This window comes from Pangasianodon hypophthalmus, chromosome 19 (genome assembly GCF_027358585.1).
Source record: "Pangasianodon hypophthalmus isolate fPanHyp1 chromosome 19, fPanHyp1.pri, whole genome shotgun sequence".
Lineage (NCBI taxonomy): Eukaryota > Metazoa > Chordata > Actinopteri > Siluriformes > Pangasiidae > Pangasianodon > Pangasianodon hypophthalmus.
Window position 1 is genome coordinate 3,721,079 of NC_069728.1, and position 72,089 is coordinate 3,793,167.

At 38.4% G+C, this 72,089-nt stretch overlaps 2 protein-coding genes, 1 long non-coding RNA gene and 2 other non-coding genes across 7 annotated transcripts in view; 4 read left to right on the forward strand and 1 right to left on the reverse strand.

Annotated features, from left to right (window-relative positions):
* Positions 1 to 8,177: 8,177 nt before the first annotated feature.
* usp46 (ubiquitin specific peptidase 46) lies at positions 8,178 to 34,886 on the reverse strand. Of its 2 annotated transcripts, XM_026947004.3 has the most exons (9): positions 34,527 to 34,886; positions 25,862 to 25,942; positions 21,544 to 21,757; positions 17,619 to 17,857; positions 15,786 to 15,862; positions 15,585 to 15,668; positions 15,082 to 15,279; positions 14,289 to 14,367; positions 8,178 to 14,198 (listed from the first exon to the last, which is right to left on the reverse strand). In XM_026947004.3, the coding sequence occupies exons 1-9, from the start codon at positions 34,560 to 34,562 to the stop codon at positions 14,097 to 14,099; spliced, it is 1,110 nt and encodes a 369-aa protein (XP_026802805.1). In that variant the 5' UTR covers positions 34,563 to 34,886; the 3' UTR covers positions 8,178 to 14,096. The 2 variants fall into 2 exon arrangements, with proteins under 2 accessions (XP_026802805.1, XP_026802806.1); XM_026947005.3 differs by lacking the exon at positions 25,862 to 25,942.
* A 136-nt stretch (positions 34,887 to 35,022) lies between these two features.
* On the forward strand, positions 35,023 to 40,842 carry LOC113546783 (uncharacterized). 2 transcript variants are annotated; one of them, XR_003404745.3, is made up of 8 exons: positions 35,023 to 35,132; positions 35,320 to 35,365; positions 35,938 to 35,994; positions 36,271 to 36,331; positions 38,051 to 38,103; positions 38,294 to 38,350; positions 38,627 to 38,686; positions 39,269 to 40,842. It is a non-coding gene; the product is annotated as an uncharacterized LOC113546783 (long non-coding RNA). The 2 variants fall into 2 exon arrangements; XR_003404747.3 differs by lacking the exon at positions 35,938 to 35,994 and having other exon boundaries at positions 35,025 to 35,132.
* Positions 36,072 to 36,196, forward strand: LOC113546887 (small nucleolar RNA SNORA26). The gene has a single exon (XR_003404755.1). It is a non-coding gene; the product is annotated as a small nucleolar RNA SNORA26 (small nucleolar RNA).
* LOC113546886 (small nucleolar RNA SNORA26) lies at positions 38,428 to 38,552 on the forward strand. The gene has a single exon (XR_003404754.1). It is a non-coding gene; the product is annotated as a small nucleolar RNA SNORA26 (small nucleolar RNA).
* Positions 40,843 to 69,777: 28,935 nt separating the features above from the next.
* The window catches only part of rasl11b (RAS-like, family 11, member B), a 3,673-nt gene continuing 1,361 nt past the window's right edge, over positions 69,778 to 72,089 (forward strand). Inside the window, exons 1-3 of the mRNA XM_026946820.3 lie at positions 69,778 to 70,300; positions 70,390 to 70,446; positions 70,557 to 70,633. Coding sequence (XP_026802621.1) covers positions 70,189 to 70,300; positions 70,390 to 70,446; positions 70,557 to 70,633 — 246 coding nt within the window. The 5' untranslated portion in view covers positions 69,778 to 70,188. The remainder of the gene's footprint in view (positions 70,301 to 70,389; positions 70,447 to 70,556; positions 70,634 to 72,089) is intronic.

Consider the following 72,089-nt stretch of genomic DNA (forward strand, 5'->3'; position numbering starts at 1 on the left):
ATGAACATGAACACGAACTTATGGCACTTATACTTTAAATTAGTGCAACAACTTCTCAATCTTTTGGGAGACAGAACCAACTAAATTTGTTAGAATCATATTGCAGGCAGGTGCAAAAAAAAAAAAAAAACTGTGCAAATAGGATTTTAAAAAATAGACCCACACACGTCTATAGCTGTGACCATGAATAAACAAGCAAACACACAAACAAAAAAAAACTTTCTGGTTTAGGCCACACACACTTCAGGTTGAAATCCAAATACAGATACACAAATATTTGGAACAATAAACATATACAGATACAGATACAGATACAGATACGGCTACACATAGTGGCATTGTGTTATACTTCTAGTCTGCAGATAACAAAACATACACCAACATAGACATATGGAGCTTTTTGTACTTGTTTTGTGAAATAGCACTTTCCAGTATAACACAGATCAAGATTTAAACTCAATACAGACCACACCATTTTGATTTAAATGGGAGAGTTTATATTAAAAGCTAACTGAATAATGTTAAATACCTTAAAACACTGCTAGCAAGTTATATAATGTTATACTAGCCTTCATATTGTTATTTACATTATTTTATTTCAGTGGTATGTGGCACAAATTATACAGTCAGGTCTGGAAGTATTTGGACAATGACAGAGTTTTTGTGATTTTGCCTTTATACACCACCACAGTGGATTTGACATAAAACAATCAAGATGTGATCAAAGTGTAAACTTTCAGCTTTATTTTAAGAGGCATTTGTCATGGCATTTACCATGGCATTTAAATGAAGCAGATAAAAGGTCTGGAGTTGGTATCAGGTATTGAGTTGGCATTTGGCAGCTGTTCGACTGGAGTTACCAATATGAAGACCAAGGAGATCTCAATGCAAGTGAAGGAGGCCATCATTAGGCTGAAAAAAACAACATAAATCTATAAGAGAGATAGCAAAAACTTTAGGTGTGGCCAAATCAACAGTTGGGTTCATTCTTAAAAAGAAAGAAAGCACTGATGAGCTCAACAGCATCGAAAGGCCTGGAAGATCACGGAAGACAAATAAAGTGGATGATTGCAGAATCCTTTCCTTGATGAAGAAAAACCCCTTCACAACATCAACAGAAGTCAAGAATACTCTGGAGAAGGTAGGCGTATCATTGTCAAAATCTACAATCAAGAGACGCCTTCGTGAATGTAAATACAGAGGGTTTACAACAAGGTGCAAACCACTGGTAACATTCAGGAACAGGAAAGCCAGATTAGACTTTGCCAGAAAACATCTAAAAAAGCCTAACATGTTCTGGAATAAGATTCTTTGGACTGATGAAACCAAGATTAACTTCTACCAGAATGATGGGAAGAGAAAAGTATGGGGAAAGAAAGGAACAGCTCATGATCCAAAGTATACCACATCATGTGTCAAACATGGTGGAGGCAGTGTTATGGCATGGGCATGTATGGCTGCCAATGGAACGGGCTCACTGGTGTTTATTGATGATGTGACTGCTGAGAGAAATAGACAAGATGAATTCTGAGGTGTAAAGGGCTATACTCATTGCTCACATTCAGCCAAATGCTACAAAACTGATAGGACGCCGCTTCACAGTGCAGGTGGATAATGACCCTAAACATACTGCGAAAGCATCTCAAGACTTCTTGAAGGCAAAGAAATGGAATATTCTTCAATGGCCAAGTCAGTCGCCTGATCTCAACCCAATAGTGCGTGCTTTTAACTTACTGAAGACAAAACTGAAGGCAGAAAGACCCATAAACAAGCAGCAACTGAAGGTGGCTGCAGTGAAGGCCTGGCAAAGCATCTCCAGGGAGGAAACTCAGAATTTGAGTTTTGAGAACATGGGCTCCAGACTTCAGGCAGTCATTGACTGCAAAGGATTTTCATCCAAGTATTAAAATTATGGTTATATTTACAATTATGTCACTTTGTCCAAATACCTTTGAGCCCCTGAAAATGTTTGTACTTTGCTGAAAATGGCTGTAATTCCTAAATGGTCATATTTTTGTGGAACCTCTTAAAATAAAGCTGAAAGTCTACACTTCCATCACATCTTGATTGTTTTATTTCAAATCCATTGTGGTGGTGTATAAAGGCAAAATCATAAAAACTCTGTCATTGTCCAAATACTTCCAGACCTGAATGTACATGTGAAGGAGTTATCAATATTGATTTTTCAAATAATTTAAGTTCAACTCATGTCTGTTTTACAAGGTGAAAAACAGAAGGGATCTGAGAAGCATTTAAGGGAAGCATTTCTTTTTGCTCAAGGATGTTTCCAATACTAAGGCTGAATAAATCCACCAATAAATGGAGCACAAATGAACATTTGTGCAATTGCAGAATCCATCTTTCCTATAAAAAAAACTGATTATAGAACTAAAATATGCATGTGCAGTAAGTTAATAACATTTATATTTAACATAATATTTAATAACAGTAGCTGATAATAGTCTGTTTTTTCTTTTACCCATAGATAATCAGTCTTCTCTGTATTCAATATTCAGTTTTCTCCTCATATCTTTTGCTATGACATTTATATATGATGGCATTCATAAGAGTCGAATTCTCTTCTTTGTTTCTTTCATTGCTCCCTATGTATTTGTCAGGCGTGCTCTGAGACCTCATCTGTTTCCTGTTGCTGGGGGATGGTGAGGATCTTGCCAAGAAGCATCTCTGCTTAAGTGCCTCCAAGAAATTTTAAAGCCACAAAGCCACATTTTTACCATGAACTATGAATATAGAGAATAAAATTTACTGATAATCAACAGAGTGCAATGATTGATGATGTTTTGAACTTGTAATCTGCCTGTTGTATGAAGTTACTATCAAACTAGCAAAGATCCATCATTATACTACAACTAGAAAATTCCTAAATTAATATAGATTCCAAAGATCAATAGTACAAGAACTCAGTTTTAACCAGGTAATAATGTTGTTTTGTACCTGAAATAAACTAGAAAGTCCCTAAACAAAAATGACTCAGTTCTGTGGAACCCATACAGGACAATGTGATAGGGAGGTAACCAAATATGAATACATTATTTGGACCCGACAGATAATGCAACCTAAACAAATACAAATACAGATACAACTTGCAAGAAAGGGTATCTGTTTGAGTCTAGATCCAGTGGGAAGCAACAAAAAAGTCATGGGAGTGAAGTGAGAAGTTTTTACTTTCCTGTGATGCGTGCTCAAGCATGCTCGAGCATGAAGCTGTGGGACAAACAAAGAGCCACTGCATGCTCCGTATAGCCCATGCAGATAAGGCACTGTTCACAGGGCTACATGTCTCTGCTGGGGGTCTCCATAAATAACCATTTAATCCATTATAAAAAAGATTCACTTGTACATTCATTGTAAATGCTTTTCATCATTCTTACATGATGAAAACAAAACTCAAGAAACATAAGAAACTCAAAAATTAAAGTAGATCTGATAAAATATTATTAGGTGCTTTTTGTTGTCTTATAAACAACAGTTCTCTGATTTGGGAAAGACGTTGTTGTTATGAAAGATAGCTCCATATAAGAGCCATTATTATATTAACTAGCGTGAAGTAGTAGAGGAACTTTACAAGTTCAGTAGCTGAATAAAATTATGCTCTGCAAATTGGTATTTGTTGTTATATATAAATGTAATAATAGTAAATAATCTGATCTACACCATGCCCACTTCAGGCTTAAACCCAACATATAAATATCTGGAGCACTGAACAGATCTAGAGATAACGGCATTGCATTACTCCCATATAATGTGACCAGACAACAGTAAGCGAACAGCAGATGCTGTAATGACAATCTGGACACAATAGAGGGCAGTAGAAGTATATAATGAAACCAGGACCTATGCTCCCGAGTTGGGATGAACAGTTTATTTAATTCCAACATACTCATGTGATGTAAAAGTTGTTCATATGGGACAGAAAGTAAAAAAAAGCTTGTTGAAAAGGTTTCATAATCTTGACAAAATGTTCAAAATGATTTTTACTTGACTGACTTACACCGATCTTAATGCAACACCACAGAAAAGCTGTGATTAAACAGTAATTCAGGAAACTTGAATCATCTTTGAATTATAAGGAAACACAGGCAGAGTCCCTAGACCTAGTGTATGATTTGAAGTCACATTTATATATTTCCAAGTGTGATCTGGTTTATGAATTCTGACTAATCAGCTTGACCCAAATAGACTACCTCAGGTACCTCAGCCTGTGTTTTGGCAGCTGATCAGACGGAGCTGGAATTTTCAGCAGAGAAAAATCTTACCAAGTATTAAACACAATGGCAACAAGATAGAGGGACTAGAGAGTTGAGTGAATAGTCTGTCGAGATGCAGGGAAATGCTGAATTATGAGTAATGCTGAACGCTGAAATGCTGAAGAGCGAGAGAGACAGAGAGAAAGAGAGACAGATAGATAGATTGATAGAGAGAGAGAGAGAGAGAGAGAGAGAAGCAGATGAATGTACATGTTCCATGTCTCATATGATCCCATAGGAATTTTTTTTAATCATGGTAGTGAAACCAATGATATCTTTTTTGGTAGTGTGAAAAACATGTTTTTCAAACCATGATTTTACCATGGCTACTATGGTTTAACTAGCGTTTTACCACATTCACATGTACAGTGGGTTCCAAAGGTATTCAGACCTTTTCAGTATTTTTCCACAATTAATTCAGTAGTTTTTCACATTTAATATACTTAATTTTAAATGGACCAAATGCATTTTTGGTAAACCACAAAGCAAAACCTTTTTTTTTTTTTTTTTTTTAGAATTTTTTGCAAATGTGTTAATCAAAAACTCAAATCTCTCATTTAGATAATTACTCAGACACTTGGCTAAAGGCACTCCAATCTGAGCTTAGGTGCACCCTTTTTGCTTTGATTATCTTGAGATGTCTCTAGAATGTGAGTGGAGTTCATCTGTGGCACATTCATCTGATTGGACATGATTTAGAAAGGCACACGTCTGTGTGTATGAGGTCCCAAAATTCACTTGTTCATGTCAGACCGAAAACCACGCCATGATGTCCAAGGATCAAATTGTGTCGAGACATAGATCTGGGCAAGAGTATAAAATTTCTAAAGTTTTTGAATGTTCCCAGGATCATTCCAGGCTAGAAGAGCCTTGAGGAGGTGATCGAGAACCCAGCTATGGCTGTCTTCCACAGAGACGAGAGAACCTGCCAGAAGCACAACCATCTCAAAAATACTAAACCAATCAGGCCTTTATGGCACAGTGGAAGGATCAAATCCACTTCCGAGTAAAAGGCATGTAGCAGGCACTTAATGGAGTCTGAGAGCATGAGGAAAAAGATTCTCAGGTCTGATGAGACAAAAATGAAAATTTTTGGGCTGAACTCCAAGCATTATAACTGGCAAAAGCCAGGTACTGCTCATTAACTGGTAATATACTGGTAATATTCTTACAGTGAAGCATGGTGGTGGTAGCTGTGGGGGTAAATCTCAGCAGCAGGGCCACTGGTGTCACAAGCAATGGTCTGATTGCAGGATTTTGTGCAACTTCACATGGGTTTCAATTTTTTTTTAATTGAGTGGATATCTTCAAATTATACTTATTCAATAAAGAAACACACCGAAAGGATGAGGCTATTGTATAAATGATTTTCAGCAGATTTTTAACCACCATGGAGGAAAAATTTAAGACCTGTGACTGAGCATATTGTTCAAAATCTACAATTATTTTAATGGATATAAGGATAATTTACTGACATACAGCACTGAGGGAGTGTAGTGGTCAACTACAATGTGTAAAGTCCTCAGTAAAATCTTTTTTTAATGTTTAGAGGTTTCCAGCCTGATTATTTTATTGCCCTTCTACAAGTGGAGCCTGAAAGTAGAAGTTGGAGTGTGAATGTTATGTTTCAGTTAGCAAGGACAGGTGCTTACACAACACGCCCTACATTCCCACACTTAGAGACAGTACACAATGACATTCACTCAGCCTTGGAGGTGTAGGGCCACAGAATAAAAAACACTGAGTGTGAGGGAAGGAATGAATGAAGAACAATAGGGAGAATGAATAGGAGAGAAACAACAAAAACAACAATGCAAAATTGCTGCTGAGAAGATATAGACTAAAGGAATGATGATGCACACAAGAACATCAGCATGAACATGCCTTTCTGTTCATAAACACCCAGGTTCTGTGGAAACTAATGGAGAGCTTCTACTATAGAATCTACATTAAATTTTGTAGATTTTGTTTTACCTTTCTGCTTTTGTTGGCTTTCATGCTATTATTCAGATGGTCGTATTATTCCTCCTAAGGATTTAAAACCTGAATTTTCGTATGGCTTTGTAACAATGTCTGGAAAAAGTCATGTACAAATAAACTTATATTTGGATGGCATTCTTTCTTTCAGTGATCATCTGATTATCTTACCTAATAGAACTTTGATCATATTTGTAGTCTTAAGAACCTGTACAACATATATGTAAGAAAACAGCAAAGCAACAACAGAAGAATTATCAGATTTCTCGAGAAGCAGATTACTAGGAATCTAACGGGGTATCCTTGACAACGGCATTGAGTCACTCATCTTTTTACCTCACGAGTGATGCAATCTGAGTGTCTCTCTCTCTCTCTCTCTCTCTCTCACACACACACACACACACACACTCACTCATCTGTGTGTCTTATGTACATCTGTACGATTAAAAACAACAACCACTATAGTTGGCATGTCTGTGTCAAAATATCCCTGTCTGTCAGGTTTCCAAGACAAACTGTAAAATGTTTAGAGAATTCATACACAGCAGACAACTCTTCAAACAACTTTCTGCTGTCGTTGTGATTGTTGTCATGAGCTGCATCTCGAATCTAAAACTCTGACCTTACATTCAAAAGTATTAACTAATCCAGAACATCCAGAAGACTGTTACAGAAAACAGAACTGAATATATTCTAACTTCTGCTCACAACAAAATGTTCTAACACAAAATCCCTCTCTATAATTAGAGCAATATATAATTTGTGCATAGTGTGTTGTAGTGAACTGGGATGTTTGGATGCTGTCGCCCCCCCACTCTCACACATCCACTCAGGTTTGTTGACGGTGGAGTGGCTGGCCGCTAATGTCCCAGGGTGCCCTCATGTCTGTGTTAGCTTCTGGCTTTCCCTTTTAGTTATGCTGTCAGAGCTAGTCTTGCTGGAGTCTCTGCTTGCTCTCTGCATGCAAAGTACATTGTCCTTAACCACTACGGGACAAAAAGCTCACTTAATAATCTCTCCCTCTCTCTCTGTCGAGCTACACATGCTACTCCTGAGATGCCAGTGATCCTGACCCCTTCTGCTCTCTGGACCTGCCTGAACCATCCTGATGCTCTACTTCTGGTTGGAGCTCTCATTGATTGAGATTGCTCGCTGCTGCTGGGGATGGCCCCAAGATCAGTGGGATTGCTGAGGATGGTGCCTCTTGGGGGCCGTGGAGATGGCCTGGGAATCTCATGTGGGGAGTTTTACTGTGATGGTTTGGGACTGTGGTTGCCAAGAGCAGTTTTGCACTCAGGTCTCCATCAGTGGACAGTGGATAGGTTCAACAAACCAGACTTCATGTGAAAACTGTAATGAATTTACTGGTTACACAATTGCACTATTTGTCCAAGTAGTACACAGTTATAGAAGGGATTTATTTATAATTGCTATAATTTATCATCACCCAGATGAAGATGGGTTCCCTTTTGAGTCTGGTTCCTCTCAAGGTTTCTTCCTCATATCGCCTCAGGGAGTTTCTCCTCACCACCATTACCTCTGGCTTGCTCATTAGGGATAAATTCATACACTTACAGTTTATATCCTGAATGTATTTATTTCTGTAAAGCTGCTTTGTGACAATGTCCATTGTTAAAAGCGCTATACAAATAAAATTGAATTGAATTGAATTTCTTTTGAAAATTTTGTAAATCAAGCGACTCCATGTGAGGTAGCGACCCTCACATTGATTGTATACACACATGACTGTGACAAGATATGTGTGTGTGTGTGTGTGTGTGTGTGTGTTGGGGCATAGCTCATAGTTTAAGCATTTGTTTTGCCTTTGTTATCAAGTCTCAATGATACAGCTATGCCCAATTAAAGAGATCCAACAATACAGACAGTAATTGATGAGAAACAGACAAATTTTTTTTAACCAACTTCCTTTAATTAATCATTTATATTTCTTTTAAGACATGTCTTCTCTTCAGTACTCCTTTTAAATTCCTCCTTGGAATTACAGCCCCACTTAAAATTAAAAATATATATTTTGTCCTGTCTGATATTCTGCATATCTTTTTTGTGCATGAATAAAACAGTATTTTTTTCTATGTTCCAGTTTAAAAGGTGTGTGTGTGTGTGTGTGTCCTGGGATTCGGCACACATCAGAGTTATCTTTGATCAGTATCTGAGAAAATGGCACATATTCACATGTACGATAAATGAGGCTTCATTATTTCACATTACACGAACGTGTCAGGCAGAACTGTATATATATTACACAGTCTCTTTCTTATACACTTATGAGAATTTTCTCTTTTGGTTAGATTTGTTGAAGCAGAGGATTGATTCGTGATTTGTTTCTCTGAGAGTGTCAATAGCAGACTGACGCAGTCTGGTCACGAATTTCAAGGATATTTTCATCTGGCAAACAATTTCTACATAGTCCATCTAAACTTCTGTGATCACATCTGTAGTGCTTTTAATTACAAGTTATTCATTCAAAAATAATTTAGAGTACACAGTAGTTAAGGAGTAAAACAACCTCTCATATCTCTTTCTCAAATCTGACTGGTGAGAAAGGGGTAACAAAATATTACAGGGACATACAGTACATATCTTATGCATAATGGCACCTACATAAAATACTGACAATATAGAAATTCACTTCACTGCAGTCAAAGCATAGGCAAACAAAGGCAGGGAGAATAAGGGGGTAAAGGTTGGCCTTTGGAGCAACTTCAGGGTTTGAGTTAAAGAGAAAAGCCTCTATGTTATTTAAACAAACTATTTTTCTTCCCAAAAACAACATATTGTTGGTTCTACTTCCTTGCATCATGGACCACCAGGGTACTTTCCCTTTGGAACCACGTTTCCTATTTACTCGTGTTTAGCCATGTACTAAAAGCAAAATCATTTTCTTGTGACAGTGACCTCATGTGTGAAGCTTATAATACGCCCCTGATACCTCATACTCAATCTCTTTCACATTCCCGTCTTGCCAAGGAAGCAGAACAAGTGGATTCAAGATGGTAAGATCGCTCTTAAACCCTAGTAAAAGATTTTATTACTAATTATATATTATACTAATTATATATTATATAATTATTACTAATAATATTACTGATATTACTGATCTGACTCAAAGAGCAGACCATGTGGCCTATTGTTTGTGTTGTCATGCAGCAGCTTTGTGCTGTGAACGGTGAGAAATTAAGATCATAACATGCTTAGCTTGTAAATTCTAACGTGTGAATTGTTGAACTTTCAACCTTGTCCAATTTCTTAATCTCCTGTATTTCGAGGCACAATGGTGAGTGGTTTATCCCACCAAGCACTGATGGAGCTGGACGATGGACATGACCAAAGCCTTGCCCTAATTGCAGCATAATGCCAAATGTGTCTCAGGAACCTTGTAGGCTATGAAATAACTACTGCAACTGATGTGACGGCAAGGCAAAGGAAGAAAAGGAAGAAAAGCAGGAGACAGATAGTTTAATTATCTAACCACACATAGTTAGTTTAGATAATTTAACACCCACAATTTTGGGACATTTGGGACTTTGAGCGAATTTCACATTTACTAGTGACCTTATCCAGAGCAACGGAAGTGCTTAGTAGTCTTGATCAAAAGCATATCCCCATCCTCGCCTCCAAGAGAAGGATGTAGCATTACCTTGAGTGATTCTCATCAACGATAAGAGTACAGTACTAATGGGATGAGTGATTCTCATCATCAATAGAGCAGCATCAGAACTGCAGTGACTCTTATCCTCAGTAGAAACAGAATCAGCCCTCAAGTGGTTCTTATTCTCAAACTCTCAGTATCGGCACAAATAAGGCTCTGCATCATCCTCAAGATGGAGCAATACTGACACTTTGAGCAGTCATTAGTCCCCATAGAAAAAGGTATCAGCACTTATTGTAAGTGGTGTCCATGAAATGCATTTTCTGGAATAGGCATCACAAAGTGTTACAAACCCTCAGCTAGGAAGCCAGCAAATAGGGAAACTTTACTAGTTCTGGCACTACACTGGCAGTCCTCCATTCAGTCTTGGAATCACGGTTACATATGTAACCTACCGGTTCATATATTATCTAATGCTTTCAGACTTTTGTCAAATGCTTCACATTATTGGATTGCTGCATCTCACATGATGAAACATCAGAAGTGCAGTGGCTTCATTGATATATATAAAAAAATTTTTTTAGAAACAGCCTGATTCTGAGAATAAGCTAATTAAGATTATTTAAGATGGCTACAAATGATTAAAAAAAACATCCATGAATGACTGTTCCTAAATACTATTCACTCTTGATTGTTTTCAAACCACAAACTACCTCAAAAACTGTGCTTAGATAAATGAGAACTCCATCTTAAAACCCTCTCCAAGATTTCTATACAGTATACTGTAGCAGGACATGGTTTCTTTTTCCGAAGCCCCAGGGGAACAAATCTGTTTGCTTTCTAGGTTAATGTTGTTCTCCGAGACACACATGAATGAGAATGAATGACTAGTGGCCTTCAATTGTCTATATAACACGGGTGGAGCTGCGTGAGCTTTAACCCACTAATCACTAGACTGATGTCACTCATCCCTCTCACAAATCTTTTCACAAAATTAAAAGTTCCCTCTTGAATGTTTGGTATATTTTGTATTCTATACTATTTCTGGGGTCCATTTTGAAGGAATGAGCTCTATGCAGAACGCTCTGAGGGGGATCACCTTCGGCAGCCAATGGCAGGGTATGGACTGATGAAAAGCATTTACACTATATGACCAAAAATTTGTAGACACCTGACCATCACACTCATATGTGCTTGTTGAACATCACATTCCAGATTTATTCTCCCTTTGCAGGAGAATAAATTTTTAGTTCCCCTCTGCTGTTATAATAAGCTCCACTCTTCTGGGAAGGCTTTCCACTAGATGTTGGAGCATCTCTGTGGGGATTTGTGTTCATTCAGCTACAAGAGCATTAGTGAGATCAGGCACTGATGTTGGTGAGGAGGTCTGGGGTTCAGTCGGTGTTCCAGTTCATCCCAAAGGTGTTCTCTGGGGTTGAGGTCAGGGCTCTGTGCAGGACACTCGAGTTCTTCCACTCCAACCTTCACACACCATGTCTTCATGGAGCTCGCTTTGTGCACAGGGGCATCATCATGCTGGAACAGGTTTGAGTCTCTTACTGTAGTTCCAGTGAAGGGAAATTGTAAAGCTACAGCATACAAAGACATCCTACACAAACGTGCGCTTCTAACTTTGTGGTAAAGGTTTGGGGAAGAACCATATATAGGTGTAATGTTCAGGTGTCCACAAACTTTTGGCCATCAGCCAGTACAGGGAGTGTGCAGTCAACCAGTGTATCAGCAGAAAATGTTTATGAGCCTATTTCAATATGAACTTTTTTTTTTAATTAACTTGTATGTTGATTTTAATGCAAGATCAAATTCATGAACTTTTGATTTGAAATTTGTTTTTTAATAAATGAAGCTCCAGATATTCAGAGCTCCCAGACTGCTGTAAGTCCTCAATTCTCATACAACATCCTTTATCTTATTAATATTCCATCAGATTTCAATGGTACTTATTACATCTTTAACTAGTAGAGTGAGAATACTGTATGAGGTCAGAAATTAAACATGAAAACACACACAGACAAATCAAGGTGCAAATCAGGAATTATTAATTATACCACAAGTCTGACATTACTGTCCTTGGTTTAAGAAAAAGCACATGAGCATGGAAAGGAATGTTAATCTTTTCCCTATACTTCTACCTTGTTGAGCTCACGTCATTATACACAGTCAAATTCAGTCAGAGATAAGCTTGTCATGCAAAATATTTCTCTCCATCAACTAGGCCTTCAATTGTTTTCTCTCTAAAGCCATAGACTCTCCTCATGAATACACATCAGAAAATTCCTTTAAAAAATGCCCTTCATATTCTCTAATTAGATAAATTGTGCATTTCTACTTGAGGGTCCATAGCAGCCATCATGAGTACGTTGAACTGAACTCATTACAAGATCTTGATGCAGTCTGTTAATGCTGAACTAGGATCAGCTTCTGAAACCGTTCCCTTAGTGTTAATCATTGCAGAGAAACAGAACTGATCTCAGATCAGCCTTAAAAAGTACCAAATACAGATATTATTATTATTATTATTATTATTATTACATTAAGAAAACATAATGACCATCATTTCATATCAGTGTAATACTTGAGAAGTGTGCAAGCTGGCAGAGTGGAATCTGCATTGCACTCCGGACAAATGCCTACAGGATTTTATTGAAATTAGTACAACTGCTTCAACTGGCCTAAGACAGTGAAACCACTGGACCTATGCAGAGATCTGGGGTCATAGTAGCTCAGAGTCAGAGCTTTAAACAGACTTTCCTCTGTATAAGAGGGAAACGTTAATATGAATGCAGGGAAAAGGTGATCAGTGCTTCAGATACTATAAGCATCAGCATATATATCGCTACATTTACTACATCTTTAACCTGTAAGCAGACTTCTATGCGTAATTCAAATCTGAATTGAACTAGTTTCCTCTGAAACATGGAGCACAATGGCGGTTGGATAACAGCTGTGTTACGTACGGAAAAGATGAAGCAATAACAGAGCTATAGCCTTGAATCCTGGCTCCATAGGAGGATCATTGTGTGTTTAAACGTAACTTTCAACGGATGAAGGTCTTTCTGCCTGTCATAGTCTACTGCTGATGTAAGGCAGGAAGGACTTTGTTGACCTGAGATATCCATGGCCTGGTGACTATCATGCAAATTTAGATAGAGAGTATAGCAGCAATGGCCCATTTTCTCTCAGGGAGGTGTCAATTAGGGCTTAATGCCAGAATATAATCAGACTGGACTAGACAATTGTCTTAAATATAGCTGAACATACTTAAACCCTTTACCTTTGTCCTGGTCCAGACAAATGCACTCACCAGACACTGTATCTGAAACACTCCCCGTTAATTTCTCTTATTCCTATAATGCTCCACGATGCAGCGACTGCACGGATGGTATCTAAACCACTATAGCAAACTGAGTTTCTTTGCTTTGGTAAAATAAAAAGCTCATGATTTCTTAGTTAGCCAGATAACTTAAGCCAAAAGTCCTAACTGTCCAATAGGATAAGAGGTAACAAACATTCATTCATTGTTGGCTTCATTTAGATAATTCACTGGAAAATTCTTTGTGAGAAATCAGATATTGAGGACTGAACATACACATATAATACATGAACGTATAAATTAAGATATCCTGTTCATACACACATCTGTGCCAGGGAAACCACACTGAGAAGAGAAGAGAAGAACCCTAAAATGTTGCAAAAACTGAAGGCCTCTCTCTGAATGAGGACTCAGATCTGGGAGTGGACGATTCCCAAAGTTCCCGACGGCTAGATGCTGATATTATAGTGATTCGATTCCTTCCTTTCAAGGTCTTGACAAGAGTGATGTCATTCAATATGTTGTTCTTTTGCTGTTTTTGTAGTGTTTGTCACTATGTATTTTGATGCTTTTTGTTCGTAAAGTGCCTTCCATATGCAGGTGACTGACTGAGGGTCAGTTCTGATGCATCCCCCCACCCTCACCCCCACCCCAACACACAGTCCCCCCCCTCAGAGTGCAGTGATGATGTAGAGGAGGGGATTCTGGGAAATGTAGTATTGGCAAAAATGAGGTCAGGGTGCTATTGGCACAGCTTTCAGAAATTACTCCTGAGTGTGAGAGTGTGAGTGTGTGAGAGTGGGCTGTGGACTGCTTGGTGTTAGTGATTGAACTACATTTCTTCCGTTTGTTTTGTCCCCTAATTTCCATCCTTTGCTCTTTTTTGCTCTTTATTCATCGTCTGATCCTGTCACTCTCTGGACTGATAAAAAAGGATGTATCCTGACTCAGAGTTCTTAGAGATGTCAGAAGTCAAACCATAGAACTCCTCTATTGCCTGTGCATCAATTTTCTGTGTGGGAGAAAGCAAGAAAGAGTCAATTACAAACAAGTCTATTAGGCAAAGTTCCTCCAAATGTAATAAACAAGTGCATAAACACACCTCCACGATGTCATCATCAAACAGCAGCCAGAAGCCATGACTCTTCACTATCGTTATGTAGTGTCCTCTGTTTGGCCCACTGTCACAAGACAACGCACAAGAAGGTGACGTGTGTGGATACGTATGATGCAGCACATTGCTAAGTGTACTACCCCAAAATGTATTATTTCTGTATAAAGGCGTGGTCAGGAGTGTGTTATTCCACTTATACCACAGCAATTTCCCAAAGAATACGAAGTTTAATTTATTAATGAATGACAAGTTGCACATTTTACATTTTAGTTAAATGTTGTGGAACGCCAGAGAGACTGTTATCAATTATGTTATAGCCACGATAAACAGTCGTTCCATGAACATCTCTCTCTCTCTCTCTCTCTCTCTCTCGACTCCTTCCATAAATTTAAATAAATGTCTCCTAACAAAAAAAAAACATCACCACATCAATAATTACATGTTTTACTTTGTTAAACAACGTTTTTTAATCTGTGTATAGATTACATGGGGCGTCCGCCGTAAAGTCCCTGTGTATGAGCTGTTACTATAGAAACAATAACGTATTAGAATGAATGCATTAATATAAACCTTTTGTTCATGTTATAGCTGGAACTACTGTCCGAGCCGTGCTGTTATACAAAGATAATGCACATCCTTCTGACCAATCAAATTTGAGAATTCAGCCACGCTGTGGTATAAAGTAAGAACGTCAACAACAACGTAAAACATTGGTGTTTCAGGGCGTCCTGATGTTTGGTATGAGTTTGTGTAACCATTGCGTGTTATTGCACTCTCGCACCTGCCACAGTGTACCACCACAGCCACGAGGTCATACATGCGGTCGAGGTTGACGGCGTCGGCGGACGTGTTGAAGAGACGCAGCTCGAGCGGAAAGACCACGCGGTAGCTCAGCTTTGTGTAGCGCTGCAACTGCTCCATGTACTTAAAGCGTTTCAGGTGCAGGGCCAAGATCATGGGCAACTTCTTCACTCGCATGCTGGAGACACAACACACACACACACACACACTTACGATAAACAAAAATGTTTCATGATATAATCAAGCAATACCCCATTTTCTTCTAATTTTGTTGTTGCTAATTCCTGCACACTGCACAAAAGCAAAAGCTAACACTATCCCACTATCCTTTGCTTATTTACATGACATATTATAAAGACACACTCACACTCTCGTCTATCTATTAGTGGCATCATCACATGTTCATGCATGTGATCACAGAATCAACCATTCATAGATGCAAATGAAATCAGTGAGGGTAAAACGCAGGATAAACGCACTGACCGTTTCTGGGCCTCTTGCTTGCTGCAGCAGGTTTCACAGTAGTACTTATACTCACTGCACAGCGTCTCCGTGTTACTGAAGTCCCTGTACACATAGGCACGTCAAATCAGAACCACTCCAACAGAGAAATATCTCCTCATTGAATCCTCAGAGACAGTGCAGCTCTTGGTTATCTCATGCTTGAGATGAATATGTAAATACCTGAGACAATGTGTTATTGAAGTGTTTTGCTCGACATCCACAGACAAATCCAGGAAGTCCTCGTCTTTACTGCTTACCTGTAATTGGCAAAAACAGATCATTCCCGGGGGTGTTTGCGTGTGTGTGTGTGTGTGTGTGTGTATTCCATGCAGGTAAGTCTATTCTAGAGCTCCAATTCTCTATTATATTGTCAAATTTATTAGCATCAACTCACTTTATTAATATCAGTCCTGTACAGCATTCAACTAAAGGTTGTAACTTTCAACCTCCGACTACAAAAAAAAAAACAAACCAAAACAAAAAGCTCGGAAACTCAGCACAATCTCCTCGATGCCGAGTTCAGCAAGTGACGTCAAATCAACATGGCCGCTCACAGCATCAACAATAAACACAGTAGCACTTCTTATCTTTAAATGAGTTACACTGTATGTACAATTATTTGGTTTAGATCAATCAACATACAGACATGTCCGCTTGTTAAATCAATAACACTGGCTATACATTTCACTGTTTTAAGGAGGAAAATATACATTTCTCATCACAGTTAGCTGGCTAGCTTGTTGTTAACAGTGGAGAAGTCTATAGTTTTTTCTCATTTTGTAGCTCGAATGCATGTAGGTCAAAAATGACAAGGTAAGTCGAATGCAGCATAATTTTTTTAACTAAAGCACAAAGTGCAAATGAAGCGCCTCTTAAAAACTGGTTGTTATGCTACTATATCTCCTGCAGTGTTCCAGTCAAATTTAGCTGATTTTCTAATGTCTTCTATCATAACTAAGCTTTTCTCTCATCTGACTGGCGTAAAGCTTCATGACTTTGTCCAGACTATGCACCTGAACACGTAAACCTAATGATATCTGGTTTCTCTGACTTTTCAGCAGCGTGTTCAAATTATTCTAAATGCATGGTGTTCCAGTCATAGACAATGAACGGGCCAGACAATAAGACAATGCAAAATAAAACTTTTCTCTCTATATCTCTCACATCTCTCGCTTTTCCAAAGCTGGAATTTTTTGGGGCTTGTTTCAGGTTTTTTTTTTTTTTTTTTGATGTAGAAATTTTGTTGAGACCTGGCAACCCTGGTTATAATTCTGACCTGAGCGTTGCACCCCAAGGGACATAAATCCAGCAACATGTGCAAGAAATGCAGCGAATACATCTGGCACATTTCATTGTGACTACACATTACACACACTAACAGGACTGACTGAACTGGTTAAGTCTGGAAATGAAAGAGTTGATTTTATTTATTTTTTTATTTATTTCTCTGGTCTACAAACAAAACACAAATCCTGCTGATTTTACTCAAAAATGAGTGGCATGTAAGTGAAGTTTACTTGTTTAAAATTCCAAAAAGGAATGTAAATCTTCTGATAATCACTAGAAATGCTTTAAAAGCTGTAACGCAACAAAACAGGTGATAGTAAATATTTAAAAAATGGTGTATATACATTTTCAAGGGTCAATTCTGAACGAAAATACCAAAGATGGAAGTCTGACACGTTATTGTATATATTCTTTTATGTTATATGAACAAATGAAAAAAAAAAAAAAAAACCACTATAATTCCAGAAATTCAACAGTTTTATACAGTCAAGCTAATTTCACACACAGGGAGATGACTGCGTGTCTCTACGCTGCATCTCAGAACGTGAACGTGAGGATAGGAAAGGCTAAAGATGACGACAAAGGAGAAAAAAAAAACGAGTGCTTATTTTTAGGCATTCTCTCAGTGACTAAGGTAAAATAAATATATTGCCAGTCTGAGTTCCAACTCTCCAAGACGCACTCAGATGCCAAAAACAACACAAGCGATAAAGATGAAGCTCTCACCGTCTCGCAGTTGAGGCAGCGCGTCTCATTGGTCAGCGTACCCTGGAAGATGTCGTGCACCCAGGTGGACTCGGTCTTGTTCTCGGTCTCAGATTCGGCAGTGACGGTGCTTCCGTTGTTCTTCAGCCGGCCGTTTTGTTTCTCCTGTTTCTTCTCCTCCTGCAGGATGTCTGCCACCGTGTTCAGCAGGTAGTTGAGGAACTCATGAGCATCCTGCTGCATGTAGTTATCAAACAGGTCTGAAGGGGGAGACAGAGAGCAGTGCAGCGACACACGTTTTAACGACTTGAAAATGGTTATCCACATAACATACGTTATTATATTATGTGTGTGTATTATATTATGTGTATGTACATGCAAGCTCTGCAAGTACAGGGTGATTCAAAAACTTACTGTTAACACTGGCATTATTTTTCTTTACCGTATTGTTATATATTTTTGGAGGAAAGACAAAAAGGTCATAATTAGTAACCAAAACACCTTGTGTTATAATGTTACAATATTTCCACTACAGCACTGTAGAGTCATCAGTGTTAAAATTGGAATCACCCTGTGTGTGTGTGTGTGTGTGTGTGTGTGTGTGTGTGTATAGTCATCTGACTGATTCTTCTCTGACAGAGGCCAGTATTATTCATTTACTGAGAGAGATCCAGAGAAGGAGCAGAACAAGTATCTTTTCATACCGCTCACACACACACACACACACACACACACACACACACACACACCCCCCACCTGTTCCACATTCCACAGATACACCATATTACACAAAGGCTTACTGTTTGTATGCAAAGGTCAGGTGCAAATTCATTACTAGGACATCTACATACTGTTAAAACCATTCTGGCTCTTTTCTTACGTCTTTACACATCATTTTTCTGCACAAAACAATGCACAGAGATACATTTTACTTAGTATAATCACATCACTATTATCACTAATCACTAATATACATCACTCAGTACAATATGTGTCCATATTGTTAAAATTTTTTTGTTAAAAGGAGCAGGTTTGATTTTCACTAGTGCTAGGATCTGGGCTTACACTAGCATCATGGATCCTGGAGTACGAGTGTTAACCTGTGATTATGTTTGCACTGTGTATAATTGAATCATGTGGCAATAGGGAAATTACAGCCTTGGCTTCCACATGCAATTCTGTCTGCTAGAGCGGGTCCTTGTTTAATTGTAACCTTCTGTAAGATAACCCTACTATTAGCTCCAAATGTGCACTTTACATTGAAAGTGTTTTCATTGGTGCGTCTCACTGAATGTTTCAACTCACACAACTCCACGAGACGCACATTTCATATCCGTCATGCTGCGTCTCTGTATGCACCACGCTTGTAAATGCATTACGCTTGTAAACGCAACATGTCTATATGGAACTGACACACATAATGCCAACATGGGGGACCAGTATAAACACAAATGCTGTGGGGAACCAGAATAAACACCTTAGCTGTTTATTCACTGTCTCGCTGTCTCAAGTGTGTCAGTGAGCTGTGTTGTAATTACAGCAGGCCAACTCTGAGAGAACCCCAAGTTCTGTTGACGCTGGCGTACGCATGGACATTCGCCTTCTTGATAAAAGAGTTTCCCTTCAATTAATCCCACATGTTGTAGATATCAAACATCTTTTATAAAAAAAAAAAAGAAACAACTATTGATGTTACAGGTAGGGCCAATATCATTATATACAGTGGATATAAAAGTCTACACATCGTTTTTAAAATTGCAGGTTTTTGTGAGGTAAAAAAAATAAACTAAGATAAATCATGTCAGATTTTTTTCCACCTTTAATGTGAAATAGCAGCCAACAAAATTCAAGCGAAAAACAAAGAGAAATGTTTGGAAAAAGAAGAACTTACACTAATTGGTTATATAAGTATAAATATACACACTTCTTAACTAACACTTTTTTAAAGCATCTTTTGTAATTGTAATACAGCACTCAGAGTTTTTGAGTAAGAGTCTACCAACTTAGCACATCTTTTGTGCTATTTTATTCTATTTTTTTCCCCAAAAATGCTCCAGATCTATCAAATTGTGAAGCGATCTCCTGTGTGCAGTCCTCTTTCAATCACTCTGCAGGTCTTGGATAGGATTTAGATCTGGGCTCAGACTGGGTCTTTCCTAAAAGTTGATCTTCTGAAGCCGTTCCTTTGTTGACTTGGATTTGTGCTTTGGGTTTTTATTGTGTTGGAAGGTGAAATTTTTCTTCAGCTGTCTAACAGACGCCTGCAGATTTTGTGCCAAAACAGATTGGTATTTGGAGCTATCCACGATTCCCTCTATCTTGACTAGAGCTCCAGTCCCAGCTGAAGAGAAACAGCCCAATAGCATGATGCTGCCACCACCATGCTTCACCATGGGTATGCTGATCTTTAGGTGATGAGCTGTCTTGTTTTTGTATGAAATACAGTACTGTGCAAAAGCCTTAGGCACATGCAAAGACCTTATGAAATTAAACATTGCTACACTACAAAATACTATATAGCACTGTAATCAGAAATAAACTAAACAAAATCAATATTTGGTGTTACAAACATTTGTGCAGGTTTATAAGGAAATTTGCTTTTACTGAGCGTCTTGAAATCTTCCACAGCTCTTCGGGAGACTCTACTGCTTCTATTTATGGCAGCAAAACCCAGCAGCCTTCATTATGTTTTTGTCTGAGGAATAGTCTGTTATGTAATATGCTACTTTCATACTGACATGCAAACATTTTTTGAAACATTAATTTTTTCTTATTAGAAAAGTATTGTTTGGAAATCTAAAATGTTTTCTATGACAGAAGTCATAAAATAAACATCTATAACAAAATTGCGTTTAAGACTTTTGCACAGTACTGTATATCTTTTAGAATTATGCCCAAAAAATTTCTACCTTGGTCTCATAAGACACATTTTTCCACATGGTTTGGGGTTGGATGTGTTTTTTTTTTTTTTTTTTCTTTCATGGGTTAGGGTTTCTGTCTAGCCACCCTACCCCATAGCCCAGACATGTGAAGAATATGAGAGATTGTTGTCACATGCAGGGAGTAAGCAGTACTTGGCAGATATTCCTGCAGCTCCTTTAGTGCTGCTGTAGGTCTCTTGGCAGCCTCGCTGATAATTTTTCTTCTTGTCATTCCGTCTGTTTTGGAGGGACGTCCTGTTCTTAGGAATATCACTGTGAAGCTCCATTTTCTCTATTTGTTGATGACGGTACATCTAACAGCTTATAAATTTTTTCTACCCCTCTTCTAATTGATACCTTTCAACAATGAGATCCCGTACATGCTATGTAAACTCTTTATGGACCGTGGCGTCAGCAGTCAGATGAAAGCAAGAAAGTGTCAAGAATATTCTATAGAAACAGCTGATCTTTATTCTGGGTTAATGACAGTTACTTCAGTGATGACAGGTTTATGATAATTACTATTGAACATGAGTTTGAATGTGATGGTTAATTCTGAGCACAGTCACATGCCTCAATATAAAAGCGTGTGCAACCAGGTTACTTTTTAAAATTAAGTTCTTTTCCTCCCTAAAATGTTTCTACTTGCTTAATGTTTCTTAATGGTTCTATTCACTTAATGTTTTTTTTTACTTGAATTCTGTTGGTTGCTATACCATATTAAAGGTGGAAAAAGATCTGATATGATTCATCTTGGTTTTATTTTTTTTACATTACAAAAACCTGTAATTTAAACAGGTGTGTGCAGACTTTTTATATCCACTGGCTGAGTATTGTTGTTCAGCTTACTGGCACTCAATTTGTAACCACTTTTAACCATTTTAAAAACAAAAGCAGATAGGCCAACTATCAACCAAACAAAACGGATCTTCCAACACCAACAACAGATTATCATCGACATTTGAGGTGGTATGAGAGTGCATCTCAAATTTCAGTGGCTGTGACAGATACGTTGGCTTCCTCACCATTTTCTTTTCTCAGGCGAGAGATGAACTTCTTAGGCGGGATGACTCCCACCTTCTTCTTCTGGGTGGCAATGCTGTGGAAAAGGTCAGCCAGGCAGGTCAGCAGGTTCTCCTTCTTCTTCTGTTGTGCCTTGTAGGCCAGCACGCTCTCCCTAAAAGGCCTGCAGAAATACAGCGCCTGCAGCACTGAGTTACAGTAACACGTGTTCCCAAACTGCAAAAGGAGAGAGAGAGAGAGAGAGAGAGAGAGAGAGAGAGAGAGAGAGTGAGTGAGAGTGAACGAGCAGGAGAGGGAAATGCATACTGTATTTTTAGATCATCTTTGTGCTTTCAGTGAAAAGAACTACATCTGTAATGCAATCACAGCTAAGGGAACAAAGAGGCAGGAAGAGAGTAGGACATAATCTTCAATGCTTCAAAACGAGGGGTTAAACCAGTACATTTTGTAAGAGACAAACTTGGATCAAATCCCCATCATCTGTTATTATTAAATAAGACAAGACTTTCTATTCCAGAATAAATCATGACCTGCCCTAATTTACAAACAATGCAATGTGGAACAGTAGTCACAGTTGGCTTGGTTTCAGAGAATGGATGGGGCTTCTGAGAGCTGGTGAAATTCTACTGATTACTCCTGTTCTCTTGCAAACAAAAGCATGTGCAATAACACAAGCGGAAAAAATGGTGATTATATTCATAAAATGCACATTAAATTTTAGTACACCATTGTTTTCTTTAGATAAACCAACTGTCTTGCTACAGCAAATGCCTTTTTCTAGAGTAAAACTAGACATAATCCATGACTGCTGAACTTATCAACCCAACGTTATCAACTTTCAAATCTGTTATAGAAGCGGTTTGAATTTCTAAGGGTGCTTTCACTTATGCAGTGTTTAGTCTATTTGAATTGAACCCTGGTGCGTATCCCTCAACGGTGCAGTTTGTTTGTGCAGATGAGAACACAGAAATTGCACTTGGGTGTGGATCAAAATCGACCCAAATACAGGAAGTAAACCAAACTTGCCATGTTTTGGGCTGCGAATGACTTTTTTTAATGCGTTTCAGAAATTTGTACAAACAAACAAAAAGAGAAAATAAACGGAGAGTAAAAATGGAGATGTTTTAAACTAGTCATTATTATGGGTGTAACAATACACTCCGGTCATGATTCGATTTGATTTATGATACTAGCTTCATGATTTCAATTTGATTGTCAGAATATTTTGAACAAAATTTGAATGAAGAAAAATTATGACTGAAAAGACTCCTTTTTTATTTCTGTACAATAAACAACACAAAACACATTGCATTTTTGTCTGCATAAAACCAAATAAATCAAAAATTGCTACAAACAGAAATTTAATATTGTAAACCAAATGTACTACAGGTTCAAAACATCTTAAAATAAATAAATAAAATTATGAATTATGCCAAAATATTTTATTAAATAAACAAAGTGTCTGAACTAGGGAAAATGATCAACTAAAACATAATGAGCTTAGTAGCAGAAATAGAGCTCCAAAGTCGGCTAAATTGCCTGATTTCCACAGCTTCTGATGTTGTGTTAAAGCTACTGAAGAGCTCTTTTTAACCGTTATAACGTGGTCGTGTAACTGTGTATTATACTGTATATACAAGTATTTACTTTAGATCAAACAACATACAGATATATTCACTTGTTAAATCTATAACACTGACTACTTGCCATTTTAACACATTTAGCTTTTGCTAACAATAGATGAACAAGCAGGCCTCCGTGTTTTTTTTGTAAATTTATCGTGAAAATATCTGTACCAACTTGGCAATATGTATCGTAGGACGATAGAAAAAATGTCTATTGATAGATATTTTCCTATATTGTCTACATTGCCAATGTCACAAAAGCCACTTTTCAGCAGCTGATTTACATCACTAAGGTTAGAGCTAAAAGCTACTAGTGGTGCGCTGTAAAAAAAAAAAAAAACAAGCGTGGAGGAGTGTGACACAGAGCAAAACTCCCCACAACACTCCGACACAGAACAGGCATCAGCCCAACTCAAAGATGAGGAACTTGTATCTCAAAAAAAGGGAGGTACTTCTGACATTGGACTCCTGAAACTTGGAGTTGAATAGAGAATAGAATGTTTTAATATTTACTTTTTTAGATTTTGAATTCATATTGTTCCCATTCTGACAGTGTTATGGCTTTTTTTTGGTTCTCATTTCTTATAGTTCTCTTCAATGTCACTTCTATATAAAAGGCGAATAGAAAAAGTGCCTTTCACTGGTGTTTAGTTCAGAGAATTATTGAAAAGCAGTCATGAATGCATGCAGTTATTTTGTATATATAATTTTTTCATCAATTTTAGAGAAAGCGTCATAGATCGTGATCATATACCGTTTCAAGATATGAAATCATCCATATCGTGATATAAGATTTTGTCCATATCGCCCAGCCCTAATACTGACTGTCAGATTACTGTAAACATTGCCAATGAATGTTTGTTATCTAACTGTATACTATAGTGCTGTTGAATTCTTGAATCCGATTGGTCAGAAGGTGTTGATTAATTTTCTATAACTGCAAGGCTTTGGACAGTAGCGTCAGCTGTAAGGCAAATGACCGGTTTATATAAATGCACTCGCTCTAATACCTTATCATTTCTATTGTAGCAACTAATTCACAGAGAGTAGTGTAGGGACGCTCTACATAATCGAAGTCTCATAATGTATGGTGAAGCTATCTGTAAAGAGCTTGTTAATGTTTATGTGACTTTTTTTTTTTTTGTTTGTTAACATGCTGCATTTTTTTTGTCTTGGTAGGTTCAAGAGCAGGTGATGGAATGGCTGCTCTAACATAAGTAATAACAGAAACTAACTTGTTTCCTGGACTTTCCACAACAGTAAATGTAACTATAAATGGATAAAAAAATACGTAATCAAGTATGTAGCGAATTGCTGTGGAATAAGACACTTTGAGATGTGCTGCTTTAGGAAAGAAAATCAACTCAGCTTTGAATTGTTGTTGATTATTTTCCTGTAACAACATGCCTTGTTGTGTTTAATGCTACATTCGACTAGAGATCATAACTCGTAATTTTCAACCTACGACCAAAGAGAAAAACCAGAGAAACCAAATAAACCTCCCCCTTAACTCCTACTCTGGAACTCAGGATGTATCCTCGACTCCGAATTCAGCAAGTGACGTCATATCATCATGGCCGCTCACAGCATCAGCAGTAAACAAAGTCGCACTTCTTACCTTTAAATATGTTATACTGTATATACAAGTATTTACTTAAGATCAATCAACATACAGACACATTTGCTTGTTAAATCTATTTTGAGGAGGAAAAATATACATCACTCTTCACAGTTATACATCACTCTTCACAAGCTGGCTAGCTTGTTGATGACAAAAAAACGAACATGGAGGCGTCCATGTTTTTTCCCCTCACTTTGTGCCTTGAATGCACGGAGGTTGAAATGGTCATTCCAAGCTCCAACTTCTCACATCTGAGGTAAGTCGAATGCAGTATTACTCATTACAAATTTTTACTCCCACTTACATAAAATGTAAATTTTAACCAACACTGGAGCACACGCTGCTGCGACAGGGCTACAAGCTAAAATATTGAGTTACTGTGTGCTTACTTCTGTTCATTACTTCTCTATGTTACGTCTGTCCAAGACAAACTTCTTGTGCTTCTAATGACAAAAGCAATGGAAGCAGTGGAAAAGTGACACTTCTTAGCGATTAACCGAGTATCTGTTCATTAACTCTGATGGGTATTCAAACATTAAAATTAGGCAGAAGGCAAATTCTCAGTTCCATTGAAGATCCTTCAAAAACACTTATTAAAATGCTACTTTTACATGTTTGTAAAATCTGCTCCTGTTCTTGTAATGCTGACCTACTTCTCACTGGAGTGGGGCAAAGCACCCTGTAGTGTTTGCTAAATATGTAATTGCTTAATTGATGCTGCAATGAGGCTTTGATTGAGCTTCATCCAGTGAAAAGCTCCAGTGTCAACCTGACCAAGAACAACATGTTACCATCCTCGTTTCTTTTAGTCATTCATAAAACACCTCCTTAAACACTATGAATGTCATTTTGTAGTGCACGGTATGATTTTGGATGTTTTGTTGAGAGGGTTTTTTTTGTGGTACATGGGCTTGGAATGAATGTAAGATCTTTTTTCCATGCAGTGCTTTCGCATGCAATGTTTTGCCTTATTGGACCAAACAAGGTCATGGTCCACAAAACTCCTTTAATTACTTTGGCTCATGTACAAATACGTGACTTAATCAGAAAGATTTAGGACTCAATGATACTCACATTGACCAATCCAAAGTAGTGTTCATTAATGGGGAACTGCTCTGGACCAATGTCTTTCTCCAGAGCAGAGGCATTGGTGCCCTGAAGAGGGAAAAGGAGCAGAGAGAAAGAGATGAATCACCAAATAATCAGCATTTCAATCACAAATAAAACATTTAGCCATAATTTTATTATAGTAACAACACACACAGTCTTGCAAAAAAATCAATCGAAGCTTGCACTGAACAGAGATTAGATGACTAGATGAGGACAAATAAAGCCAAGCCACTAAAAACACGTGTCTGTGCATACGCCAGTGTGACAGCGAGCACGTTTTGTTCTCAGCCTGAACCATTTGGGCTTAATGTTGTCTTAAAGAAACAAGAGCAAAAAACAGCCTCTTTTACACAAAGCCTAAGAAATCACTCCATTAACCTCAGCAATCAATAAATATATCCAAGTTTTTGGATTTTGCCAAGCTTACAAAGCTCTGGTCATATTTTTACCGCCTCTATATTATACATAAGCATGCTATACAAACATCCTGATCTCAGGTCACGTATCTAACGACTGCCAGTTGATAGTGGTTAAGCCTTATGAGGATACTGGCTCAGACACTTGTGACTTTACAACAAAAGTATTTGTAGTTGGCAACTCTCATCAGAGTTTTAATGGGTACAGTGTGCTCCAAGAGCAGAAAGCTATCCGTAGTTCATAGCTTGCATGCTCCTGCCAATAGAAAAACTTATTCCTTTATCATAAAAACACCAAAAAAAAAAAAACTCTTAAGAGAAAAAGTGCAATAGAAAAAAGTAGAACAAATTTCATATCCTTGTTTGGAATATTTAGGAAATGTTAAATTCCTAATTGTTAATATGTTTAGGAATTTAATCAATAGTTGTTTTTAAATTTTAGCTTTAAATTTAGTGACAGGTACCAAATAACATGTGATTCCTTTGAGGCACCTTTCCAAGCTGCTGCTCAACCTGCATCACAGTGTAGCTGAACACTGTGAGGAAAACGCTATCCGCCCTCTTCTGCATACATGAGAGAGTAATATCGTCACTCCAACCCAGAGAGCACGGCCATTTTGGTCTCAAAATTCTCCTCATGACAGATTCTCTTCCAGTGGTGCAGTTGTTACCAGAGCTCTTTCAAACCGCTGAGTTTTAATGTGTTCCTTTTGAGAACTGGCCTGTGTCTTTTTCTTGATGTGGGCTTCCCTGGTTCTGAAAAAAGGTCCTTTGGACAGCGACATGCTCAAGCCTTATTAACTGCCCAAGCCAGTGGGGTAGCACTCGTCCAGTCCTGAAGGTGACATACACAAGTCTGAGTGAACGTTTTGTAGGCCTGACTGCTACACAGGACACAAGGAACCATTTTCTACAGAGAACAAGCTACAGGGTCTATCATCTGATCCAGGAAACAGAAAAGAAGGTTACAGTCTGCAGACTTGTCCTCTGGAGGAGAACCAGAACTCCACTGGAATAGCAGGGTGTTACCTTCTGGGATCTTTGGTTGTGCCTCCAGACTTCTACATGGACTTCTATCTGGACTCCATTTGGAATTCGTTTGTGTCGACCTTGCGTTCTAGCTGGACTTCACGTCTCTTGGTGAGACGTGATCAGGAGGACATGCTTCACAAGGTGAGGTGCAATCTTGGACAAAGCTGAGAGTAAGATCTTGTGGTTTTTCCTTTGATGACTTATTGTGTTTGTCAAATTATTAAATATCTAGAAAAGTTCCCCCACAAAAATTCTTTCCGACATGATATGCTATCGCATTTTACTGTCACTTTCTACTTTAAAGTCCTTACAGAACACACTGCAAGCCTGTAAACATTAATCATCACCAAAACCAACTGTTCTTGTCATAAGTTCACAACTGAAGAGGGATGACAAATTCAAGGAAAAACAGTGGGTCTGTTATGCTCTATGACACTTTGTTGGTTTGGCTCCAGTTTTCCCCTTAGAGTGAAGGATTGGATACAGTGCAGAGTGATACAAATTTATCATGGCGAATCACCTTTACCATCTATCCTGATGGGAGTCCTCTCTTCCAGGATGACAAGCTCCTCATTCCCAGGACACAAGGGCCAACTGGATGGTTTGATGACTATTAAATCATATGCTATGGTCTTCACAGTCACCAACAAGTAGTTTTGTGGCAAGGAAAAACTCCCTGAGACAATATGAGGAAGAAACCTTGAGAGGAACCAGACTCAAAAGGGAACCCAACCTCATCTGCGTGCCACGGATAGTACAATTATAAATAAATCCCTTCTATCATTGTGCACTATATGGAAAAATAGTGCAAATGTGCAATCAGTAAAACACTTTTCGCAAGAAGTCCGGTTGGTTAAAATCTATCCACTGTCCGCTGATGGAGCACCAGGGTTCTGGTAGGTGGATCGACTATGCTAAAATTGTCCCTAGATGTGAATCAGTGCATGAATATATGTACATAGTGCCCGGAGATCAACTGCCGTCTCGTCCATGGCGTATTCCTGCATCAATCCCAGTGTTCCTGGGATTCACTACCCCTCTGACTAGCATAAAGTGGTTACTTAAAGATGGACAGGGTTTGCAGGTATTCAGTGGTGTTTCAAAGCCAATCATGAGACACGTAACATGCTAGCAGTATTAGCAGGTCTGTCTCTAAATCAGTAAAGAATATTTGGAATCTTGTGTTTTTCCACCAGAGGAACCAGGGTCCATTTTAGATCCTGGGTCTGTACTTTTCTGTGAAGCAGGAACTATGGGGTTAACGCTTTCCATACTGGACCTCACTGACTGGTGAAATGCAACCTTCACAGGACGACTACCTCTCTTACCTGCCATCTTACCAACCTGTTTTTAGCACTAAAAAATTATTTACATCAGAGACGGTGTGGCAAAATGTTTCTAGGACATTTTCTGTATATATACACTCACAAGTGGTGAGCCAAAAACACTAGAGTGTATGTATATTAATGCTCATACCACATGTAGCAGAGAGCAAAACATTTGCTTCGAGTGTGAAACTCTGGTGGAACAATGCTCTCACAAGATACTCACGAAAGAACATTTTGTGTGGATTAAACTCTTGGCTGCGAGTGCTGACTAATACACATTCAAGGAGAATTCAAAGCTGCGTTCCAGACAGCATACGAGCACACTGAGTAGGCTGCCTAAATAGAAATGCCATCAAAGCTGTATTAAGTTACTTTTTACTATGGCTTGGGATCCAGTCCAAATATTCGTGACTATGAGAATATAAATGATCTGTTGCCAGATTACTGTCATGAGTCATGAAAACAAAAGCTTTACTGTGCAAATTGACATAACTGTCAAAACCTTTTACTTCCAACAAGATCTTGTCTATTAGCGTAGCACTCCTACTGTGCTTGATTCAGGAGCAGTGCCTGTGCATTAATGCTTCTGCATCTTCCACTGTGTAAATGAGCTTGTTCTGCGGTATCACAAACAGCACATACAGTAGCTAAAAAAAAAAGTCTACACACCCCTGTTAAAATGGCAGTTTTTTATTGTAAAAATAAAACCAAGATCAGAGATTTAACGAGTTAAAGGGTGTTATTGTTTTATAAAGGCCAAGTTTTAGTGTCTTTCTTTCTTTATTCCCCCTAAAACTATTTGCTTTTCACTTGAATTTTGTTGGTATCACATTAAAGGTGGAAAAAGATCTGACATGATTTACAACAGTTTCATTTTCACAAAAACCTGTAATTTTAACAGGGGTGTATAGACTTTTTTTTATATCCACTGTATTCTACAGAACTTATGAATCACCTAACCTTAGGTAACTATAATACAGTGTGTAGAATCATGTCTGGTTGCTTAAAGACACAGATCAGATGAAGGAGTACACATACTGATGGCAATTAAAACAGAATTTGAACTAATTGCCCCAACATTGCAGCTGCCTAACCATACAAATCCCATAGTCAGGATAAATCAGATTACTAGCATTCACTAGGTTCACGTCAAAGTAGGGAATAAATAAATGTCTTATCCGTTCAGCAAGAAAGAAAGCTAAAACTCCATCATGCCTGAATCAGTTTTTTTCTTATTGATTATACTGTACTCTCCTGCTCTCTCACTTCCCTGACTGGACGCCTGTCGTTGTGTAGTCCTACTTTTTTCATGGTAGAAGCAGAGACAGAACAACATTTAACGTATCGGAGCTGGCGTATGATATATGTGTACAAATTTCCAACCCAACACCCCTGACACAGCGCTGACTGTGAATTACCATCACAGGATTGTCAAGGCGACTCTCAGCAGCTCAGGAACATCATATTATAGATTTTTTTTTTATCCCCTGAGCCAATAACTCAATAAATCACTAACCCTGGCACCAAGGACAAGCAGATTTCATATCTGGTCAATTAGTTTCAGTCACCTTGATGCTATAACTATCTATTTAACGAAAAAAATAATGTGCATTGTAGCTATATTTGCACAACAAAGAAAAAAAACAATAATTTCAGCTTCCTTGATGTTGACTATTTTTAACGCCATATCTGTCACACAGCTTGCCACATGTTTATTGTTTCATATAATAAGCGTCTCTGCAGTGCAGTGGGAACCAGGTAATCATCCAGCAGAACAATTCCAGTAACTCGGTGAAAGCATGCCTAATATTACTCAGTAATTTCCCCCCCGTCTTTCGGCTACTTCCATTCAGGGTCGCCACAGTGGATCACTCATACGCATATTTACAAGATTTACGTCGGACGCCCTCCATTTTCCGGGCTTGGGACCGACACTGAGCGTGCACTGGCTCATGCAACCCTCCAGTGGCTGGGGTTGGCTCCCTGACCAGGAATCGAACCCGGACTGCGGCGATCAGAGTGCCGCGTACTAGCCACTAGTCCAGCAAGGAACCCAATAATACTCAGAGGTAAGACATAGTGTTCCATGTACAGTATTAATAATGCATAGAATCACCTAATAGGATGTGTTGAAGACTCAGAGAACAATGAATAAGCAGCAAAGGGTGCAGGGTTTCACTTTATGTTAAGTGGTATCAAAGATTTAGGTTGTGTTTCATCAAGGGATTCATTAACAATGTGTTAAAAAGTTAATCATGTCATATAATCATAACTTACCTGTGATATGGGACATTGTATGAAACAGAATGGAATATTTATTCCATCTTATTTAATCTATACTGCTGTATAAGACTTTCTCTTTATGTATATGATGTACAGGTTCACTCTATCGTCCTCTGTCCTTCAGGGATTTGAGGTTAGCCACTGAACTGCCACAGTCCCTTGGCTAGTCTTTTTCATCCTTTTGAAAATCATCAGCGTTAGGGTTGGTGCAGTGTCACGGTTAGTTGTAATGTATGATCTGACAGTTGCCTCACTGGTGATTTTCCTCACAGCTACACTCTCTTTCAGCTTATAAAGACATAATGAAAAGTCACTCTCAAAAATATCTTTCTAAAATCCTATTCAGATTGGATTAGTTTTACATGGAGAGGTGGAAAATTACAATTATTACCAGAGTATCTCTGGGATTTTAGTCCAAATCTGTCATTTCAGTCATTTCTTATGGACTGTGTGCATAATTACTCTATATTACACCATAAAATGACCAATACAAACACCAGGTAATATAGTGTATATCTCATCTGAACTGACAGGTTGGTAAATTTCATTATATCCCTTGGGAAAAGATGTATTGTTCTTTTTCTTTAGTATAATGTGCTCTTATCTATAGATTCCCACCAAAACCAAACTCAAAACAAAACACAGACAACGTTTAAAAAGACCCGTCAGAGAAGCGATGCTTCTGGGGATATTAAATAAGTAACTGAGTTCGTAGCACAGGTATAGCCTTTATGGCCATGTGCCCAAATAATAATCAAGCGCAACTTGCACAGTCACGAGCCCTAAAACAAGCACTTGCAGCAGATATAAAAAAGTCTACACATCCCTGTTAAAACTGCAGGATTTTGTGAAGTAAAAAATGAAACCGAGATAAAGCAGGTCAGATCTTTCTTCCACCTTTAATGTGATAGAGCAACCAACGAAATTAAAAAGCTAGCATCTACAAGTGGAGAAAATGGGGGTTCTCAGTGACTACTGAGAACCACAATTGGCAAAATGACAAGAAGAAAACATATCAGGAGGCTGTCAAGAGCTCTACGACAACATTAAAGGAGCTGCAGGAATATCTGGCAAATACTCCTCACTCCCTGCATGTGACAATGTGCCCACGGTGAAGCATGGTGATGGCAGCATCATGCTATGGGGCTGTTTCTTTTCAGCTGGGACTGGAGCTCTAAAGATAGAGGAAATCATGTATCTCACTAAATACCAATCTATATTGGCACAAACTTTAAGTCACAAAGCAATAACTCACTACCGCTATCATCAAAACAAAACAAAACAAAAAAACTCTCTGCAATATGGAGTTATGAGAATGAAACATAAATCTCCCCAGTCACTAATGACATCCGCCATCTGACTCAGTACAACCAGTGTGTTCTAAAACAGACATCACAGTCATGGTCCAGGAAGCGCAAAAGACATGACTGACAGGTGACTGGTGCTAAATAGCTGCACTGTGCATCATGTGACAATAATAATCTGAGAAAGCATTTCAACTTCTCTTCCCCCTGAGGAAACCTGAATCAAGCAAGGTTTGTATTTCAGTCATTAGAGGCCTAAAATGTCCTTCGCCTCAACAGTATATAAGTGCTGCATTGTGTAACAGAGAAATTAAAGAACGTACATTTTCTTTGTTGAAACTAGGCACATTATACTCACACAAAGGCTAATGATATTGCAGAATCTCAAAGACGGTGGAAATAAAGTGGCATCATTGTAGAAGGGGAATGACTGGACTTTCAGCTGCATCATTTAAACAGACATTCCTGCCCTTTCAGTCTCTGTCGAAAGAGAGCCAGAATGTCTTGCTTGAGCTAAACTACACACACGCTTGTGTACACAGACAAGGAGGATACACACGTTCACACATAGATGCACTTGTACTTACGGCTGAGGAAAGAGCCGTGTGAAATATAACGTTCTTATACTGTACCTGAAACCAGACACGTGCTACATGGTGGTCACATAACCAGCACCAAGGAACAGTTCAGCTTGTAAAAAGCAAAAACCTAGCACACATCAGCTCAGATAATAAAACATCCTTATTATCCTATTCGCTATATCCAAATTTCCATCCAATGATCTATCCTCCTGCAGTTAATAGTTTGATCGAACCCTCCTAATCAAATTATGGACAATAAATCATGTAATTATTATAAGCAGCTGTATTAGATTATGGATTAAACTAAGCTCTCTTGTAGGACAGATCTCCAGAAGGGTCAGATGAGAGTCATCATCTTCTCCTTCTTCAGAGAAACTTTAGGAATGCTGGCAACAACAAATGAGCTTCACAGGTCAACGGTTTAACAAAATGAAAACTGCGCCTAGGAGTCAAAGATATATCATCCAGTTTAGCTTACACACCTTAGTATTAAGATCTGAACCCTGACCCAAGCCTGATTTCACGCTGACTGAAAGGAGAAGCGTGGATGATCCGGACAGAGATGCACCTTTGCAACGTTTGTGTAAAAAGATGCTGTGCTTAGATACAGTTTTCACATTTGCATTGCAGGTCAAGTTGAAGGGTTTCTGTTTCAACACACAGGAACTGGTCCAGGAGCTACAGTACGAACAATCAAAGCACATAGCCGGAATCACTGATCATCTGCCGGAGGGTCTGAGAAAAATCCTGGATCCGGACTCATCATCGTCATACATGTAGTAGAGTGCACAGGATCCCAGCCCTGGTCCTGGAGAACCTGCTGTCCTGCACGTTGGAGTGTTTTCCCTGCGCTAACACACCCACTTCAGACCAGGAAGAGGAGCTGGATCTGGTGTGTTAGAGCAGGAAAAACACTCATATGTTAAGTTCAAGGAGACAGCAACATTGGTATACTTTTATTTCCAAAGCTATACGGGGAAAACTCCCTTCTTATTTGTGTAATCGTGTGTTTCCTACCAGCAGCAGTTATGATTCTCGATCTTCTAGATGGTGGATCTATAGCACATATACCCAGGATGTGTTCAGAAATCAGAAGAAAGGCTTTTGCTTATTTTGCTCCCTGGTCATGGAATAATCTTCAGAACCCATTACAGCTTAATCACTTTGTTATAATGAGAGAGTTTAAAGCTCTGATAAAAAAAAAAAGTGGTGTAACTGAAGAGTGTCATTGTTATTCATAAGCTGGATTTTTGTATTATGTGTTTTGTATTATTTATTTATTTTTTGTCTGTATTTTTTATGTTTGTATTTGTGTGTTTGACTTTTAACTCTGTAACGGCATGCCTTCCTGGCCAGGTCTCCCTCGAAAGAAAAAGAGATTTCATCTCATTCTCAGGGCATTTCTTGGTTAAATAAAGGTTAAGTGTATATATATATATATATATATATACATATATAGGACAAGTTTTTCTTTTTACATTTTTTATTATTATTATACACTGTGGTATAGTGTATAATGAGGGCACCTAGTTATGCATGGAGGCTGTGCACTTGTCTGTCAGAGAGCAGGCAAACCCACCATGGACATCAGCATCCCCACACACACACACACACACACACACACAGAGAGCAAAGAGCTGGGCTAGCTAGCACACTAGCAATGGATTTAAAGCTTGTGCACTTACCATATTACAGATGGAGGCGATATTTCTGACAGTCATTTAGTTCCCAGTTGTACTCCTTGACGCCATCGTTATGAAATAAACATGACCGGAAGTGCAGGAGCAGCAGATCTCATGCAGCTTGGACCAAGAGGCCAACTGCAGTCCTTATGATAGAGCACTGACATGCAGCACGATTTATTCCTCACTGAAAACTATCATAAGCACCCAGCCTAAAGTACAAACAGTCTCAGAAATTTACATCAATTCATTCTGAGCTTTGAAAGTGCCTCATCACATTAAAACTGAAAGGATTGATAGTAAACATCAGTGCTTGCGGCAGGTAACTAGCTAACCAAGTCCGTGCAGCACAAGCCCCGCCCACTCCGCCAGTGACGCTGCGGTGATGTCAGAGAAATGGGGCGGGCTTTGAGTTTGACTTACAGACACTTTCACCAATCGGAGCTCGGGATTCCGTTTCTTGTGCTGCATTGTAACCAATGGCAGCAAACCAGGAAATATTTTTGGAAGAAATTTAAAAGACTTGGACAGCAAGGATTACAGAGTAGCGAATTTGGATTTAGTTGTGGCATTAATCCAGATTTATGTATCATCATCATATAACATGATGTAAGTTTAACTCGTTATAAAATATTTAATTTCACAAGGCGTTGTTATTAAATATGAACAGAAACACAGGACAGATATGTTGAACTTTTCCTATATCCTCTATAAGCCTCTATAAGTATTGGCGCTACGGCCACAGTGCGCATGCGCACAACCCACAATTCATTTCTTCCTCGTGTCTCTTCTGCAGGACTTCCTGAACGTGGTCTTTCTCGTCTGTGTGCTGGAAGAGTGAGGTGAGAGCTGCTTCTTTTTAAGCATTGTGCTAGTAAAACAGATGATTCATTCACATTAATGAGCACGTGTTTACTTTCCAGGAGCACGTGATGCAGCTAGGTTTGTTTTTAAGAGTATTTAAGTGTTAATGCTGTGTAAACATGCTGTGTAAGCATGCTGTGTAAGGCAGGCCACGTGCTTGCACAAATCTTATCCAGGGATGGTGTGTTTCAGTGTAAATCCTCCTGTGGCATACACATGATAAGATCTGCATTAACACAGGATTTGCTTCTAGTTTGATATTTAGTCTAGAAATTTCATTAGGCCTAGTGATTACTTTTACTTAAGGTTCCTAACTTTATTAAATCATGTTGGTTTGGCCCTATCATGATTGTGGAAAGTGTGATGAAGTTTAGAAGAAAAATATTAATTTGTATACTGAATGCTTTCCACTTAATATCTTGTGCTTATAACCAAGTGGAATAAGAAATCTCTTATTTATCCCCTGCCTCAGATCCTGGTGATGGAAACACTGCACTTTAAACTGAACTATGCATTAAAAGTTAATATAATGTTTAAACTGTGTTTGTAGGTTAGATGAGTGTCAGACTGAAACACCCAGTTAGAAAAGAGGACAAAACCTCAGCAGGTGAGCGTCCTTAAATAAAATATATAACGTTTCTTAGAGAAACGGTGCTATTGTGTATTTTTGGCTTGTCCCCTTTATTGCCCATTTAAGACTGCTCGTGTCCTAAATGATTAACACAGGGGGGAAGAAGAATTCTCTCAAAAAACCTGAAGTAAAGGCTGATTTATTTTCCTTGCTTCGGATCCTGTCGGGAGAAACAAACCTTTCTCAGACCTTTATTTCTCATGCTTGGTCGTACTGCCCTGATATATAAACCTTGTGTCCACTCTTCCACAGGAGCTGAAATGGAAATTATGAGCTGCACTAATGGAGCATGTCTCGTGTTAAAAGTACTCAGGTAAGCAAGCTTGAATGTGAAAAGTAAGCTAAGCTTTTAGTACGCATCCAAAAAAACAAACGTCCACATCCTGGATGAGAAGTTAAAAGCTTGTAGAGAGCTGTGTTGATCTTTCCTCCTATGCTTTGCCCACTGGAGGCTGCCGGTGTTTCTAGTGGCCATAACAGGGGGGTACAGCAACCTCTTGCAGAAACATTGGGGTCAGAGGGCGTCTGCATGTGCCTGGATCCTGTGCAAGAGACATCACCTAAACAGACAAATCTTCCCTTAATACTCGACTACAGTGCAGGACTGCATGAGGCATCAAGCAAATTGTGTATAAAAAAAAAACAACTAAAACATCTGTTTGATCTCTTAAAGAAGCTAACCCCTGCTTTGGTATCACTAAGAGAGGATTTTTATCATATTAAGCGTATTTTAGTTAATCATGTAGTCAAATGATGAGGCGACTTTACCTAAAACACAGGAATGCATTTTAAAGCTAACAACAGTATAAGTTTTTTTGCTTGTTCTTTGTCTATAAGAGTCAGTACTTTGGCTGATTCGTAGCTCTGTGAGTACGCTGTTTACGCGGTTTTGGACGTGTATGCAAGCCTCTGGAAGCTGCGCTTACCCATAAACCCCCTCACTGTCACAACGCGGAAACATAAACTTGCATCAAGGCAGAAGTTTGAAGCAGCCTTAATACAAACACATCTAATTTAGCCCAGTTTATCCAGTGTGTTGTTTAAAAAAAAAAAAGCTCTTACAGACCCCAATGACGAGACCTCTATTCTTTTCATCTCATCCTGTTACATATGACATCGTGTTAAATGTGTGTAGAGACGTTACAGAGAAAAAGCTTGTAAGAAGATAGCAGAGATCATCACTATCTCTGGAGAGTGTTTGTAGCTAGTACAGTTAGCTTGTGCTGCTAAGGTGCTAATAGCTAATACAAAGCCTGGCATGTAACATGTAACTCACAATTTTCACACCAATGTGTTTATTTAATTTGTGTCTAACTAGTTAGAAGATGATTGAATTATATATATATATATAATTTTTTTTTTAATAGGTCTGTGGTGAGTATATGTAGCTAGTACACTGCTAACAAAGCTAACACGAAGCCTGGATATCAAACAACCAATTTTCACACTTTTTTCACTTTTTAAAAATATTAGACCTTCATTTTAGGTGCATTTTAAAGACCGATTAAATCGTATCTTGTGGTAAATCATGTGCTGTAGGCTACATTTTGGCCGCTGCTCATACTCATGTCGTGCTAGTGTGAACGCAAGGTTAGCTTGTATTGAACTGTGCAGGACTGGATTTAAAGAACCCCTGGCCTAGAAACTTCATTAGGTCTAGTAATATTTTTATATCTCTGCCACAAAGCTGTATTATGTTCATCTGAGATTCTCAGTATCTCAAAAATGAGTGGTTGAATGTTTGTAGGATTTATGAGGAATTATTCTAACCAGCAGATGAACTGATGAGATTTCAGAATTGAACCACACAGGGTCAAGGTCACAGCAAGGTCAAACATCTAATAGTTTTACTTCAAGCATCTTTCCTGTTTGAAGAATATTTGAAGGGTATTTCAGGTATATAAATTAGTAACAAGAAGGACTGGACTGGCTGGAAGAGGAGACTTCCCAGTCGACACAGTTGCTGTCTAGTTCTGCTTGTTTATGTTTAAATTTGTAGTCTTAATATTTCTTAAAATGGCGTTTATTCCAGACCGGACTCCCAACCACCTGACTGAGGAGATGCTCTGTGCTGAAACCGTAAAGGTAAGCATTATAGTCATGAATTACTGTGTATAATGTAATATTTTCCTCTCCACTGGAGAGAGTTCAAGAGTGTGGATATCCCTAAGCTAGGAGAATAAGAAATCTGCTCCTGATCTGATCCGAGTACCTTTTTAAATGTGTTATTCAGTGAGCGTTATGTATTAAATGAATATTTAATCTGTGTTTGTAGGTTAGATGAGTGTCAGACTGAAACACCCAGTTAGAAAAGAGGACAAAACCTCAGCAGGTGAGTGTCTTTAAATAAAATATATAACGTTTCTTAGAGAAACGGTGCTATTGTGTATTTTTGGCTTGTCCCCTTTATTGCCCATTTAAGACTGCTCGTGTCCTAAATGATTAACACAGGGGGGAAGAAGAATTCTCTCAAAAAACCTGAAGTAAAGGCTGATTTATTTTCCTTGCTTCGGATCCTGTCGGGAGAAACAAACCTTTCTCAGACCTTTATTTCTCATGCTTTGTCGTACTGCCCTGATATATAAACCTTGTGTCCACTCTTCCACAGGAGCTGAAAGGGAACGCATGAGCTGAGAAAATAAGATGATGTGCCGTGTCGAGTATCCAGGTGAGCAAGCTCATCCCCTCCAGAATTATTGGCACCCTTCATGGCGCTAGGGCAAAACTGAATAACATTTAGTGAAGGATATTTTTTAATACTTTTTTCAGAAACATTTAGTAGTGTATAATCCACAAAGCCTTTTAAAATGAGCTTTCTTATTTATTTAGTTATTCATTTTATTTCTTTTCTTTTCGTTTAAATAAATCTTTCCTCCTATGCTTTGCCCACTGGAGGCTGCCGGTGTTTCTAGTGGCCATAACAGGGGGGTACAGCAACCTCTTGCAGAAACATTGGGGTCAGAGGGCGTCTGCATGTGCCTGGATCCTGTGCAAGAGACATCACCTAAACAGACAAATCTTCCATGAACAGCCTCTTTAATTACTTATTTAACACCAACCTTGAGTAATGATCAGAATCCAAATAATGCTAATGCACACAACTTAATCTCCTGGAGGACTTTTATTAGGCACTGAGTTGAAACGGATGAGATAATGGACAACCAATATTGCGTATCATAATGTAGTAAAAATAAGCAAGAAGTCAATTCTGTACACTGATGGCTCAAATTTTCCACGTCTATCTCACTAGATACTGCGGTTGTTTCCTGAAGTAAAGACGAGCAGCGTGTCTACATACAGCACAGACACGTTTTTATCCGCCCTTACATCTGAACTTGTTTTGGTGTTGACTGCAATGTCTTTACAAATTTGTAAAATTGGTTGTCAGATCTTTTCTGTGAAGTAAATAAAGAATAATAATGTGGAAAAATAATGTGTGTATGTACTGTCCCGTGTCATACTCAGTGTTTGTATCCAACTTTTGATGCATGTCAAATACATCCAGTTTGTTTCAGAGGTATATACAGGACTGATTTGCAAACTGATTTGTCTTTCCAAAGATACACACACCCCTTCACTCAAAACTCTCTCTCTCTCTCTCTCTCTCTCTCTCTCTCTCTCTCTCTCTCCCTCTCTCTCTCTCTACTAAGCCTGCCTTTAATATGATGCACATGTGAGGTGGGTTTGTTTTTGTTTTTTCCCTAACAACCAATGTAAAGTTGCTTAGAATTGAGTCTGTGCTGCTTTTCTGTGAATGTATATTAACAGCTTGGTTACGTGGCTATTATTAGGCTGCATTCGACTTACCACATAAGTGAGATGTCTGAACTTGGAATTACATAATTTTAAACCTTTGTGTTCGAGCTTCAAAGTAAGGGGTGAAAAACATGGATGCCTCTTGGGCAGATTATTCAAAAGCATGGTCTGGGTTATCATTGCTATGCAGCTGATACCCAGATTTAAATTAGTACTCAACCTGATGTTACATCAGCACTTTCAGCTTTATCTGCTTGTTTACTGGAAATACAGACAGATGAAACAGAACTTCCTACAGATAACTGTTTGAAAACTGTGTGATGTTTGATGCACAGCTGACTTTTAACACTCATTTCAAGAATGTTACTAAAGTAGCTTTTTATCATCTTCGGAATATTGCACGTATAAGACCGTTTCTCTCTATGCCTGGTGCAGAAAGGCTTATTCATGCCTTTATAACATCTAGGCTTGATTATTGTAATTCACTTTTTGCAGGGTTACCTGCAAATTTGATTAAGAGGCTGCAATATGTGCAAAATTCAGCTGCTTGTGTTTTAACTTACACACCATCCCGTAGTCATATCACTCCTGTGCTTTCTAAACTACACTGGCTTCCAGTTCAATCACGTATTGATTTTAAAGTTCTTATCTTAACTTATAAAGCAGTATATGGGCTGGCCCCAGAGTATATTTGTAATTTGGTCTCAGTGTCCACACCATCTCTGTCTCTCCGCTCTGCTGGTTCTTACTCTGTAGCAGCCTCGCTGTAAACTCAAAACTTTGGGTGGGAGGTCATTCTCTTGTACTGCTCCGAGGTTGTGGAATTCTCTGCCTCTTCCTATTAGAAATGCTCCGTCTTTTGATTGTTTTAAGAAATTACTCAAAACATATCTCTTTAGTGAAGCTTTTAAGTTATAATCTTACAGTTGTTGTTGTCATTGTTGTTATTGTGTTGTCATTGTGATTACTATTATGGAGTTGTGTTTTTTCTTTTGTTGTGTTATACTGTTGTAGCACCTTGAGTGTAAGAAAGGCGCATTATAAATAAAATTTATTATTATTATTATGCCTGCGTGTTTGTCTTTCGGGAGTAACGATTCAGTGTTCTAGATTTAACAAGTGAATGTCTGTATGTCGATTGGTCTAAAGTAAATACTTGTGTATATACAGTGTAAGTCATTTAAAGGTAAGAAATGCTGTTTTGTTTGCTGCTGATGCTGTGAGCTGCCATGTTGATTCGATGAGATGGAGACCATTCCTGAGGAGGAATTCCAAGTTGATGGGGCTTTTCTTTGGTTTCCTAGGCAGATGTTAGGAATTATGAGTTGAATGCAGCATTAATTGAAGTAACACACGGGTAACCTGATTCTGAGGAAATGCTTTGGAAATGGTTTTGAAGCTTTTTACTTTTTATAGGGGTCTGAAGATGCACACAGCCCTTTCTGAATGTGAAAAACGAGCAAATGCTTTGGCCGATTATCCTAAAAATTATGAGCGTATGACAGCTTCTTTCATAAAATTGACAATTAAAATAAGACAGAGAGGACAGAAAATTGTTTCGCCGTGTTTGGCCAGGCGCAGTTCCTGTTTCGTTAGAAATTAATTTCTTTCCTTTGGCATAATGTTCTTCCAGAGAAACACCACTGCAGTGTTTATGAGAATGAGAATATTTTTGGTCACTACAGGTTAGGTAGTCCTTCTGACTGACCTGTCACACACTGCTCATGTTTAAAAGTGTGTTTGTGTGCTGGCAGGGACAACATAAACACTGCAACCTCATATGGATATCACACACACACACACAACCTGAGATTTAATTCTGTGAATGTCTTCTAGCGAACAGGTCTGTGCTGTGTTTGAACTATGGCTGTGCTTAAGAGGAAGACTAATCTAAATAAAACAAGCCTGTTGAATGGGTGTTCTGTGGCTGAGCGAGCTGGATGGAAGCAGATTTAGCTGGTTTGAAGTCTGAAATGTAATGGTGGTTTGTACAAGATCTGAGGCTGGAAGCTTCAGACACACGGGTCTGTTTACAATTCACGTCTGATTCACAGCTGAACAGACGAATGTTGGAGACAGTGTGTCCATTTAGCACACTGCGGAAGAAAGTGTCTGCTGTTAGCAGAATGTTATTGTCTTTTCTATATATAATTCCAACCAAATAATCCAAGACATCCTAACCAGGAGAATTTTAAGCATCGTTTTATTTATTTTTTTAAAAAATATGAAGTTCAAAATACCCAGCAAAATCCTCAGTCTTCAAAAGGAGGAAGGCCTGAAAGATCTCAGCTACAGAAAAGACAAAGAGCCTCATTTATCAATCTTTTGTCAATCTTTTGTGTGTAAATGTTTGCGTAACCCAAACTGAACAAACATTTTCTGCTGGATTTACAAAAGTTTTGGAAATACTGATTTTCTTCCTACTCACATGCGTATGTTGATCATCTGTAAAGTGCAAAGTGTACTCCCGACACAGCTCATTTGCATTGAGTGACGCCCACAAAACTCCATAAAAGGTCAAGAGCACAGACAGCCGGGAGCACGAAATGAACAGTCAGGGTAAAGGCTCAAAGACAGAAGTGGAAATTATTTTGACACATCTATGCCAATAAAAATATTTAATAATAATGTGATATTAATAATACTAACTGAGCGCTATCTCTTACATCAGCTTACCCACACACTGAAAATAGCTCCAACTGTTCATTTCTTCCTTCTCCACAATTCACTCAGTCCAGGAATATACAGTTGAAACCAAAAATGTACATACACCTAGACTAAAGACATTCAAACTCAATTATTCATGGCTCCACACATTTCATATTACCAGACATTTCCTGTGTCATTTCCATAAGAGGTCATTTCACAATAATAGCTAAGATTTATTTCAGCTTTTATTTACTATATCAGCTTTTCAGTGGCTTAGTGGTTAGCACTGTTGCCTCGCATCTCCAGGGTTGTGGGTTTGATTCCTGCCTCTGAGCTGTGTGCATGGAGTTTGCATGTTCTCCCTATGCTGTGGGGGTTTCGTCTGGGTATTCCGGTTTCCTCCCCCAGTCCAAAGATGTGTTGTACTCTGACTGGCATTTTGAAATTGTCTGTAGTGTGTGATTGTGCCCTACACAATGGTCATTGGCACCCCGTCCAGGGTGTCCCCTGCCTTGTGCCCCGAGTTCCCGGGGATAGGCTCCAGTCTCACTGTGACCCTGTGTAGGATAAGTGGTACAGAGACTGGATGGATGGGTTTGCAGTAGGTCAAAGGTCTACACTTTGTTGGTGGTGTTGCCTTTTAATTGCTTGAACTTGAATAAAACACTTGGAGCAGCCTTCCACAAGCTTTTCACAATACTTTGCTGGAATTGTTTGTTCATTCCTCCTGACAGAACTGGTGTAACTCAGTCAGGTTTGTGGGTCTCCTTACTCAGACATGCTTTTTCAGTTCAGTCCACAATTTTTTCTATGGGATTCAGTTCAGACTTACATCCAGTGTTCCTGGAATATGAAAATACATGGAGTGAAATATATATTACATATATATATATATATACCATGGAATGTAAATATATTATGGGCCTACATATTTGTTTGTAAATTTTAAAAAAGTTTTATGAATCTAACTCCAAAAAATGCTGTATACTGTATCATGTATCATTGCTATTTTATAAGTAGAAATAAAGTTACACACAGCCAGGCTAAAGATATTCAATCTCAATTTTTCACAACCCCAAACACTTCACGCTACCATATATTTCTTTTAGCAGGTCGATTAGGGCGTCTGCATTAATAGTATAATCGAATAGATTGCTTTAATTCACTATATCAGAATTCCAGTGGGTCAAAAGTTTACATATAGACAAGTTGTTTCTTTAAACAGTCTCAAAGATTCCAGAAATTGATGTTATAATTTTTTTGCAGCTTCTGATTGATCAGTTGTCATAATTATTTGCAGCTGAGTCTTCCAGCAGGACAGTGATCCTAAGCATACCTCGAAGGTTGTAAAAAAATGGCTTAAAGACAACAAAGCGAAAGTATTGGAGTGAACGTCACGAAATGCTGACCAGAATCCCATAGAAATTTTCTGGACTGAACTGAAAATGTGTGTCTACATAAATTCCGGCAAAGTATTGTGAGAAGCTTGTGGAAAGCTGCTCCAAGTGTTTTATTCAAGTTCAAGCAATTAAAAGGCAACACCATCAAATACTAACAAAGTGTATGTAAACGTTTGACCAACTGAAAAGCTGATACAGTAAATGAAAGCAAATATAAATCTCTGTAAGTAAGTCTCTTAGCTATTATTTTGTCTCATGGAAATAAAACAGATACCGTAATTGACTTAACACAGGAAATGTATCGTAGCATGAAATGTGTGGAGTTTGAATGTCTTGAGCTTAGGTGTATGTAAACTTGTGGCTTCAGCAGTATCTCCAGACGGTATTGCTAAGGCATAGTGAGTGTTGGTGGTGAGAGCAGACCGCAGGCCGCAGTGTTTACAGTGGTACTGATGACTGGGAGAATGTTTGGGTTGGTTATTCCAGACTGGTCTGTTTTTTTGCTCTGGGTTTAGTCTCGATTGTTTCAGGATTCTGTGTTTGGATTGGCTTTAGCCATAGGCTATAGTGCACATGTTTTTTGTTTTTGTTTTTTTTTCCCAGTGGTGTATTAGACATGTTTGTTATTTACAGTACATACTACACATGCACATAAAAACACTGTGTCTGTCTGCAATATACTAGCCTGCATAAAATACTCTTTCACAGTCACAGAAACCTGCATGTAGGCCTCCCAACAACCTATGTCTGTATTAAGGACACTAAAAGCACTTATTATTGACTTGCTATTATGCACTGCCTTTTTTTTTTTTTTTTAATGCACATGAACTTCACCTCTCACTGACTTTTTCCCTCTCACACTCACTATTCTTTTGAAGTGTGTCTGTAGACATCTGTGAAAAGCACCGTCTGACCTTTCTCAGGTCAAACGAAGAACAAAGAGATGAATTACGGAGTATTTTCCCCCAATTCCTTTTTGAAAATAGGAAGAAGAATTCATCTCACTCACAGAGAGAGTGTTGTGAGTGAACGCAGGTCACATGGATAAGTTCCATGTCCCGTTTGAAGCTGTCAGCTCCATTACTGTCTTCCTGCAGACTCTTCGTTGTTTTGCTCCAGTAAAATGCAGGCCTCTGGGCAAGGTCCTCTCCATTTGCTCGCAAAACACATAGCTGTTTGGAAGTAGACCAGATGCACAAATCCGCTTTCACAAAAGCGAATTTACACTCATTTTCACATTATGCTAATGATATGTCTGAGCACTGAGTTGTGGAAATAGTTTGCAAATGACGCATTCTTAAAAAAATAAGTCTGTGATGTTTTATTAAATAGTTCTAAGCAAATATTATGTAATTGACTTTATACCACAGTACTGTCAAATTCTCTCAGAAGGTGTTGATTAATTTTCTATACAACTTCTGAAGTTGCCTGTTTATATTAATGTGCTCATTCTAATCAGCTATCGTTTCTATAGTAACAGTTAATACACAGGGACTTGTATAGTCCTGATGCTCACATAATCTAAGACTAATGGTAAACTGAATAAAAATGTGTTGTTGTTGTTGTATGATCACTGATATGATGAGGCTTTTGGGAAGGAGATGTTTATTTAACATTTATGGAAGGAGTCTCCAGTGTCAGCTCTTTGTAACGGTCAGTAACAGTCTTCAGTATAGAGACTGGTGAGGGGATGACTTTATAGCTGCTGTAACATTCAATTCAATTCAATTTTATTTGTATAACGCTTTTAACAATGGACACTGTCACAAAGGAGCTTTACAGAAAGTAACATAACATAAAATAACATGTGAGAACTTACTAAATGTAAGTATAAGCTGATAAAACATGGAATAAAAATGGTAATTGTTGGCAAACTGCTGTGGTATAAAAGGAATAAACCACTCTGGATGTGCTGTTATAGAAAAATTGACAACTTCAGGTTGGTAATGGACCTCTACTTTTTTATTTTTAATACAGCTTTTGATTCCAAAGACTGGAACAAATCACTTTTAAAGAGCATTAATTGCACTTAGTTTAAAAGGTATATATTCAAAAGTTTAAATGGTTCAGGTTGAATTTGTAAGTAATGGATGATTATTAATCACTCACATTCAGTATTTAATCTGGTTAAGGTCACATTGGAACTGGAGCCTAATACATCCCTGATCAGACACCAGTCCATCACAAGACACTACACACACACACACACATTCACACCTAGGGGCAATTTACACTATATGGCCAAAGGTATATAGACACCTGACCATTGAACATCCCATTACAAAACCATGGGCATTAATATGGAGCTGGTTCTCCCTTTGCTGTTATAATAAGCTCCACTCTTCTGGGAAGGCTTTCCACTAGATTTTGGAGCGTGGCTGTGGGGATTTGTGTTCATTCAGCTACAACAGCATTAGTGAGATCAGGCACTGATGTTGGTGAGGAGGTCTGGGATGCAGTCGGTGTTCCAGTTCATCCCAAAGGTGTTCAGTGGGGTTGAGGTCAGGACTCTGTGCAGGACACTCGAGTTCTTCCACTCCAACCTTCACACACCATGTCTTCATGGAGCTCGCTTTGTGCACAGGGGCATCGTCATGCTGGAACAGGTTTGGGCCTCTTAGTTCCAGTGAAGGGAAATTGTAATGCTACAGCATACAGAGACATTCTATACAATTGTGTGCTTCCAGCCACATATGTGTGTTAGGTTCAGGTGTCCACATATGTTATGCCACATAGTGCACCTTAGTATATGCTTTTGGGAGATGGGAGGAAACCGGAGAACCCAGAGAAAACCCATGCAAGCACGGAGAGAACATGCACAGAAACTCTGTATAGACAGTAACCTGAGCTCGGGATTGTACTGAGGACCCTGGAGCTGTGTCCACGCTACATCCCCGTGCCTCCCTTTGATTATTAACGTAAATTCCTTTTCATTGGCTAGACGAGTAGTGAGTCAGTGGGTTAAACTGCCAGATATGAACACCGGATATAGATTTGCAGCCTCTCTCATTCACTGAAAACATGCATAAAACTGTCTGTGTGTCAGGCATGTGTTTTTTATTATGTGTTCTGTACCGTCTCACACTTGCCGTTTGTTCAAAGGTTTCAGCTGAAGAGGGAAAACAGTATTTTGTCTGAGAAGCTCAGTTACATCGACTCTCACTGCATCTAACCAACTTCTAGTCAAGTACATTGTAAGTTGTAAGTACTTTGTAAGTACTTTTTTAAAGGGTTCCATTGTGTTAAAAAACATTTAGACAACTGCAAGATGTTATGAATGGCCCTTACTGGGATTTCTGTCTGTACAGATGAAGATTAATTTAAGCCAGGCTATCAAATGTTGATATTTGTCAATTTACACTTGAGAATATTTTGTATATTAAGTCTTAATTTGAGTCACATAATAGAGGAGACATTATTGTTCCTGCTAGACATCATTATGCTAGATATTATTCTTAGCAAAAGAACACAAGATCATGTCAGAAAGTCAGTAGTAAGGAAGTAGGAAGTCAGGAAGTCGCTTCCACCTTCAACATCCTACTGTTTATACTGTATGTCTGTGTAGCAGGTTTTAATTATTATGTCATGGTTTACATGGGTCAGTGTCTTCACAAGAATAATGCAAAGTGAAATAAAACATTCAGACCATGATAGTGATTTATGAACTAATGACATGAGAGCAAGTGGAGGCTATCATTCATCTTAAGAGAACACTTATGTAAAAGAAAGAAGGGCACTCAGGGTTCAGACTATCCTTATCTAACCTAGGCTGTGATTTCAGCGAAGACACTCTGAGAAGGTTTGAATTGTTTTTCACAGCAGAATGGTGTACAGTGCGGCAAGGAGCCATATGACTCAAAAACAAAATATCACTCTCGGGTATTGAATGGAAAAATAGACACTGAATTATATTTTGGAGTTTGAAAAATGATAATAGTGATGCCAATATATAATGTTCTTTAGAAATGTTGGTTAAAGAAAAAAAAGCACACTGAAAATATATGCAGTACACCAAAAGGATAAGACGTGAGCTGGAAAATGACAAGTTCTCTGCCTTTGATTCACACACATCCTCATTCTCGTCTTTGGAAGACAGGAGGAGGAGAGGAACAAGGTGGCAAGCAAGTCAATCCATAGAACAGGAATAGGAAAGCTACACAAAATACTGTATTGACCACCTGCACTCTTGCTGCTAATGCTGTATTTATCATAGAAAATACAGTGTAATAGTATGTTATGTTAACATTTACAGCAATTTAGGTTAATTTGGTATATCTTGTGCACAAAAAGTTTAGTAAATGTTGTACTATCTTGTGCTGTTTGCACACGTGCACTTTATGTAGTCCTGTGTAGGTCTGTGTAGTCTTTATTTAGTTCTGTGTAGTTTCATGTAGATCTCTGTTGTTTGTAGCACCATGGTCCTGGGGGAACTTTGTTTCTTTTCACTGTGTACTGTACCAGCTGTATATGGTTGAAATGACAAACAAGCCACTTCACTTCACTTCATGAAAGCTAAGAGAGCAAACACAATGAGAAAAGTGTGACATTTGTCTACAACATGAATAAAAGTAAAATAGTTCATGTAAATAATGAATTAATCCAAAACACCTCTTGAAAGTGAACACCTCTTGAAACTCGAGTCAGTGTTCCAGTGGAGCTATAGTATATAGCTTTAGTGCTGACACTATAAGCAAAAGTAAAACACACACCACTTTATAAGGAGCACTTGTACATCTGCACATTCATGCAAAGTCACTGAGATGACATTTTTCCTCATTCGGATGTTTCATGTGAACATTAACTGAAGCTCTTGACTTGTATCTGCATGAACTTAGACTTTGTGCTGCTTGCACATGATTGGCTAACTGAATAAATACACACACGCACACACAGAGAGAGAGAGAGAGAGAGAGAGAGAGCTTCTAGAAAAAAACAGTGGCGTCAATAACACAAACTTATTAACATCAAAGTCACTGATCAATTGAAATATACTAATGCAGTGTAGTCGAACCCTGACCATCATTTCACACACATGTCAATTCTGGGAGGATCTGTTACTTATCCAAATAGCTGGATCAGGTGTGTTAGAGAAAGGAAAATAACTACATATGCAGAGCAGGGGGACTCCGGGACAAGACAGCACTCTCTGCAGCAGCTTTGGACAGAGTGTTCCAGTGAAACATCTGGAATCCATCTCACCATGCCCTCCTGCACTTGACAGTATAAACACTCATCTGTCTGTGTGTGTTGTGGTTATTTTTGGCTCTGCTGGTAGATACCACTGAAGAAGGCAAAGGTATTCGGCATTTGGCTTCACTCTGCTAAATAAAGAAAAGAATCGAAGGCTGCATGAGCTTCATCACGTGTTGTCGGGTAGCAGTGTGTTGTTATGCTGAAAAAAACAGGTGAACTTCCGATGCATGCATTTCTACTGAAGAACAGAAATGTTAATTTGATGTGCAGGCTGTATGTTCACACACTTGCTTTTTGCATGTAATTTTAAGATAACTAATGCATTTGCACAGAGAGAGAGAGAGAGGACTTCTTAGGTGAACCTGAAATCCTACATATGAAGATCTAGTCACCTGAGAGACAGAGATGGCTGCCATAGCAACAGTCGAACAAAGACCATAGTGTATGTCTGTGTGCAGGAGAGGGCACAGGAGTTCAGCCTCACCACCCGATGCTAACTGGAAGTGTGTCTGTGAGTGAGACAAAGAAGTGGGTTAGTGCACAAGTGACCTAGAAAAAAAGTAATGCAAAAAATGACATCTTAGCATGTGAAAATATCTTGAATATAGTCAAATTTATCTAGTATTCCTCATAAGGAAGAATATGAGATTTCACATATAAGATTTCACTAAACCAAATATAAGATTATTAAACTTATTTCTAGAGATTTCCACAAATTTTTATATAAAAATTTATCTGCCCAGAGAACAAGACTATTTCAAACTTAAAAATTGTCAAAAGGTCTAGAAATAGGTTTAATAATCTTATACTGTAAACTTATAATAGGAAATGCTAGATCAATTTGACTATATTCACTTGCTAAACTTTTTTTTTTTTTTTTTTTGCGGTGAGAACATTATAATTATATAAACCAAAATGTATGTCCAGTGGGCAACTCTATCACAGAGACAACCTCACAACCTCTAACAAATGTGCTCTGCTGCATTGTATGAACATTATTTGTCTCATCATTCATGTGTTCACTATACACAATTAACACAAAAAAAAGTCAGGAGAGATGATGGACAGCTTTTGATCTTGAGAATGACAGCAAACTGATGCTGTCAAGGATGGCGATAGACGGGATGAATTAAAGAAAAGATAGTTTAGAAAAGCAGTGTCCTACTTTTCATTAGACACAGCACTTAACACACAGTGACATGAAAATAGTCTTAATTGGTTTGGGTTATTATTCATTACAATAATGTACAAAAACAATAATAGCTAATTTCTCCTGCTTCCCTTCATAAATTTCTTCTGTGAAGCTATGAATAACCTAGAAAAAAAAACAAACAACGAAAAAAAACCACAAACAGCACATACTTATTATTAGATTAAAGTATAATAAGGTCAGGGCAGTTCAGTTCCGTCCCATCCAATCCTTTATCAATTTGTTTAAATTAGTTTCAGAAGTTCTTTGAAAAGTTTTCTGAACTAAATAAACTAACTCAGGCTAAGCTCAATATAGTATATAAAAAAAGATCAGTAAACATTCACATGGCCTGCACCCATCATCCAGTTTAGTGGCTGTCTTTTTTCCCCTTTCTTCTATGTATGAATGTTTATACAATCTACTTATGAAGGCAAGCCAAATAAACTCCTCCTGTAGCTTTGACCTACTTTCACAATTCTTCAAAGCTCTTCATCCTAAATTACCTGAGTTCGTCTTGACTTTCCTCCTGAATTCATTTATTTTGGCTTTACTACATAATTCACTGTATAATGTTGCCATCTGCACACTACAGCTCCTAATCTGAATCAAATCCAGAGGTAATGTATAACACAAGAAAAGGGCTACCCTGTCCTACTTTCCCTGAGCTCTGTTCTCTACCTGTATTTTCCAAGACTAAGTGGAATGGTCTTCCCGGATTCTTATCTGTAATTCTTTCAGTGGAGTAGTTCAGTACTCTGGATCTTATCAGCTTAATTAACAGACCCTACCAGAGTGGTGTATTAGAGCAGGGATATCGTTTAAATGTGCAGGACATAGCTATGTCCGGACCAAGGTTGGGAATCACTGGTGTAATTGACTAAACTGAAAACAATTTATGAACATTATTTGTCTCATTGTTTAATACAGATTTATTTATTTAAATTAAATTAAAGCAAGGTTGCACTGTGGTGCAGTGGGTAGCGTTGCTGCCTTACAGCTCCAGGGTCTCTGGTTTGACCCTGGAGTGGGTTACTGGCTGTTTTTAAATTACTGCTAGGTATGAGTAAATGTGTGTGAGCATGGTGTTCTGCAATGGACTGGCATCCAGTGTTCCTGAGACAGCCTCCGGATCCACTGAAACTCTGAGCTGTTATTGAAGATGAATGAATCCATGATAAATCAATGCTACTTTTCATATGTAGGAAAATACATTAAATGGACAAAAGTATGTGGACACCTGATCAATCACATCCCATTCCAGATTTATTCTGCCTTTGCTGTTATAATAAGCTCCACTCTTCTGGGAAGGCTTTCCACTAGATTTTGGAGTGTGGCTGTGGGGATTTGTGATCATTCAGCTACAAGAGCATTAGTGAGATCAGACACTGATGTTGGTGAGGAGGTCTGGGGTTCAGTCGGTGTTTCAGTTCATCCCAAAGGTGTTCAGTGGGGTTGAGGTATAGAGAATATTCCAAATTGGTCTCTTTTCATCATTACTACACTCATCTTTCATTTTTTAAATTACAAACAATGTAAAAAATATGTATTATAATAATAATAGCGTAATAAACAGCCTCTGGAACTCCAGTTGCTTGGGTTCATGTGGTTCTGCCTCCCTTTGTTATCAATGATGTCTCCATTCTCAATGATGTTAACAAATAATGATATCCATAGAACTTCTGAAGGAGTTGTTTTTGAACTCAGTTGTGTAAAAGGAAGCCAGAACTTTTCCCTGAGGAGCCCACTGTTGCCAATATCTCCAGTACACAATGCTGAAGCCCCACATATTTGTTCTTGACAGACAGTTGGACAGAATGTTGTTAAAGGCATTGGAAATAGCTGAAATGCCCCTTTTAAGAACTGGAAAAATGCATGACGGCGCCCACAGCTGTAGGACCAAGTGAAGATTCGCTTGCTTGCAGCTTTTCCAGTGTGAAGACTCCCAGGGTCTCTCCATCCTATGATGGTTGAGCTAGTGAATGAAGGTTGATAAGCAAATCTAAATCAATAGCACTGGCTCTGCTGAAGCTTGTCTTCAAGTTTGTCTTTCTAGTATTTGTCCCCTATTCTCTCCATGAACATAATTCTATCTGGACCTGAATATCTTCTTCTTTATATCTTTATATAATCGAATATCCATTCTTCTGTTCATTATTTGTTATAAGGATAACTAGCATTATTTTTGTACAGTAACTGTATTATCCATTCCTCTGTGTAATCCTTCAATGTCTTTATGTTCCTGGTTGTTTCATCTATATCCATATGTTACCTCTATACATCTTACTGAGCCTCTTTAATGTCTTTTGTCTAATTCTGCCCTGGTGAAAAGTAGATTTATATGATATGTATGAGAGAATAAGATGAACCAGACTCTGATCAGATTTGCCTACGGAGCAGCCGAACAACAAAGTACACAACCTTATTTTCTCTTGATTGGATTTTGAATGAATATGCTGTTCAATTAGGGTGCAGTATAAATGTGCATTTCTGCAATTTTCTCTGTTGCTACAGGGTACAAATTGCCACCACTTTAGAAAGAGTGTATGCCCTGAAATTCCTGCACTATGCATTTGCCCATAGCTTTCCAGTATACCTGCAAGTGAAGGAAAATGATGTGGATTTGTTTGCTGGTAACATGTTCCTGTCTAAGCGTTTTGGTGCTGCATTTCCTGTCCCAGCTTTCAGGAGCTGATGGAGTACAGCATAAATGAGAACCCTCTCCCTATCCACAGCTCTTTCATTGATTTCCTCTCCAGCATATCCCTTGCATCTCTGGCTATTTCTCTTCCAGCAAATTACTAGTCATTCTCAGAGTCTCATTAAGCTAGCACATGGCTCACAGAGGAATAACATATGAGACGTGCTGCAAATCTCCGGCACTTACTGAAAATGGTTACACAAAGTATCTTAACTTTACACACTTAAGAAGTGGCAAAACTCCTTAAATGTGTAAATCAACAAAAAGCTAACATAAACAGTACAACACAACTGTAATATTTATATAGGTAAACAACAATTCTGCAGTACAAAACCACTGTTAGAGCAGTAAATGCTGCACTGTTCACATTCACTACCATAATATAGGCTCACAAAGGTAAAAAAAAAACCAAACAACTAAAGCTTGCTAAAATCCTTGGATAAAAAGATGTTACTAGCCTTTAGTCAACCTAAACTCTTTATAAAAATGTATTTTTATTATTAAATCCTGCCAAAAGGGGACTAAAACCCTGTCACTGCAGCCATTATGCTGCATTGTTTTAAGAAACGGTGGGAGCTGAAAATTTCACTGAAAATGTACAAATTTAAATTACAAGAAAATATAAAAAATGTCATGATAGCTACGAAGGAAGCTGAGTTTACCTCGAGCGAGAGTATATCGTGCTCCAAAAGATCCAAAGTTACAGCAAAAGTCGGTCAGGTGGTGTAAGGATTCTTAGACTGAGGACAGTCATTTCTGTCACTGAAGGTTTTCTTAATAAAATGTTAATCCTCAAGACTCGTTCAGGTCAGAGCAAACAGAGAGCACCACAGCACTGAGAGTCAAAACGTCTAATAGCTGAAAGCTACCTGCTGCAGCTCACCCTTCAGAGACTATTAGCTGCTAATATTAGCTATCCATCAGACACTTGTGATTTGAAATGTCAAATCAAGCTGTGTGAAAACATTATTTAGTTAATGGTACTTGAGGATTTGTTATTTCTCGCACATTTCCTCATCTGATGTTGTCTTAAGATATTAGAAGCAGTGAAATTATGTAAATAGCATTTGAAGGCTAATTGACACAATAATAACCATTATTCTCCTGGTTCATATGGTTTATAGTTTGTCTCAAATTTAGGGAAGTTTAGTAGTCTTTCTTGCCTTTTAAAATGTGGTCATTGGTACCTGTGACAAGAACATAAAGTATTTAGTATGTTTTCTCTATTTCTCTCTATTATCCTGACTCTCTCTGGAATTCAGTTTTTGCCTTTATTCTCGACTGTCAATCCACCATCCCATCATTTTGAATACATCAAAACTTTGGTGAAATGCAATATTCCTAGTCGATAGTTTGCTGAAAATGTCAAAATTATGACTATTAAATTCGTTTCATGTATGATTAATGGTAATTACTCTGTTGTAGTATATGTAAGATAACATTTAACATTTAAGATAACATTTAGGGATAGTTAAGTTTTTTTATTTTACTTAATTATTTTTTTCATATTTATCTCCATTTATACCTTAAATATCAAATTATTGCCATTACTTTATTGACTTATGCTATGTTCCATGGCCCTCCTAAGAGTGTTATCTGATATCACTGGTTGCCCATTTGACTTACTGCACCCCTGGTCATTCTTATTCTTTCCCTTGCCTTCTTATGCCAGTTGTTTCTGTAGTTCATTTAGCCAAGCAGTTGGTTGAGAAACATTCACTGATTCTCAAGGAGGCAACACGATATATTAAGGGGGTGTAGCTTCGGAAGGGCAACACTAAATGAAAAAAAAACAAAAAACAAAAACTTAATGTATCGTGCTACCTTCTTTAGCATCACGGAATGTTTGCACCTTTTGTAATAGTTGTGTACGAGTCCCTCAGCTGTCCTCAGTACGAAAAGATGGATCTCAACATCATATAGCCGCTGTTATAAAGGGGTCAAATTTACAGAGGATGCTGGAAAAGCAAATAATGTGCAGGAACTGGAGGATTTTTCTGAAGATCAGTGGGCAGTTTAACTGCACAGGATAAGGGACTCATGAACAACACATAAAAATAAAAACAAAACATAAAAATAGTTGTTGATCATCCAGGGAACAACACACAGTATTAAGAATCAAACGAAATGTAAACTTTTAAACTGGTTCATTTGTGTAAATTCAGTTATTATTGTGTCTTGTGGACTATATGTAAACATCTGCTATGTGAAATAGTATAGTACAGGGCATTACTAAATTAAAAAAATATTATTATTATTATTATTATTATTATTAATGTTTTGTAGATTCTGCAAGGTGTATGTAAACTTATGACCCCAACTGTACATATGAACTTTGAATAACCACCTAGGCAGTGTGCATCACCTGGACATTTCTTGCACTTCCAACAAAACTATATGCTGTATTATTTGCAATAAATACCACTGTCATACAGCCATCTGGAACTCTGCAAGGTCATTCAAATTATTTACAAAATTGGGCTTCAACTGCCACAAAAGTCACCCCAGAGACATCTGGCCACCAAAGCATGCAAGTGAGCTTATCACCACAGCAGTTCTCCCTCTCTTTTTCGCTGATGAGATCACTATCAAAAAGGCATTTCAGTGAGGCATCTTGCATATCCTGGTAAGGATGGGCCACACTTCCCATCAGCCAGTAAGTGAGGCTTCCATAGTGACTATCTCTCTCTGACGGGGCAACGTTCGCAAGCTAACACATTTATTAGAACAGCCTTGCACTTCCAGCAAGCTATACCCTGCGCCCCTCTTGCTAATGTCTCTGTTCCTGGCATTTGGGGTCTAGTTGTGGGTTGATAACCTACTTCTGCAAAGCTCATAGTTCCATCAAGCCAAAAGAGATTACCACTGCGGCTGTCATCGACATTCTTATCATCCCCAACAGGAGCCAGTACCACACATAACAATCTGGCTCAATCTGACTGGCAAGCAAAACAATGTCTGCCTGCCATGTGTTGACAGGGTGGCTAGCTTTCTCAGTGAATCTAGTTTGTGGAATTGCGTGGCCTGTTTTGTTGTTAAGGAGCTCTTTTCTGAGTTCCCAGTGAGACAGAGTGCTGCAATCTTTATGAAGAGGGTGGGCTTGTCCTGAATGGGCTGCTCCTTGGTGGAGGCACATAAAAGCCAGTCGTCCAAGTATGGCATTGTCCTCATGTGTCTGGCTATCAGGGGAAACCAGGCTGCTTTCATACACCTCAAAAACACCCATGATGCTTGATAAAGGATGAAGGGTAGGGTGAATTATAATGCTTGTTCTTGCAAATTTTTAAAAGCATCTGTTTTTTAGAAGTGATGGGAAAATGAAAACCTCTATGTCATACAAAACATATGGTTGCACAGCATGAGTTGATAACCTTAGCATACAGAAAAGGAAGAATGTTTAGGCCTCTCAAATCTAGAATTGAACAGAAACCATCATCCTTCTTGTGAACACAGAAGTACGTTTAGTAGAACCCTTTGTTTTGAACCAGGAGTGTATCATTTCAATTGCACCACTGTCCAGTAGAGAAGGAAATTCCTGGGGCAAATTGCCAACTTTGTTGGGGTCTATTATCAATGAGGCCGAGAAGCTGGAAGCAGCCCAAAGAGGAATGTTTTCAGGTGTAAACTGTCTATAGTCAGCCCCTGCCCTTCATAAATATGCTCAGTCTCACTCTTTAGTGGTAGGGGTTCTGTTTATGACTTACCACACAAGATGGACAGGCGGCGCTTAGTCAGCTGCTATGGGCCTGATGGCGTGACTCTCCCTGCCTAAAACTTGTGTGAGGAAAGAGGTTCGAATGGTTAGTTTGGCCATTCTGAAAACAGCAGTCTCCTCTCCCAGACTTCATTGGCAGCAGGTCCAAAAACCAACCATGACACATGGCTGATTTCACATGGTTGATTTGCACATGCCTGCCAGAGCAGATTGTGCAAACCACATTGGCACTGTGTGTAAACGAGGTTGGTGAAGAGTCACCCCATATCCTGCCAAGAGCAAAGTGTCAATCAGCTCCCTCACAGAGGGATCAACTTCTGCAGATTGGAGCGATTGTTCCAATGCTAGCTGTAAAGCAGCTAACATATGACCATTGCGTACAACACATAAAGCAATATTGTAAGTTCTCACTAGAACATCATCAGTGTGTCAGTATTCAGTGACTGGACGGTGTGCATCTAAATGCAGTGCTCCTTCTGGTGAGACCACCAGCAAGGCATCAGTGGAAGGCATGAGGTCCAGCCTGACCTTGCTCAGTTCTTTCAGTTGGACAGAGCCCGGGTGCACTTGAGCTGTCTGTTCAAATCCTCTTTTAAAGCTCTCAATAAACTTTTTCAGACAGGTTTTCAGGCATGGCTGGTGTTGAACATGGCAGTTCAACTACTAGGCCATTATCAGCCTGAAATCTGACAAATGCAACTGTAGAAATAACATCCTCTATCTCCTCCAATGGGGATCAGGGCATGTGACTAATCATTAGACTATAATGAGGGCTCTGTTGGAGGACATTATTCTCTGACTTTTGCAGTCTCAGGCCCTGAATCACTCATTTCCATTGAGCCATGTCTGCCTAGAAACTGAGACAGATTGCTTTCTGAACTTCTTGTAATCTTTATCCATCTATTGAGTTCATTTAGACTGGCTGGGTTCTCTCCAGGAATTTTGGATTAGGCCTTGTTATGAGAAGTTATATGTGTTATAGAAATATGTGTAAAGCAAAGACAAATTGTAATTGTACCTATAATCCTCTTTTGATTTTTTTTATACTAAAGGCACATCATAAATGTATGTCCATTCTTGGATGTGTGTATTCTGAATGTTCAAATGAGCAATGTCTAATATTATCAAACTATTTCACAGTAGTTTTCATAGAGATTGGCTTGTTATTAGAAGATGAAAATCATGGGGAAGGTCAACTTCAATGTTAATTGGTCTCGTTCATGTGTCTGCTTTATCCTGGGCAGGGTCGATCTGAAGGGTGGATCCGGAGTCTCTTCCAGAAACACCAGTAGATCACAAGGCATCATGCACACACACACACACACACACACACACCTAGTAGAAATTTAACATAGCCAATCCACCTACCAGGTTGTTTTTGGGAGGTAGGAGGAAACCCAGAGGAAACACACACGGACATGAGGAATATCATTAAAAATTCTCCAAATATAGTAACACATGCTCAGGATCATTAACTGGTCTGAATTAAGATCTCTTAGTTCTTTGTTTCTCAGCACTTTAGTGTTATTATATTCTGTTTATCAGTGTTGTAGCTTGTTTATAAATACCTAATAATAATAATAATAATAATAATAATAATAATAATAATAATAATAATAATGAAGGGTTTGAACAATAGTGCATCTCTTGAACTCCGACTCAGGAGGGAGCTGAACCTGGGACATCAAAAGTCTTCTGGAACAGTTTTAAGCTTTAAAACTGACTGCTGATGTTGATTAGCTCATCTGAATGATGCTAGTAACCACAAACATATGCTGCTGCCTATATTTTGCTGCTATATCTATTAATATTCTTGTGAAGAAAATGATTTAAAAAACAAAAAAACAAAAACAAAACACAGTGTTGTATTCTTGGTTGGTTTGCCCATGGTCTTATATGTATATATATTGAAGTACAGAGAGAATCAAATGAAAACCTGGTGTCAAGGTGTGACATAATTTAGACTCCAGACACTTTTTTATGTAGATTATGTAGAAAAATAGTACATTTTGTGACATTTAATTGCACAAACAAACAAGCAAACACACAAACTGGAGCAACAAAAGCAATGACCTCTGCAGAGAGATGAGCACACACTCCACACTCCTGCTTCAGGGGCCACACACACACACACACACACACACACACAGGGCTGGGTGGGATGCTCCCTACAATTAAGAAAATGAAAGGGAAAGAATGGTTAATATATGAGTTGGAATTTTCTCCCTCATCTGCTGTACTATATTTATGGGGGACAAACTGCTTTCTGTGTAGTAAAACTGTGTGTGCATTGACAGTTAAAGAGTGTTTTTGCTTTTAAGTACAGTGTAGCGTCATAGTCCATGTCACTATGGTGACGATTGTGCCAACAAAAACAAATATGATGTGGCACTTACGCTCACACAAAATCATTATAATCACTATCACATCCTGTCAAGCAGTTTTATTGTTTATTGTTGCTTAATAAAATGTATTAATAATTCACCTATCAATCTTTTCAACTGCTAACTGTAATCCCGAAAAAAAATTCTAATCAAATGTAAATTTTGTTGCATCTAAGCTTTTTTTAAATTTTTTTTATTACGATTAATATGACTGTGTGTTAATTTGAAACACAACATCTTGAAAAACTCCTTGACCTCAGGTAATATTTATTTCTGACCACAGTAAACCTTTGGAATCTTCTGTATAATGTTTGTACACTTTTTTTCCAGTCAGATATATTACACAAAACCGTAAAAAAAAAAAAAAAAAAAAAAAAAAAAAAAAAGGACCAAAGACAACTGCTGCCCACACACAGGCAAAGCAAAGTGTAACACCCATGCTGATACACCCCCTATAACCACAGCAGACTTGCACATGAGGTTTGCAGAAACACTTGATGCGTTGATAATGGCATTAAAATGCACACATGCGTTTTCCACTATAACAACCCAACCAGTCGAAGGGTTCGTGAGAAGCTGTTTTCCGAAACAAATCCAGCATTGTGCAGACAGCTGCTGGTTTTAAGCTAAAGTAGAAAACAAGACATAATGTTTTAAAGATGCTGTGTGTTTCAGCAGAGCATGGCCTAGTCTTTTAGCTTAGCCTTTTAAGCATGCCAAAGTAGCCTGGTTAACGTCCACACATCGTCTCTTTCATGTCTGTATGTGTTTTTGCAAGCAGACAGTTGTTCAGACAGGAGAATCAGTGTGTCTGCATGCTCACACCCGCACACACACACACACACACACACACACGAAGCTGACTTTGCAAAACACACCACAAAGATGTGACTACGCATAAAAGCAGATGGCGCGCCCTCACACTAAACCATATGAACAGCTGAAGCCTGTGATACCACATACACACACACAAATCCCTGACCTGCAGACAGACAGATAGACAGACACACACACACACACACACACACATGTTTATATCAAATGTAAATATATATTTACTGTATATATATTTACTGTACATATATGTATGTATATATATTTTGCAACTCACAAAACACAATTCTATATTTTGACTTTTGATTGATACTGTCATGATACGAAATGAAAAATATATGAAAAAATATGTCAATAACCACAATGGCACTTCATATCTACTGTACAGGACTGTAGTGCAAAACTGTGCTTGTCTTTTTGATAATACACTGGTTTACCTGCGGAAAAGGAAGCTCATGTTGTATTTCTGATTTTCATATTCATAGCCAATTTGCATATTCATAGCATCTGAATTTAACGACAGTAAAGATGTAGGCTTGTGTTTGTGCTGTTTCTGTTGTGTAATGACATTTTCATTCATTATGCATCATTCATTCATTATTTGGTACTCTCACACACACGCAGATGCTATGAATATGCATGCACACACACACATGCATGCACGCACATGCACACACACACATAACTGTAGAACAACATTTCATTGAAGTTGTTTGTTATTAGCAAGTATCTGACGCTTTGGCTTTATTCAGGTATGTGAGAGCTACACAGGCCTGAGCCCCCAACTTATCCTCAATACTGTAATAGCCTCAGGCACATTCCACTCTGTGTGTGTGTGTGTGTGTGTGTGTGTGTGTGTGTGGCATTGTAATTCAGTAATTCAGACACTAACCCCCAACCTCCCCCTTCTCACAATCTGCCCTCCTTCACTATGTTGACATGCTGCGGAATGCGAATAGCCTGACGCGTTTGAATGTTAACATTTCAATGAGACAAAAACAATCTCTCATCCTTTGTCAGTACAGAGGAGGCAAAAGAGTTTCCATCGGCTGCAGGGAATAGTAACAGCCATGTGATTGAAATGAACAGATTGGGAGAATAGAGCTATCTGGGGCTCTTTGCATTCTTTAAGGAAGTTTTGTGGGAAAAGTGGTTGAATGGCTGAACAAAGTAGCCTGTATGAAAGAGATCTCTTATCAACAACAATAACAACAACAGCAACAACACACACAAGCATTGTCAGCAATAAATAATCAATATCAACTCAGTATGCTAATCATTAGCACTAATGATCAAAAATGGCCTACGATTCAATGTATTGTTGCTCTGCTGGCAAAACAAAATGAATATCGATAAATATCCTCAAATATAAACTATTAATCTATAAAACTATAAAACTGCTTAGACAATTAGCTCAGCTCTTATTTAAAGCATGTACTCCAATTATTTAATGATTTTCCACATGAACTCTGTAGTAGTTACAACCATAGAACAACCATAAAGGATCCATTACTAATCACATCACCAACTGTCAACGTATCCCACTACACTAATAACAAGCAGACTTATTATATGCATAGAAAAATACAAATAATGGGAGATAGTGAGGAAACCAATTCAATCAGAATATGTAGTCTAATATACTCAGGCTCACACACACTCAGATATACTCCAAAAATTGTCATATACTGTCATATACAATTCAACCGCATTTATGCTTCTATAGTCAAATGTACGCAAGTGTAGTCAAATAAACTCAGACTCTAATATATTTGTATATAGTATATATACTCAAATATAGTAATACTGCATACTCAAACTCATATATAGTCAAATATATCCAAACTCAAATATATTCATATAATAAAAAATAGACTCCAATATACTCATATAAACCAAAACTCGGATATACTCAAACATGCTCATATAGTCAAATATATTCGAACTCAAATATACTCATACCATCAAATATGCTCAGAATCTAATATACATATATATAGTAATATATCCTGAAAATCAGATATACTCAAATATAGTCATACACTGTGCACTCAAACTCAAATGTACTCAAATATAGTTAAACTGTGCTAATCATGGATGTTCAAATGCAACATCTGTTTTATTTAAAAAAATGAGTTATTGTGTCTTTTATTGTTTATGTTTGTTCTACTTAGAACACATTATATGTGAGTAAGGAGATATACATTACTTTTTTATGCAAAATATGACATCAGCATGATTGCTTCAGTTCCTTGACATGAAGGTCAGAGTTAAAAAATAATCATTGGGATTTGAGTCATTAAAGTTAAGATCTCCCCAGTAACAATCACAAATCTGGGTAGAAAGTACATTAAGTTAGAAATGCTTGAATTTCCTTAATTTAAAAAAAAAAAAATCATTACATTTATAAATATTATACCCAACAATCAGTAAGTACAACTGAAGCAGTCTAACAGACCTTGCTTTGCTAATTACCGAAGCATCGTTTTGCCGAGTTTAGGTGATCCAAAATTAGCACATGAAACACTTTTAAAAGATTTTACAAATTGATTGTTAAATACATAAAAGGCATTTAATTTACATGGCAGCCAGGATATGCTTTCTAAGCAAATTTAGCATTTCATTTGAAACATCTGAATTGATCTTTGGAAATGACAATTGCTTTGATCATTTGATCACAATGGCTGGTGCTCACATATTTTTCAAGGAAAACTCACATGATCAGGTAATAGAGCTCCTTCAGACAAAGATCAAATGGTATTTCCAGTTAGTTCAATCACAGACTCACACAGACTAACACTTCTAAGAGACCAATGTAGACTGATGTTTTGTCATTTCTTTTGAAATATAAACTGAGCAGTTTGTAATCCCTGTCTCTGCCTCACACACACACACACACACACACAGTACAATGTACAACAGCATCTCAGTAATAGTCTGGGTGGTGCCATTATATAATATTTCACATTTCAGCTTTATCCAGTGCATAAGCCTGCTGAGGCAGCACACAGCACAGATACTGTAAAAAATGTGAAGGGAGAATTGAGAAGAAAAACAGCTCAGGTGACTGGATGAGGGACTCTGACACCCCAGATCTTACAGACCAGATCACTGGCATTGCACACAGCACACAAACTCACAAACTACATTATCTGCTTTTTGCCCTGACAGAAGCGGTTTGAAGGGACTTCGATGAATTGATCAGTTGATTTTCAAACATGACAGCTCACTCAGATATTAGAGCCTCACCCAATGCATAAATTATACTCCACTTCTGATTCATTAATGTTACCATTTCCCTCTTTTATTCCTTATTCCCTCTGTTACATTCCAAACCTTATCCCTGATACCTGCTTCTCCTCCCCCAATTTAGGTTTTACCCCACTCCCTTTCCCCCAGTGTGTGTTTGTTCTATTACCCCACTGGTCATAGGCTCCCTCTGGTTCCTTTGTTAGCCCTGAGAGTGACACCTCCCCGCTCATAACCCAGCAGCTTCTCCTGGCCTGATGTGGATTCTTCTTTCAGATGTGTCTCTCAGTTCCACCCGGACAGAAAGTGTCTAACGCACACACACACACACACGCACACACGCACACATACACACTAAGAGATCTATTGATGTAGCCTGTTCGAATTTAACTAAACTCACTCTCATTCCCTCACTTTCAGTAATTCAGAGGCACTTCAATAAAAAAAAAAAGTCAAAACCTTTATCTGTGCAGCGTGACCTTGGGATAAAGCATATTACTACACCAGAAGAGGAGATTAAAAGAGTCTCTACTCATTACAATCAAATTACATGTTCTGTTCCAGCCTATCTTTCTATTATACACAACGGCTTAGTCCAGAACACAACATGTCATATTGAGTTCGGACAAACACAATAAAAGACTCCTGGTACATTGTGCCATTTTACACACATAATCTCTTCCTCAGCCTGAATTTATAACTATATCTTAAAGAACAGAGCACTCGAAAACAGAATACACTTAGGCTCAAAGATGCAAGTCCATTTCACACCTAGCTTTTGTACCACATCTGGGTGTCAATGCAGAACAGTCTGATGTGATGCATCCTCAACGAGATGTTAAACATGTTAAACATGTATTACCTCACACCTCGGTTCACTCTCTGACACGCCGCTGAAGCCTCGAGACACCTGGGGCTTTTGTTGACGAACTAGCATGCTGATAATTAGCATGTGCACATTAGTGCTATCAGCAATCTAAGCATGGCTGTTAATATTATATCTATTGAGCTGACAGAACTCGCACTGAAATGGTAAATGTTTTAGCACTGGACACTGGAGTTCATGCAAGTTGTTAGCTACTACATACTGGTCCGACGCTATACAGGCCAGTTTTAGTATTAGGGACACATGGGTTTTAAAATAATAATGATACAAGTTTGCATTCATTTAAATGGATAGTATGTACGCTACTTTTTTTTAAATAGGAAATTTGTCTTAGACCTTTATTGTATAGCTTCTGCATAGCATATATTAACAGAAAAGTGATTTCAGTGCATTCATTTTCTGACTATAAAGAACTTTTCATCACTGAAGAAAACAGATATGATGAGCTCAGCAGAGCTCTGAAACAGAGCTGTCTGAGACTAGCTTAAAAATAGAAATAATAGAGAGCCAAAGTCTGCAGAAGAGCTATGAAGCCTGGAACAACCTTGCAACCCTTATAAAACTGCATAGCCGTGTACTGAAGAGATCTGATTCATTTTTAAAGGCTACTTTTTTTTTTTTTACAGTTTTCTATTTTTAATAGTTGTAACATTTATGAGCTTTTTCATTTCACTATTTTTTGAAAACATCTCCTCCGCTTTACAGAATTTCTTACATATGCTTTACAATTTGCACAATACTGTATATTTATCATGTCCTATTATGTATTAGTAAAAGGCACTTAGCACTGTTCACCTAAATATGTGACTATATCACTCTATTGCAAAGTAGCTTTTTGACTAAGATTGTATCATTAATGTTTTGATTGACTGCTTTGTGACCAGTGTTTGTCTCTCTCCTGGGAATTTAATCATACTCCTGACCTTCATGGTTCTTCCATATTTTTATCTTACAACCATTTTCTTGTTTCTATTAAGTTGGTGGACACCTCATTTTGCAGCTCTTGTATCACTATCAGGTCCTTTAACGCTGAATGCTTGGATTGGATTTGTAGGTTGCCTCAGCGATGGACCTTTTCTCTCCTACTAAGAGATTATATTAAAACCATAATTCATACTTCCTGCTATTGCACTGACTCTCCTGATTCCTTTTTTTTTTTAAACTCTCTGTATTCACCATACTTCACTTTTCCTCATACTCTGTAGTCATGTCCTGTATCATCCTACCCTCACTCTCGCAGCACCATTCTAGTGTGCTGACACATCCATGGCAAACAGCCAGGACCTATTGTAACTGCTGGAATGAAAAACCAGTCAGCTCTGCATGGTGTATGATTAAATGATTAAAAAAGGATAAATGTGTGAACACACACACAAATTAATACAAGAAAAAACTGGAATGCAGGTGAAGACCAATAGCCAGAATTAGTCTTTGATGTCTTTTTTTTTTTTGTTCTGTTTTTTTTTTCTTCGTTTTTTTCATTTTGAATTGAACAAACATTCTTATCATGTTCCTAATCCCCATGACATACTCATGTCTGGGAGACAAGAACAACACACACACCAACAAAAAGGTCTCATGTGGTGAACAGAAGTATGTAGCGTGTGTGTGTGTGTGTGTGTGTGTGCATGTGTGTGTTTTAATGGCATGAGGCTGGCAAATCAGCCCCATTAATTTTGAATTTCACCAGAAGCCACCTGTCAGCATGCCTTTTATCAAATATACATACCAGCTCCTAATCACATGGGGCCCACTGCCAAAATACCTGCACAGGCCAACGCATGAGTGCAGGTGAAAGACAAGAGGTAGAGTGAAAGAAAGTGGAACAGAGAAATGGAGAAGGTAAAGGAAAAGTATTAGGTTATTTAAGGCCAGTGAGTGAAATTCATCACCAGATAAAGCAGTGGAATTGCCACAATTCCCCAACACTATGTGTTGTATGGGTGTAAGAGAATATCACTCACTTTAAAAACAAAAGCATGTATAATACTACAGAGTAGCAGTGAGATTAAACACCTCTACCCATGACTACAATACATACAATAAAAGTGCAGAAATGCTTCTGCAGCGACTCCAAAAGCAGAAAAGCATTTGACTAAACTAATAGAGTCTGACATAAACAGACCACATGCGAGCCTGTACAAGCAAAGTAAGGTGACACACAGTGAGGTATTATGACCAGGCATCAAGGCACATTTCAGCCTAAGTTGACTGATTGCTGTAAATGACGTCTAAATGTTGGACAGTAATTGTGCTTTCGTAGCCGGTGAGCTGATAGGGGCATGACAGTCCGTCTGGGGAATGATTATGCTCACAATTGAGTTTGCAGTGTCTGGGGGTGGGGTGGGGGGCAGTAGGCATTCCCAACACACACACACACACACACACACACACACACACACACTAGAGACTTCCCCCACCTCCCCTGCTGAAACACTGAGGCAAGTCACTACATGCCAAAAACACCAGAGCAGACCAAACAGTAAAATAGATGGGAACTGCAGACAGACCTACTACAGCACTGAAAACAACAAACCTCATCCAGTGAACAATATGTCCTTCTCAACCAACAGTTAGCACCTGCAGCCTACACACATACAGTACATAAGCTATTCTTTAGTTTTAACAACACCTTCATGGTGTACTAGCACAAGCCGTGAAAGCAGAAAGTGATGTCATAGAAAAACAAGGACACAATGAGTCATAAAGTATGTTTTTTTTTTATAATATGATAAACAATCATTCACATGTTGAAATGAGTTTTTGAAAAAATGGCAAAAGAAAGTACGAATCACTGTGTTTCCTATAAACACATTTATTTCAATATTATGAAGAGAAGCAAGAACATAAGGCTGTGATATGAGTTCTAGTCATAGAGAGACAGAAATATATACTTGCTGTTGCATCTTTTATTTTATAATATCCTTTTTTTTAAACCAGCATTAATTACATAAGTATGGATACTCCAGCTTTTCCACTTTAGTCAAATATTTTACAATATTCAGCCTTTTTGTTCAAGTTTTATTCCTGTCGCTGAATAGATGGAAACTCCACTATAGTCCTGATGCTCTGTCATTGTCTTCCCTCTCCACAATCAGCTCAAGGACACAGAATGGACTGAATATTGGAGGTGAGGTCAGGGACCAGGACATCCTGCAGTATAAGTAAGTAGCCAGTGAATATTTTGTCCATTCAATATCTCAAGACACAAAAAGTTTTTGCCTTCTTATAAGATGAATAAGTGAGAAATTGAAGAACACCTAGTTATCCAAGTCAAGTTCCAACTGTCCTTCAAATCACACTAAGGTAATCTTATTTAGCTAATAGTTTGGATTATGTTGTAAGGCCGATAACACCGACCCAGGAGAGGAAGCTGACACATCAGCATCAATTAAACACTTTCATCAAAAGCTAGTTTTGTTTGAACATGTTAAATGGAGTAAATTGTGCTGTAATCACATCTCCTTGTTACTTCACAAGCTAATTTAGCATCTCCTGTCACAAATGAAACCACAATACATGGAAGAGTGCAAGAAAGTGTGGTAATTAGGGTTAAGAAAGAATGGCCTTAACATGAAATATTGTAATGTTTATAGTGTGTCTTAGGACATGAATATTACTGAAGTACAAAGGCACTGAGGTGGTTATTTATTTTTTTTAATAAGGTTTGGTCTTATTTAATTGCTATATTGAGGCCACAAGTTAATGTTTCCAGGCAACAAACACAAGTGGCCATGTATTATTATGCTGTGGTCTTGAGATACCAAAGTTGTTGCCATGAATTGAGTAACCTCAGCCCATGACTTAATATGTTGTGGGAATCTTATGCTTAATATGTGGCCTCTAGTTAATGATTTGGTAAGAACGAGCAAAATAAAAGTCTATTCGCTTTAAAAATTTGATTAATGTGTCACGAAGACACTCCAGCATGTCTTTATGCATCATTCCATTTTGAAAAACAGTAGTTGACACTAAGTAAGTACACCTCATGGCCACACCTTATTAAAAAATAACCACCGTGTCACCTGCCCCTGTGCACAAAACGAGCTCCATGAAGACATGGTGTGTGAAGGTTGGAGTGGAAGAACTCGAGTGTCCTGCACAGAGCCCTGACCTCAACCCCACTGAACACCTTTGGGATGAACTGGAACACCGACTGAACCCCAGACCTCCTCACCAACATCAGTGTCTGATCTCACTAATGCTCTTGTAGCTGAATGATCACAAATCCCCACAGCCACGCTCCAACATCTAGTGGAAAGCCTTCCCAGAAGAGTGGAGCTTCTTATAACAGCAGAGGAGGAATAAATCTGGAATGGGATTTCAACAAGCGCATATGGGTTTGATGGCCAGTTGTCTGCAAACCGTTGGTCATACAGTGTACGATAGTACTTAATTACCGAAATCTTTCAGAGCTTTTAAAATGATTTTTTTTTGTTTTTAGTCTTAGTCAAGACTTAATTTATCTCCATTATATTGGCAGTAATATATTGGATTAGCTCCAGATTCAGTACATAGTGGCAGGAACACACGTGATTCTCTGTCACCCTTAAATGCAGCTGCTCCATAGTCAGGCTGTTTGGCCATAAAGGAAAAGTAACTGTGGGAAAGCCTTGTTTTTGAGCAGCTCAGAGGCGACAGGTGACAGAAATTCCTGTGTTTGAAACTCGCCTCAGATACTGTTCTGAGTTAGTTTAGTTAAATAGGTTTACAAAGACACCATCAAATCTGTTGAGATAGTAGATTCAGGAGATATCACCAATCCCGGATGCAGGCTCTGGTAGTGGTGTCATTCACCAAGGAGTCGGCACTTTTAGGTGAAGTCTGAGAGTCGACTCGCGGTGTAAGTGAATCAAAATGACTTGATGGAAACCTCTTTCCACCATCTGAGCTCTTCATTAGCGTGAATGATGAGATATGTGTTTGATTGCTGCTGCTTGTTGTTGGAAATAATGTTGTTCTTTATAATGAAGCACAGAGGAACAACAATAACATCAATGCAGGAAAGCTTCCTTAATGTGCCAGTGCACATTTACAGTGCCTTGCTTTTTATTACAAGGCATCGTAAGATTACATGAAAGAATTTCAGCCATATTTAGGCAAAGAACAACAATTCCTGGTCACAATTTAGAGGAAATAAAAGGTTTGGGAACCAAAGGAGTCAACTCTTATTGGCTAAATGATTTGACTCACTGAAAAGAGTCAGAATTCCCATCCAGAGCCTCTAGGATGTTTTTATATATGCTTTATTAGAGCTTTCAACTTACAGTATAGTACAACAAAGAGAAAACATAGCAATAATTATTAACATTTACAGCAATAGAAGGAATAACAATACACAACTGGAACATTTAACAATATCAAACACCATAGCTCAAAACAGAAACAGAGTAATAACTAAAAAAGAAAATAAGCAGGAAAGTAAGAAAATAGGAAGAGGGCATTACTGAAATTAAGAATTTACATCCATTAAAGTGTTAAAGAGTTTGTAGGCTGTGCAGATTGTACATGTCCTATGTGCCTTTCTGTTAACAGAAAGAGAAATTGTAATCAGATATTGTTTTATCTCTTTTAAGAATATCAAAAAAAGGTTTACAGTTCAAAAATGTACGTTTATGAATATAGAAAAAGGTAAATAAATAACATTTATTTAAATAAATGTTTTACATATTTACATTTGCAAAGTTTTACATATTTACATAAAATAACACTAAACTAAAAAAAATAACATTTTTGGGATTCTTTGAAAAACCTTGCAAGACAATACTTGAGGTAAACAAACTACCATCTTTCCAGAGCTGCAGAAGTGTCCACAGCCTTTAGGATGTTCTGTATGGATCCATCGACCACCTGTCACTCCTCCCCCATCAGCATCCTGATTGGCTCGCGGCTCCACATGAAAGCAGGGGGGCGGGGACAGTGAGCGCGTCGGTGTTCAACAACAGCCAATTACAGACGCGCTCTTCTGGGGCGCTTATAAATGTCCCGAGGTCGCTCGCGCTCGCCTCAGTGCGCTGATTGCTGTGAAGAGGGAGAGTAACAGGTAGAGCAGCTCGTTTACTGTAACTGTTATTGCAGTTGTATGCGGGATTACCAGACCAAGCGCTCAGAGGAGACATTTGTGGCATTTGTGTTTCGAATGACGGAGTGGATATTGCGCAGTTTTTCTGTTTGGACTTTGTTTTTCCTCGGTTAAAATCTGTTAATTGTGACAATGCGCCTGATGCAGAACATGTCGACTATAGTGGAGTGCCCCGGCTCGGAGTGCCTGTCCAAGCGCCTCATCAAGCTGGCCGTGCTCGGGGGCAGTGGAGTGGGCAAAACCGGTAAGTTCATCTCCTCTTAAAGCAGTTTACCTTTTTTAACCGCTGTTTTTGGCTGAAAGCTGATCACCTCTGCTCCGTTTTGTTTCCAGCGCTCATTGTTCGCTTCCTCACCAAGCGCTTCATTGGCGACTACGAGAGAAATGCAGGTAAAACAGCTGAAAACTTCTCCAGACTTGTTCATCTCCGGAGCTCATGAGCATCTGTGGAATTGCCCTGTCACCATGTTAACGCCTGGTGCTTGTGTTTGTGTTTACAGGCAGCCTGTATTCCAGAGAAGTCCAGATCGACGGAGAACAAGTGGCCATTCAAGTGCAGGATACACCTGGAGTGCAGGTGAGTGTAGAGAAATCTGCATCAACTGCTTGCCTGAGAGCACGCGCATCATTTCCACACACACACACACATACATATATACACACAGAGATATATGCACACACATGCAGACATACACACACCGACACACACACACATATATATATATATGTGTGTGTGTGTGTGTGTACACATATATACATACATACATACATACATATACACACACAGACATGCACACACATATGCAGACATACACATACACACACACATATATATATATATATATATATATATATACAAACACACACACAGACACACTGTTCTGCCGGTGTGGGTTTTTGTCTTTTGTAAGCGAGCACATTCCTTTTGCTCCTTTTGTGTTGAACACTCGGGTTTCCTAGCAGTCAGCCTGTTGTCACTCAGCTTGTAGTCTCACATCACGATTTTCTAAACCCACGAACATCACGACGCACAGTGGGAGACTAGTTTGTGTGGCTAGTGACTCTCTCTGAGGTTGCTCAGTTTTCCTAAACGACAGAAACAAATGCAAATTTCAATCATTCAAACGGTTAGAGTGGTTATTTCACCTACAGTCCATTACTGTGCCATTCTTTTCTCTCATTTCTGTGCTTTAGTTTCTCTCGTGCCGAGAGTTTTAAAAGCTCGTTTCCTGATCCGGGCAGCGCTCCAAAAACCACAGAATGTCTGTATTTCAGACTACAAGTCTAGCCACCTCATTTCCCCTCAGTTCATGTAATGGTTGTCCAAGATAACTGATACTTTCCTGTCACTTTCCTCTTTATGGCCACCTCAGGCAGTAAACGATACTGTAACACTGCCATAAGACGCATGAGAACCATGAGCACCCCTATAAGTTAGTGCTAGTTTTAGTAATTTCATCTATATGGCAAGGTAGCATCACTGTATGGCTATCTGTTAGATAAGACTCTAAAGTATTTTTTCCCTGAATGTTTTATGTTTAATTTTCTTTTTAGACCAGGCATAAAATAGTACCTACACTATATGGCCAAAAGTTTATGGACACCTCACCATCACACCCTTATGTGCTTTTTGAACATCTCATTCCAGATCTAGTCCTTGCTTTCCTGTTATAATAAGCTCCACTCTTCTGGGAAGGCTTTCCATTAGATTTTGGAGCAGCTGTGGAGATTTGTGCTCGTTCAACTCAAGAGCATTAGTGTAGTCAGGCCCTGAAGGCGAGAAGGCTTGGGGCACAAAGGTGTTCAGTGGGGTTGAGGTCAGGGCTCTGTGCAGGACACTCGAGTTCTTCCACTCCAACCTTCACACACCATGTCTTCATGGAGCTCGCTTTGTGCACAAGGGCATTGTCATGGGCTAAGCCTTTTAGTTCCAATGAAAGGAAATAGTAATGCTACAGTGTACAAAGACATTCTATACAATTATATGCTTCCAACTTTGTGGTAACAGTTTGGGGAAGGAACACATATGGGTG

What these genes read in the sequence shown, in the direction of transcription:
- usp46 (XM_026947004.3), bottom strand. Translation starts at nt 34,562, where the DNA reads ATGACTGTCAGAAATATCGCCTCCATCTGTAATATG. An exon ending in AAGCAAGAGGCCCAGAAACG is followed by an intron (nt 15,280 to 15,584) that starts GTCAGTGCGTTT and finishes TTGTGTCTCCAG; the next exon opens with CATGCGAGTGAAGAAGTTGC. An exon ending in TTGATGATGACATCGTGGAG is followed by an intron (nt 14,199 to 14,288) that starts GTGTGTTTATGC and finishes TCTCCCACACAG; the next exon opens with AAAATTGATGCACAGGCAAT.